The 60198-nt window shown below is 42.4% G+C and overlaps 4 protein-coding genes across 8 annotated transcripts; 3 read left to right on the forward strand and 1 right to left on the reverse strand.

The window, feature by feature from the left end:
- The first annotated feature begins 3011 nt into the window (after positions 1-3011).
- phf6 (PHD finger protein 6) lies at positions 3012-10000 on the forward strand. Its single transcript, XM_029659362.2, has 11 exons — positions 3012-3137; positions 4796-4994; positions 6503-6607; positions 6816-6949; positions 7039-7085; positions 7236-7402; positions 7500-7640; positions 7869-7973; positions 8322-8455; positions 8707-8845; positions 8956-10000. The coding sequence occupies exons 2-10, from the start codon at positions 4863-4865 to the stop codon at positions 8843-8845; spliced, it is 1104 nt and encodes a 367-aa protein (XP_029515222.2). The 5' UTR covers positions 3012-3137; positions 4796-4862; the 3' UTR covers positions 8956-10000.
- Positions 10001-10564: 564 nt separating this feature from the next.
- On the forward strand, positions 10565-29819 carry hprt1 (hypoxanthine phosphoribosyltransferase 1). Its single transcript, XM_029659363.2, has 9 exons — positions 10565-10722; positions 13060-13166; positions 25458-25641; positions 26150-26215; positions 26906-26923; positions 27028-27110; positions 27341-27387; positions 29517-29593; positions 29681-29819. Exons 1-9 carry the CDS (start codon positions 10696-10698, stop codon positions 29726-29728), a joined length of 657 nt encoding a protein of 218 aa, XP_029515223.1. The 5' UTR covers positions 10565-10695; the 3' UTR covers positions 29729-29819.
- Positions 29820-41983: 12164 nt separating this feature from the next.
- On the forward strand, positions 41984-52837 carry pabir2 (PABIR family member 2). 4 transcript variants are annotated; one of them, XM_029659369.2, is made up of 11 exons: positions 41984-42198; positions 43021-43264; positions 43650-43728; positions 43824-43877; positions 44330-44373; positions 44565-44619; positions 47448-47549; positions 47658-47743; positions 47890-47954; positions 50747-50858; positions 51048-52837. In XM_029659369.2, the coding sequence occupies exons 2-11, from the start codon at positions 43155-43157 to the stop codon at positions 51181-51183; spliced, it is 843 nt and encodes a 280-aa protein (XP_029515229.1). In that variant the 5' UTR covers positions 41984-42198; positions 43021-43154; the 3' UTR covers positions 51184-52837. The 4 variants fall into 4 exon arrangements, with proteins under 4 accessions (XP_029515229.1, XP_029515226.1, XP_064874535.1 ...); XM_029659366.2 differs by having other exon boundaries at positions 41998-42198; positions 44565-44673; XM_065018463.1 differs by having other exon boundaries at positions 41998-43264; positions 44565-44673.
- Positions 52838-53001: 164 nt separating this feature from the next.
- Positions 53002-59743, reverse strand: mospd1 (motile sperm domain containing 1). 2 transcript variants are annotated; one of them, XM_065018464.1, is made up of 7 exons: positions 59313-59743; positions 56747-57035; positions 55995-56574; positions 55785-55860; positions 55301-55533; positions 54878-55039; positions 53002-54550 (listed from the first exon to the last, which is right to left on the reverse strand). In XM_065018464.1, exons 3-7 carry the CDS (start codon positions 56146-56148, stop codon positions 54519-54521), a joined length of 657 nt encoding a protein of 218 aa, XP_064874536.1. In that variant the 5' UTR covers positions 56149-56574; positions 56747-57035; positions 59313-59743; the 3' UTR covers positions 53002-54518. The 2 variants fall into 2 exon arrangements, with proteins under 2 accessions (XP_064874536.1, XP_029515230.1); XM_029659370.2 differs by lacking the exon at positions 56747-57035.
- Positions 59744-60198: the final 455 nt, after the last annotated feature.

Raw genomic sequence — 60198 nt, forward strand, 5'->3', positions numbered from 1 at the left:
CAGCAGGGTAGCCTAGTGGTTAGAGTGTTGGACTAGTAACCGGAAGGTTGCAAGATCAAATCCCTGAGCTGACAAGGTACAAATCTGTTGTTCTGCCCCTGAACAGGCACTCACTGTTCCTAGGCAGTCATTGAAAATAAGAATTTGTTCTTAACTGACTTGCCTAGTTAAATAAAGGTTAAATAAAAAACAAGGATAGGACACTTAATTTTTTTTTTAAAAGACCCAAATCTAACAGCCTGTAGTTCTGGATCTGAAGCAAGGATATGCATATTCTTGATACCATTTGAAAGGAAAAACTTTGAAGTTTGTGGAAATGTAAAATGAATGTAGGATAATATAACACATTAGATCTGGTAAAAGATAATACAAATAAAAAAACATGCACTTTTTTTTGTTTTTCATCATATGTGAAATGCAAGAGAAAGGCCATAATGTATTATTCCAGGCTAGGCGCAATTTAGATTTTGGCCACTAGATGGCAGCAGTGTATGTGCAACGTTTTAGACTGATTCAATGAACCATTGCATATCTGTTCCAAATGTTGTATCAAGACTACCCAAATGTGCCTAATTGGTTTATTAATATATTTTCAAGTTCATAACTGTGCACTCTCCTTAAACAATAGCATGGTATTTTTTCACTGTAATAGCTACTGTAAATTGGACAGTGCAGTTAGATTAACAAGAATTTAAGCTTTCTGCCCATATCATGTCCTGGGAATTGTTCTTGTTACTTACAACCTCATGCTAATCACATTAGCCTACGTTAGCTCAACCGTCCTGCAGAGGGGACACCGATCCTGTAGAGGTTTTAAATTAATGATGGACTGTAGTTTATCTTTGCTTATTTGAGCTGTTCTTGCCATAATATGGACTTGGTATTTTACCAGATAGGGCTATCTTCTGTATACCCCTCCTACCTTGTCACAACACAACTGATTGGCTCAAACGCATTAAGAAGGAAAGAAATTCCACAAATGAACTTTTAAGACATGAAGGTCGATGCGGAAAATTTTAAGACTTTGAAAGTTTCTTCAAGTGCAATCGTAAAAACCATCAAGCGCTAGGATGAAACTGGCTCTCATGAGGACTGCCACAGGAAAAGAAGACCCAGAGTTACCCCTGCTGCAGAGGATCAGTTCATTAGAGTTACCAGCCTCAGAAATTGCAGCCCAAATAAATACTTCACAGAGTTCAAGTAACAGACACATCTCAACATCCTCTGTTCACGCAGAGGAGATTGCGTGAACAGGCCTTCATGGTCAAATTGCTGCAAAGAAACCACTACTAAAGTACACCAATAAGATAAGGAGACATGCTTGGGCAAAGAAACATGAGCAATGGATATTAGACCAGTGGAAATCTGTCCTTTGGTCTGATGAGTCCAAATTTGAGATTTTTGGTGCCAACAGCCATGGCTTTGTGAGACGCAAAGTAGATGAACAGATGATCTCCGAATGTGTGGTTCCCACTTTGAAGCATAGAGGAAGAGATGTGACGGTGTTGGGGTGCTTTGCTGGTGACACTGTCTGTGATTTATTTAGAATTCAAGTTACACTTAACCAGCATTGCTACCACAGCATTCTGCAGTGATACGCCATCCCATCTGGTTTGTACTTAGTGGGACTATCATTTGTTTTTCAACAGTACAATGATCCAAAACCTCCAGGCTGTGTAAGGGCTATTTGACCAAGAAGGAGAGTGATGGAGTGCTGCATCAGATGACCTGGCCCCACAATCACCCAACTTCAACCCAATTGAGATGGTTTGGGATGAGTTGGACCGCAGAGTGAAGGAAATGTAGCCAACAAGTGCTCAGCATATGTGGGAACTCCTTCAAGACTGTTGGAAAAGCATCACAGGTGAAGCTAGTTGAGAGAATGCCAAGAGTGTGCAAAGCTGTCATCAAGGCAAATGGTGGCTACTTTGAAGAATCTCAAATATAAAATATGTTTAGATTTTTCCCCAACACTTTTTGGGTTACTACTTTATTCCATATGTGTTATTTCATAGTTTTGATGTCTTATTGATTATTCTACAATGTAGAAAATAGTAAAAATAAAGAAAAACCCTTGAAGGAGTGGGTGTGTCCAAACTTTTGACTGGTACTGTGTTTAGCAAAGATGGGATGGATCTACATTTTGATATTTCGTTTCTGTAAGGTCTTTAACAAACTATAACGGACCAACATTGAAGTTTATTCCAAAGCAATACATAAAATACCATAAATACACAACTTGAAGTAGGGATTGTCAACTAGATTCAGCCGTGGGATGATTGTTTTGGTGTGGATGGTCGGGGGGCTGGAACATAATTACGATCACATTTCTCTATTAAGCGTGGGAATACTTGGGAACAGATTTCTCAAATTAAAATAACTTGGAGCTGATTTCCTGGTGTTTTTAGTATATTATGTCAAATAAGAAATACAATTATTTAAAAAAATTGCAAAGAGAACTTGGGGGGCCAAATAAAAACACAACATTTGGCCAGCGCACGCCAGTTGGAGAATCCTGATTTGAAGGAACAACATTTATAGTCATGGAGCACGTTCTGATTAACCAGTGAGGGGCCAAGCCTCTACACACCCACAACTGGTTTATTCATCAAAACCCCGCCACCGCCAGCACTGCGCAGATAATTTTTAATTGTGGAAATAGCAAAAATATTTCGAAGACACCGCTGAACCTATAATGGTATGGTCAGCTCTTAGATTACCACAAGCCAGGTTCGTTAATTGATTGCAAATTACATGACCTTCCCCTGGACTAAATAAAATAATAATAAACCCTCCCCCTGTACAGATGTTCCCCCTGACTGAAATTGAAAATGCATGACCCTCCCCCATTTTTCTCCGTGTAACAATGGTGTACATTTCGACCACTCCCTTATTTGTTCAATGGCATCAGTGCTTGGTACATAATTTTCAGGGGGAAAATGTGCGTGCATAGCGTGGGGGCGTGTTTAAGTTTTTTTTTTTGCAGTGCGCAACGTCACTCGAATGCTACGCAGTGCTGAAACCTAACACAAGCGATCACTGATTAAAAAAAGGGGGAAACTACACACACACACTCTTGAACACACTTTCACCCCTTCTATCCAGCACAGCAACGTGACAAAATCCCACAGAGACTGGTAAGATCTAAATATCTTTCGGCACTGTACTAAAGGAATGATCGGTCTTTTTTTTATCAGGTAACTATTGTTAGGTTTTAGGTCGATGGGAATTGCTGACGGACAAGCTCGCTGAAGTCCGTGTTCACTGCTGAATGTGAATACATCACGTATGGCGCTCTGCGTAGAAAGCACTCAAAACCTACCCGCGCCTCTACACCCTGAACAGAAATATACTAGAATAAAGTATGTTTAAAAGGTTAGTTATGATCACAAATGAAAGGACTATCTTTGTTTTACTGGTTCGGGCCTTTCTGTCCTACGACGAGGGCCTACAGTGTTCGTCTTTCGATGAGCAGTGTACCCAAATAGTAGTGTTCTTATACAGTTTGGAAGAGGCACACACACCCCTTTTTTATTTCAAAACTTACACGGAAATAAATAGTATTTTGACAAGATTGTGTTCGCGATGTTCCCCCCCAAAAAATAGACCAACCCGATCATTAATCTAAACTGTTCGTAGCACTACCTGTCACTGTGTTTCGTGAGTAATTCTTGAAGATTTCATTGATAGTTTAGTAGCTATATATCCTTCGTTGTTTACTTGGCTGGTGAGCATGCACGTTGTGCTGCGTTGTTGCCGCCCGTCGCTGTGAGATCCTCTTCCTGAGCTATCATGGCAGCTGTGTTTAAAACCAAGGCGTTGCGGTGCATGCCATTGTGATTAAAAACACTCCGTTTCGTTATTAGGAGAACATGAGGTTATATAGATTGAATGTTACTGTGAAATACAACTTTTACCTTTAATTTTTATGGTGTATTTCAGATTTTTGTGATCAGGGCCTCTCACTTTTCAGTGTTTGTATGTAATGTCTCCATTTCCTATTAAAATATTATATCTTAACCTAATGAATTCTATGAGTTATTGTAATTTATTTTTAATAGACTATTGTTGATTTGACAATATTGTAGGTTTTGTCCTCTACACTTCTAGATCATCAAATGGTTTCTACCGTCTTTCAGCAATTGACTTGACTTTTCTGTTCTTCCAACACATGCATGTACACACAGATACACCACACCTACACCAACAATGGAATTGGCAGTAGCCGAGGGGCTTAACATCCCAAAAACAGGAGAAATGTTCCACAGGCCCACCCCTACTTTATTAGTCTCCAAGTCTCAATCAAATTCACCTTTTGTTTCACTGATGATTACACAACATGTATCCATGAAACACAGTAGGCCACCTCCAGCAACGGTATGGTTTCATATGTAGGTCTAGATTTTAGGAACTTGGAGGGCCTTAACAGTTTTTTTTAATACCTTCAGATATCATTTTCTGGCAGGTAGCCTAGTGGTTAGAGCATTGGGCCAGTAACCGAAAGGTTGCTGAATTGAATCTCTGAGCTGACAAGGTAAAAAATATGTTGTTCTGCCCATGGACAAGGCAGTTAACCCACTGTTCCCCAGTAGGTCATCACTGCAAATAAACATTTGTTCTTAACTGTCTTGCCTAGTAAAATAAATGTTACATTTGAATAAAATACCATTTACAAAAACCTGTACCTTACCTGTCTAGTGTAATCTATAGTATCTAGTGAGGTTGACTAACAAGGTCAACTTGATGCTGCTATCAGGTGATTACCTCTCATTCTTTCTGTCCCTCTCACGAACAGAAGAGCTCACTGACTGTTACAGAGACGATACGGGAGACGACGAGAGAGTTTGTGAGAGAGACCGACCATGTCGGCACAGAGGAAGGGAGCGGCAGCCAAGCTGCGAAAATGTGCCTTCTGCAGGACGAACCGGGACAAGGAGTGTGGACTGCTGCTAGTGTCAGACAACCAGAAGGTGGCAGCCCACCATAAGTGCATGGTGAGAAGACCCCCCAGTCGGTGGTATAGTGCTGACTACTGTACGCATTGGCCATCCATAAGGGTTTCTCAATGCCAACCAATTTAACTATCATATAAAACCATATTTAAGTGTCACTCCACAATATGACAGGATTGATATCCATGTTCCAGGTTAAAAAACAGATCATTGTGAACCACTGAGTTTTGAGACACTGTAGGTGTAGCCGATGTGAAATGGCTAGCTTGTTATCAGTGACGTCACTCGCTCTGAGACCTTTCAGTAGTTGTTTCGCTTGCTCTGCAAGGGACCCGGCTTTGTGGAGTGACTGGTTACGATGCTTCGTGGGTGTCAGTTGTCATTGTGTTCAGTGTCCCTGGTTTGAGCCCAGGATTGGGCAAGGAGAGGGATGTAAGCAATACTGTTACAAAAGCAATCATATAAGGCCGGGATGATACCAGTATCACGATACTCATTATTATCGTGGCAAGGAAACTAAACTCGAAGCGGATTGAACTTCTTTAGGAAAACCACCCTAATGTTGGAAACAAACATTGTTGTCATCCTGAGTTACACCTGTTTTATTTTCCAAGCTTCCAAACAATATTTGACATACAGCGGGTTTTTATCAGGACGAAACAGTATGGTCTGATTCGTGTTTTCATTTTTGCCATGGAAAAGATATTGCAATACTGGTATCATCCCGGCCCTACAATCATGTTTCTGTATTGTAGCTTATTATTCCGATTAGCAGGAAGTGTCATTGTGTCTCAGTTGTGAAACCTTATTCTTCTTAAGGCTTTGACGGTCATGGAATTTTGGTTGATGGAAATTGGCCAGGCCGCGGCCCCCCAAAAAATGACTCACATTCTCTCCTCTCCTGACTGCATGTGCTGCCATAGAAATAGAATGAATAGAACAGGCGTCCCCATTCAAGTCAATGATGGCATAATGGGTGGACTGGCAGCCATTGCGAGGAGCAAAACAGGAAGTACCAATCAGTAAGTGCTGTGATTACAAAAATGAGCCACATCAGTTAATATAATTTGAATGAACATATTACATTACCATGGAATTTATATATAAATACCAGACAGCCATTGTGAGCGTACCCATGAGTTTACCAGTCAAATTGCCAGGGTTAGCGATTCCAAGCCTGTTCTATTAATGATATTTCTATGTGTGCTGCTGCTGCAGGGAGGGTGGTGTTGCCTAGGCAACCGAAGACTCATTGCAACTACAACTTGCTTGTTTCAGCAAGGAGCAAAAAGTTTCATCACATTATGAGTCCATGTCACCACTGAAACGGACTCGACTGCATGAATACCCAGCCATCCCGTCTTCAGTCAGCTGTTAAAAAAACAATTTAAAAACGGTTATGACTTATTTTCTTTTAAGTCTTCATCCATAACTGTCAGTTACATGGTAGTAGTGCCAACCCTAGTTCTGCTCTCTGAGAAGTAGAACATGGTTATTGTGTGTGTTGTCCCAAGTTTTCTGTTGAATACTTTTGTCATTGCCCTGTGCAGCTTTTCTCCTCCGCCCTGGTTACATCTCACTCAGACTGCAACGAGAACATCGGGGGGTTTTCTGTCCAGGACGTGAGAAAGGAGATCAAGAGGGGGAATAAACTTGTGAGTCTCCATGGCAAGATATTCCCGCATGTCCTCACATTTGGAATGTGTTCTAGATGGCACCCTAATCCCTATTAGTGCACTACGGCAACTCTGGTCAACTAGTGCACGATATAGGGAATGGTGTGCCTTTTTAGGACTCATACCACGGTGAGTTGCCAGGTTCAGCTAGTGAGATGGGAAGTCTGGTTCTTCTCCTCCCCTTCAGATGTGTTGGTCCTGCCATCGGCCTGGTGCCACTGTTGGCTGTGATGTGAAGACATGCCGGCGGACGTATCACTACTACTGCGCAGTATGGGACAAGGCCCAGGTCAAAGAGAATCCCTCACAAGGGAGCTACCTGTAAGTGCCCTGTGTACATAACCTTATGAAAACATTTAGCTTGACATTTCTGTTAAAAATGATCCTAATATTTCTGTCTTTGGATGTAGTGTGTATTGTCGCAAACACCGGGATGCCTCCCAGGATGCCAGTGAAGGTATCTAACTTATCTTCTATGTGATGCTCAGCACACAAGGGATGGCTTTTATTTTGACACTTTTAAAGTAGAACACGGGGATTAACTCTCTGTACTGTTGTTGAGGGTGAATTGCCGGTGTATTGATGTATCCAATTTGATATTTTTCAGATGAACAGGAACAAGGAGGTGTTGCCAATGACTCAGACTCCTCCCCTCCACGGAGTAGGGGGCGTGGGAGATTAGAGAAAGAGCGAATCAAAGTTGGATCCCGTGGCCAATCAGAGGACACACGCTCGACCTCCTCTCAAGGTGTAGATGATGAGAGCTCCTCGCATGTAAGACCACACACACACACACACACACACACACACACACACACACACAAAACATTTGCCCTGAACATGTATCCTGAGGTGTGTGTCTGTCTTTCAGAGGGACAGATCCCCTCTGAGGGGCTCTGGGGATGGTGGACAGCGCTGTGGCTTCTGCCACTCCGGAGAGGAGGAGAACGAGATGCGGGGCGTGTTACATGCAGATAATGCAAAAAAGGTTGCTGCACATTACAAGTGCATGGTAAGAATGATCTCATCACTTGTCAGTCTGTACTAAGCAGTAACAATCATTGTTCATCAGAAGAAGAAAAAATCTGCTGAAGATGGTCTATATACTATTGTTTGTCCAAGCATTACTTTCTGGAAGATGTATGGATTGGAAAAGCACAATCCATTTTAAAGGTATTTTCTGTTATACTCTGATTTGCCCTGTTTGTCATCTGACCTGGTCGTCACTCCTACCTGGCAGCTGTTCTCATCGGGAACCGTCCAACTCACTACCTCCTCACGGGCTGAATTTGGGAACTTTGACATCAAAACAGTCATTCAGGAAATCAAGAGGGGGAAGAGAATGGTGAGAACCTTGCAGATAGCACTGTAGTATGGTAATGTGAAGACACAAGGGTTGCTCAGTGGGACAAGCAGCTTACTAGCACTAGCAACTAATAACATTTTATTTGCAGAGAATTTTAATGCATTTCTACTGAATATGGGGGAAGATCCTTGAATGTCGCCAATGCTATATCAGAGACCTATTGTTGTATTACCAATCAGATTGATGTACCCATAGAGATCCTATTAAATAAGTTTTATAGTTCTATGGATGTACCTTCCTTAGTTGAACGCGCTGACTGTAAGTTGATCTAGATAAGAGCGTCTGCTAAATTACAAAATGTAAATGTATATTGATGGTCTCTTCCAGAAATGTACCCTGTGTACCCAGTTGGGAGCCACTATTGGCTGTGAGATCAAAGCCTGTGTGAAGACCTATCATTATCACTGCGGCCTGCAGGACAAGGCCAAGTACATAGAGAACATGGCTCGTGGCATCTACAAGTGAGAACCCCCTCTGCTTTCTCATTTTCAGGTGTCAAGTCCTCACCTATGGATAGTTTTCTTCTGGTTCATAAAATAAACACTTTGCTGTTGGTGATTAATTACATTGCAACTACTTAAATAAAGTATAATGTATTTGCTCCTGACAGACCTCAATAATAATCCTCAAGTTAATATTCCTGTCCTGTCTGTAATTCTATGTAACCTTCGTAAAGATATAAGTTGACATTACACCATTGTCTCTCCTCCAGGCTGTACTGTAAGAATCACAGTGGGAATGAGGAGCGGGATGAGGAGGATGAGGAGAGGGAGAGTCGCAACAGAGAGAGGGCGGCCATTGATCACGGGGGAACACTGCCTCTGCCTCCGCCACAAATCAATGGCAACTAGGTATGGCACTGTCACACCTGCCTGGATCAAATGGTGATGAATAAGTACCAATAGGCCAGCAGCTGTCAAGTATTTGGTATACGGCTGATGTCAATGTACTCCCTTCACAGGTGATGGTTAAGGATTGCAGGATAAGAAGAGGGGATATCCAAGATGGAGCAAAGATATTTTTCTATTGAGTTCTTCTGAAGTAGGGGGCGACTGCCAGCCCCCTCATTCACCATTTCAGTTTCTTCAAACATCAGACACACACACCCCTGCCAGATGTGAACATGTCAGCACCTGGCTTCTTCACAAACCTCTTTGGTATTGTTAAGTTTCATGGATGAGAAATGGCACGGCGGGACTGGAGTACTAAGAGAAAAACACTGCTGCTGGGTGGAAGACGAAGCATATGAGAGTTGTGCTCTTCCTGTAATACATGTTGTATTGCTCTTAAAGAAGACATGACTCAACAAAGTTATCAACATTCATTGTATCTTGCTTCCCATGTGCCCCACAGCATTCTAGTTCTATACAAACAATATTATTCTTCCTCTAGCTCTTCTTCAAGGAGGCTGCCTTGTAATATTGTAGATTTCCCCCCAGTCTCTTCCTAATCATGGAATTTGATTTACTTTGTTGTAGCTGTAATCTTCTCTCAAGAAATTCCTTTTTTACTTCTCTAAAAAAAAAGTGTATTGTTTGACAACTGTATCATAATCATGAATACTATTGAATATTTGTGGCTTTCTTTTATAGTCAATCAGGATTAAAGTTCATCTGCTAGCATGCAGCACTTTAGATTTATTCATGTTCTGTGTTGCTCCAACATGCCCATGCAGACTTCTTTATAAGGAAAGAATATTGACTTTTTGTGCTATTCTCATTTTCTCAGCATCCACAATTGTATTTGTGAAGGGTTACAATTACAGGCTACAATATACATTTTGTATTACACTTATACTGCTGAAATGTTTTTGTCCAACATAAGAAAGCAAGAAAAAAAACATTTTGATGTTGTCCAGAAGGTGGCAGTATTCCTTTTTCCTTTTATGATTTGAATATTGTACCAGACATGTTATTTCGAAAGCTTCCAAATATATATATATTTTTTTTACTTTTAAACTGCCAGATCAATATAAGATGCCTCATAAATAGTGGTTGTTGATGGACGCTTTGGGATTGGAGGAGTTTTGTTATGGTCAGTTAATAGTATGAAGAATGTCACGGATACCTGGATGTTGACCAGAGCAAGAAGGCCCTTCAGCACTACCCCGGTCAACAACGTCTTCTGGGTTCAACCGGCTAGAGGTCTAAATGGTAGTCTGTGTTTAGTTCAACCTTGATCCCTATCCAGGCTATATATCGTTTGAAGTAAGTTTATTGTTGGCAATAAAAACGGAATACAGTCCGCTGCACAGAAAAGCAGGTTGAAAATGTATATATTTTTTTGAGCATTTAAAACGGTACTGTTGATTTAGAATGGGCATGTTGATCAACAACATATTGATCAATTGGGTAGCTAGAATGCTACATTACAGGTGCATGGTTTGAAGAAACTGCTTGGTAATTGACGTTGCCATTTTCCATATTCATAGTGATGGGAATATCATGCAGTGCCCCCGCATTGCGTTTAGTCTACATGATTTCATGGCGATGACAGATTCTATCCAAAATGGGCGGTGCATCAGGATTTCCCCTCATTTGATTCGTTATTCAGTCCTACAACCAGCTCCGCACGTCCTGCAGAGGTTTTGCGGAAGATCTACTGTACGTAGGTTGCTAGGTGGTCTGCTGTTAAAGAGGTGAAACTCATTTTAGGTGACAGAGACGAGCAGAAACAAGAATTTTGCCACGACGATACGGACATGGCGTCAAGCAGCCCCTGTGTTGTGGTAAGTCTTGCAACGCTGATTCAAATGGGTGTTCGTTCATATTGACTGCTATTTCGTGTCAAAGAGGAATGGGTCGTAACTACTTTTTTTTTAGCGGAAATACGCGCCATTCGCCCCTGTAAATGTAAATTTTCCGAATTATTACGATGTCCTTTATGTGTTCTTTTTTAATGCTTCAAAATTGTCATCGCACGCTCACCTTAAATCACTCATGTTCATCTCAACAACAAAAATAGCTGTCTAGCTACATAACTAAGCGCGGCCTGGGGCATCGCACGCGTGCTAACACGCATGGCACATGTTATACTTACCATACCACTAATCTTGATTCATACAGTAGGACGAATATACGGATACATATTCAATTGACCATTAATAGCACTAGAGTAGTTTTCTGTAAAATACGAACAAAATGCAAATTATATAATCTAACTTCGAAACGAATATATATGCATGCCATATGGGGCGGGTTATTGCTTGTCTCTCCAACCAATACATTTTTTTTGGTTCAGTCCTGTCACCCAGAATAGTTTATTCTTGGAAAACCACAGCCTACAGGCTTTTGGGGCTTACTGCTGTACTGCAACCAGCATGATGTCCTCATTTCACTGGTATGCATTTCACCATTATATTTCACCATATATTTACAGAAGTACAAAAAGATGTAAATTGCAGAAGAACACATTTAGCTTTTGTAGCCACTTCCAACAGAATAACACATTTGATTGCCTATGTCAGTATAGCATTTCTATTTGCTATCAAACTTGTTATCGATTGATGACACAGACAACATGCTGAATGCAGCAGATTTTGCAGACATGGCTTGGGGAGTCAGTTAGTCTGTAGGAGAAACTGGAGAAACTACAGTGTTTACATTCACCCCTACTGCTGATAAGTTGGCCCTTGTTTAAAAGAGATAGGTAAGAGAGGGCCACTGCGGGGAGGAATGCCTCATTCCATCTTTAGATAGGAATTATTGTATCATAACAACACACATTGCTTTCACAAGGTTACAAAGTACATTTCTCTACACTAGTACAAGCTTACATTCAGGTCAACTTATGATTCATAGCTTGGTTGTTATGTCGTCTTTTGAAGGGTTCTTTTTGGTTTAATAATGAGTCGATTGCACATTTGTGACTATAGTGCTACATAGTGTGATGTGCTGTTGGTGGAGCTATAAGATAGTTTGAGGGAACTGTTCTCCTGTTCTCCCACCAGCTGAGCCCAGTACAGCAGCACCTGTAGTAGACAGCAGGTGGGAGGAAGACTGCTGTAGGATCTGTAGTCCCCAGACAACTGCCTAGTACCTGCATGGCTCATTATCAGTCCTTATTTCTCTGCACGTGAACTTCATCTGTTCTGAGCCAAATCACATGAGTACATAGGAATATATTTCAGTTGGACTGGCATGGGAAGGAGAACACACAGTTGTCCCAGGTCAGAAAATGTGAGGACATGTCTCAGGATTATCCACAGTCCATGTAGCTTCGGCCTACATGTAACTACATTGTTATAATAAGAAACCCTTTTATATGGTCTTATAGAGTGTGTAAATGTCAGCCAGGGGCCAGGGCAGGCAAGAGACCCGTGATCACACCCCAATCCCTGGGCACCTCTGGGCCTGGTCTGGTGGCCACTCTGCTGTCACATGACTCTGATGAAGCTCTTTGTGCATCCCAAATGGCACCCTATTCCATATAAAAGTACTGCACTATATAGGGAATAGGGTGCCATGCCATTTGGGACACACATCCCACTCTCTGGATTCAAGTGCAGGGCTGTTGACCCCTCAGTAGGAAATTAGATTTGAAAACATATGGGGTATATCGCTTCCAGAATTAGTATGGCATCTCTGAAAAGAGGCAGTGTTTATATAAATTGAGATACTTCTTTGCAGAGTAATCTTGTATTAGTTCAAAGTCGATGCCAGGGACAAACAGTGGAGTCTTTAATAGAAGCTGGAGGGGTGTGTTAGATGACTGCATGATTGGAGTGGACTGATTCCCCTTTCCTAGAATTGGGGCTGGCAATGTGCGTTTTGCTCTCACCTGCCTCGGTCAGTATTGAGTGGAGTCTGCAGCTGCGGCAGCAAGTGTGGGTGTGATTTGCTATGCCAGAAGTCAGTTGCACCAGTGATACCAGACAGAGGGGAGGGTGCATTGTGATAGTTGTAAAGTGAACAACCTTTAGTGTCTTCACCTCTATTCCCACTGCCTCCCGTTTAGATAACACCCATGTGCTTTCTTTAACCCTTTCACTGCTGCGTCATAGCAGTTCCACATCACAAGCATGGTATTGATCAGGTAGATTGTCAGCATGTGATCTGTGTTCCAGATCAGCGATGATGAGCAGGGATATGACCTGGACCTCTTCTGCATCCCAAAGCACTACGCTGATGACCTAGACCGGGTCTACATCCCACATGGACTCATCCTTGACAGGTGGGTTGTTACTAGCAGTGTGGTCTTAATAAATCCTCTACAGGATCGGTGTTTCCCCCGCGGGATGGTTGAGCTAATGTGATTAGCATGAGGTTGTAAGTAACAAGAACATTTCCCAGGACGTAGACATATCTGATATTGGCAGAAAGCTTAAATTATTGTTAATCTAACTGCACTGTCCAATTTTAAGGGAGCTATTACAGTGAAAGAATACCATGCTATTGTTTGAGGAGAGTACACAGTTATAAACTTGAAAATGTATTTATAAACCAATTAGGTACATTTGGAAAGTCTTGACACCACAACATTTTGAACATAAATGCAATGGTTCATTGGATCAATCTAAAACTTTGCACATACACTGCTGCCACCTAGTGGCCAAAATCTAAATTGCGCCTTTGGCTGGAATAATACATTATGGCCTTAATCTTGCATTTCAAAGATGATGGTTGTTAGGTTCTTATTTTTCAGAGTAAATAACCCACGGGCACTAGAGAAGCATTAACTAAGTTTAATTCTATCCCAAAGGTTCTGTACAGCTGTAATCAGACCGCAAAACGTTTCTCACATCACAGTTATATACATCCCACTTAAGACACTCCCCTTTCTCTCCAATCCTTACATTTTTTGGCTCTACAGGAAGCTAATAAAGAGGGTAACAGGATTCCTAACATTTATTACTCTCTTAAGAGAATCTGTCCTCACCTCGTGACCTCAACCCCTCTTTCATCTAATACACAGATGTCCATCTGTCTTTCCTCAGAGATATAAAACCCAGTCTCTTTCATTTCCTATCATTCATTTACTATCTCAATGACAGTCCTTCCTCTTGAACAACAGCATCCTAATGTTCACTTTACATAAACTTGGAAATTACTTAAATGTATAAACAATAATAAAACATGAATAGAAAAAAAACTAACATGATTATAAAACATGAATTAAACAAACAAATGAACAAACATTCACCGCAAGGTGTACAAATTCAGAAACGTATGGCCTCCGAACTATGGTCACACAACAAAATGCCATTCCAGCTGAATCTGCGGTCTCCTTCAATGGCAGATGGAGCAGGTTTTAGTTTCTCCACTTTCCCCTTCTGTTCCTAAGAGAGTGATAGCACAAAACTTGGAAAGCAAAAAAAAAAACATAAAACATAACAGTATTAACAATGTGATAAGCTATGCATATTTATATATGTATGAAAACCAAAGTCTGAATTCCCACTCTCTCTTCACTTGACTCTATGCCTCCAGGATAATTTCCTGCTGGGTTCCACAAAAATGAAAGCTCTAAAAAGCTTCCTCATGCTTTCACCCAGTCTTCCCCTTTAGGCCCCAGGTTCTGAGAGGTGTTCCCAATTCATGTCATTTTCACTTTGTTCCCCATCTTCTCCATTTCACCTGATAGGCACCAACACCTGATATGCAAGTGTCTATCCCTAATCCATGTTCCATCCTCTTGAGGTAACTCAGCACTGTATCTGCTTTCAAATCAATGCCTTCAACATTTTGTTCACAGTACCCCTCTATCCTCTCCTCTATCATATGATGCATTAACCCATAAAGCAGCTAAACCCCAATCCAACTTTGATGTTTATAGTAGTTCCCAGACCCAACCATCTGTATGTCTTACAGTGGAATCTAGTCTCTCTCTCGCTCTGCTTCCTGTGTCATGGTGTCTTCACTCACCCATTATGCAGTTGGATCTCACTTCACATGAAAACTATGCCCCCCCCCCCCCCCCCCGGAGAGACTTGATGATCTTAACCACTGCAGGTACTGTACGGAGTAGAGATCGATCGATTATGATTTTTCAACGCCGATACCGATTATTCGAGGACCAAAAAAGCCGATGCCGATTTCAATTTTTTTTTTGAATAATGACAATTACAACAATACTGAATTAACACTTATTTTAACTTAATATAAAACATCAATAAAATCAATTTAGCCTCAAATAATGAAACATGTTCAATTTGGTTTAAATAATGCAAAAACAAAGTGTTTGAGAAGAAAGTAATATGTGCCATGTAAAATATGTGCCATGTAAAAGAACTAACGTTTAAGTTCCTTGCTCAGAACATGAGAACATATGAAAGTTGGTGGTTCCTTTTAACATGAGACTTCAATATTCCAAGCTAAGAGGTTTTGGGTTGTAGTTAATATAGTATTTATAGGACTATTTCTCTCTATACCATTTGTATTTCATATACCTTTGACTATTGGGTGTTCTTATAGGCACTATAGTATTGCCAGTGTAACAGTATAGCTTCCTTCCCCCTCCTCGCCCCTACCTGGGCTCGAACCAGGAACACATCGACAACAGCCACACTCGAAGCATCGTTACCCATCGCTCCACAAAAGCCGCTCCACAAAAGCTAAAAGCGAGTGACGTTTGAAACAGTATTAGCGCACACCCACCTAACTAGCTAGCCATTTCACATTGTTTACACCAGCCATTAGGCTGATAGGCTTGAAGTAATAAATAGCGCTGCGCTTGCGAAGAGCTGCTGGCAAAACGCACGAAAGTGCTGTTTGAATGAATGATTACGGGCCTGCTGCTGCTCAGTCAGACTGCTCTATCAAATCAGACTTAATTATAACATAATAACACACAGAAATACGAGCCTTTGGTCATTAATATGATCGAATCCGGAAACTCATTTTGAAAACAGAACGTTTATTATTTCAGTGAAATACGGAACCGTTCGGTATTTTATCTAATGGGTGGCATCCCTAAGTCTAAATATTCTTGTTACATTGCACAACCTTCAATGTATGTCATAATTACGTAAAATTATGGCAACTTAGTTTGCAATGAGCCAGGCAGCCCAAACTGTTGCATATACCCTGACTCTGCGTGCAATGAACGCAAGAGAAATTACACAATTTCACTTGGTTAATATTGCCTGCTAAACTGGATTAGTAGTTATAACTCATGATTATGATTGATTGTTTTTTATAAGATAAGTTTAATGCTAGCTAGCAATTTACCTTAGCTTCTACTACATTCGCGTAATAAGCGGGCTACTCGTGGAGTGCAATGGTTAGAGCGTTGGACTAGTTAACTGTGCGGTTGCAAGATTGAAACCCCTGAGCTGATAAGGTGAAAATCTGTAGTTTTGCCCATGAGCAAGGCAGTTAACCCACAGTTCCTAGACCGTCATTGCAAATAAGAATGTGTTCTTAACTGACTTGCCACTTTAAATAAAAGGTATAAACCAATGCTGTTCCAACACCCCGCCTGGTGTCTCTTAATGTACATTCAATCTCCAGAATTCAGCCCGTGCCCTTGGTTATATCTCTGATTCCACCTGAGGATATGCACACTGCAACACATGGTTTATTTCCTGAGAACATACTTGATATTTGAATAACCGCATCCCCTGTCCTCCCATCGGTCCCCCAGTTACCAGTAACCAATCCATGTTACATGAGTCGTCATAAACTGATATCCCAACACTGCTACTAAAGTAACCATTGCTACTTCCAACATGGCCCATGACTATAGTCTCACAATACCCCTCATTTGCGCAGTAGTCCCATTCCATGCTATCAATATAGCATTCTACGCTTCTACTACTGCTCCTGTTACTGTCCCTATAGGGACTGCTGTGAGAATAGCTATTGCTCGGAATTTGTCTCCTGCTCTCCTATTGTCTTCGTGTTTTTCTGATAAGTCTAGGACTGAACCTTTCAGATACCCCCTACCTGTTTCCCAGTTTATCCCTTGGTCTCTAGCCACCAACATCTCCACTGACCTCCTGTATTCTGCTACAGTTGGTTCCTGCGGATAATACATCCCTGTGCTCAAGTTAGGTACACATCTCTCATCCCAAGGCCGATCTACCCCCCCACCCGTTTGGAAACACCTTTGTTAACGTGTAGACTCTGGGCCCCAACAGTTGATAAGTAGCCACCTTCTGACACTTACCATTTACTGTGGTTCGGTCCCAATCTACTGGGAAGTATGTCAAATGTTTACTAGCTGTCAGAAATGGGGGCGTTGGAAGAGTATCCAACCGTACAAAAACTCTTGAGTCACATGTCTCTTAATCACACTCTGCAGGAGATGTGATGCTATTATCACAGCAAATGTTCCTTCTGGCGATGTGGCCTCCTGTATACTAGGGATCTGTAGCTAGTCCTTCTGGCGATGTGGCCTCCTGTATACAGGGATCTGTAGCTAGTCCTTCTGGCGATGTGGCCTCCTGTATACAGGGATCTGTAGCTAGTCCTTCTGGCGATGTGGCCTCCTGTATACAGGGATCTGTAGCTAGTCCTTCTGGCGATGTGGCCTCCTGTATACAGGGATCTGTAGCTAGTCCTTCTGGCGATGTGGCCTCCTGTATACAGGGATCTGTAGCTAGTCCTTCTGGCGATGTGGCCTCCTGTATACAGGGATCTGTAGCTAGTCCTTCTGGCGATGTGGCCTCCTGTATACAGGGATCTGTAGCTAGTCCTTCTGGCGATGTGGCCTCCTGTATACAGGGATCAGTTGTTATTCTTTTAAGTTGTATGCCTTCTGTGACAAACTCATTACTGAAAGTTGACAAAGGTGTCTGAAATGACAACACTAGCTCTGCTACTTTCACCATGATCTGGGTATGTGTAACGTTAAATTAAATCCCCATGTTGTGTACAGTTAGCTCTATCTCCTGTAACAATATACAGTCTCTGGGAATGATACTCCTCTATCATTACATCTAACCCATAACACACAATACTCCTAATGCATTTTCTACAGGTATAAACCTACTAACACATTCTCACATCAGTTAGTCAATACACATCATTCCCTCCTCTGGAACAATGAACACCCTCATGTTCCACCAAACCTAAAAACATATTGACTTGAAAAGAGAAACGAAGTACATGTTTAATAACTTAGCACCACTCATTGATGCGATGTAACATAAAAAACTCTTATTACAGGGTATAAAAATAAAAAAAATGTTCATGTTCGTCCCAAGCTATCATCCAGTCAGTCTCCCAAACAAACCACCTCCCCTCAAGATGACACTTAGAGATACGTTTCTGGAGACTCTCAGCCACATAAATGTTAGCAGCGCATCCACCCCTCATCGTGCTTTAGCAATTATCTCGCTGTATCCCAATCACAACTAAAACATTTTATAAATTATCCAACCCGAATGTAGAATGACTGACCTCAGTTCTTAATTTGAGTCTAGGGCTCAAATTCCAGTTTGCCAACTTAGCACAGATCATCCCATTTATAAACAACCTTTTATTGTCGGTCATAACTCTTCTCATTACAGCCCCCTCTTTTCCCTGTTTTCCTGTGGCCTGGTAAAGAAAGATCAGTATCTCAATGCATTTTCAGTTTAAATAGTTAGCAGGGCGTATACCCCCCCGTCCTTCACCCGGCACTTATCATTCTTACGTGTCTTCTTCAGATATCGTTTACAGTTCATTTCCCCAACGGCACATGTAACTTTTGCCTGTCACATTTCATGGCCCTTGATAATGTCCCGATGTTAATATCCAAGTAGATACTTCCGTTTCTCCCACCTGAGCTTGTTCTCTCTCCACGCTCACTCCACAAGCTCTCTCAGCACCCCAGCCCTGGTCTCATTCCACAAGCTCTCTCAGCACCCCAGCCCTGGTCTCACTCCACAAGCTCTCTCAGCACCCCAGCCCTGGTCTCACTCCACAAGCTCTCTCAGCACCCCGGCCCTGGTCTCACTCCACAAGCTCTCTCAGCACTCCGGCCCTGGTCTCACTCCACAACCCCGGCCCTGGTCTCACTCCACAAGCTCTCTCAGCACCCCGGCCCTGGTCTCACTCCACAAGCTCTCTCAGCACCCCTGCCCTGGTCTCACTCCACAAGCTCTCTCAGCACCCCAGCCCTGGTCTCACTCCACAAGCTCTCTCAGCACCCCAGCCCTGGTCTCACTCCACAAGCTCTCTCAGCACCCCAGCCCTGGTTTTGGCTCGGATTCCGATAGGAGTGGTAAAAGTCACTGTCTCTCATAGCACGCCTTCGTCACTCTTTCTTCAGCCGGTTAGGGAGGGTTTTGAGGTTCACACACGCAGTCTATGGTCAAATGATTTCTACCATGCATTGAAACACGATCTGACCTCATCTTCCATGATAACCTCAAAAAAGCACAGATCATAACAACAGTTAAGTTCATTACACTTCTGTTTCAGGAAACTAGACAAACATTGACTCGCTGACGAATTATGACATTAACCTTTTCTTAATAACATCTCTACGACAAATGTCAAAAAGCATAACATAATGTTACTGCTGGAAAAAACATGTTCAAAGTTACCAGATCATGAAGATAGCAATACATATCACAGTCTATTTGAAGTTACTGTCATACCACTGTATAAGTACCCTAAAAACCAGGCCCACTTTCTATATGCAGCCTGAACACAGTACCACTGTATAAGTACCCTACAAACCAGGACCACTGTCTATATATATGCAGCCTGAACACAGTACCACTGTATAAGTACCCTAAAAACCAGGACCACTTTCTATATGCAGCCTGAACACAGTACCACTGTATAAGTACCCTAAAAACCAGGACCACTTTCTATATGCAGCCTGAACACAGTACCACTGTATAAGTACCCTAAAAACCAGGACCACTTTCTATATGCAGCCTGAACACAGTACCACTGTATAAGTACCCTAAAAACCAGGACCACTTTCTATATGCAGCCTGAACACAGTACCACTGTATAAGTACCCTAAAAACCAGGACCACTGTCTATATATATGCAGCCTGAACACAGTACCACTGTATAAGTACCCTAAAAACCAGGCCCACTTTCTATATGCAGCCTGAACACAGTACCACTGTATAAGTACCCTAAAAACCAGGACCTCGGGGAACTGGTCGTTTACCCCTTTCAAATACGTGATTTAAAAAAACACATGTTAAATCAAAAATAAACTATTTAGAATTACAACTCTTTATAACTCCCTACAGACATAATAATAATCTCCTAAAGTAATGGTACAATTTGGATAGAGACGGGTGTTTCTCATCAATTTGATTTCATTCCTAATGAAGTTGATCATTCTTCATTAGGAATTTTTTATATTCAGGGCTTTCGTCACCATTAAAATGTTCTCTCTCTTTCTTTCCCTGTCCTTCGGAAACCATTTAAATACCTATTCCAAACATTTCATCCTCCTGCAAACTCATTTTAACTGAATTGAAAAGAATTCAAATAAATCCCACTACACGGCGATAGTATCTCTCCCCCGAGTCTAATGATTCACGGGTCTCCTTTTCCTCGTGATTCTCCATATCCATCATACCATATCAAAAAATGTAAAGTTCATTTTAGGTTTGGTACCCCTATGCTACCTACACGTGACCCTTCCACCTTTTCGTCCATTCTAGAATCCCATTCCAGAATAAGACGACATCAAACGTAAATGTATTTAAAAATAAAACCACATAGGATTTGTCTAAATCATTAGACATTCTAAGCCTTCTGCATTTGCAATGAGTGTTTGGTCATATAATTTAAATGTGTTACCTTTAGAATCCATTCCCTTGGCATTTCGCCTAGAATCTTCAACCCAAAATACGTTTTCTTGTGGCAAATTTAGCCAATGTCACATCGTAAGGAATCCGCAATATATACATGTGGTTCCATAACACTTTCTCTCACCAAGGCAGCCGCCTCAGCCATTTCGTCTGCTTTATGATTACCTATGGCGATTTTTATCTGTACGACTTGTATGAGCTTCACATTTCACCACTGCTAATTTACTGGTTAACTGACATGATTCTAATAATACCTCTACCTCCAGACCATTATTATTGGTGTTCCTGTCGCTGCTAACATGCTGGTGACCACAATGTACCCAAATGATGAATTTCTCCAAATGCTTACCACACACAGCGCACTCCTTTACTCTATTCCCTTCTGTGTTCATGTAACTAGAGCCATCTGGATACTATACTTTTCCTGATTCCAATTCTGTCTCTTGCAAATCAGGCCTAGGTTTTGGAGTAATCTGATCTGGGTCACATGTAAGCGATTCACCCTCCCTAGGCAACGGCATTAACAACGCAGGATTCAAAGCACCAATCTTATGAAATTGTAGATTTTCCCCATTTTACTTTAACTCCCATCTTGTCCATCTTGCACTTAGTAACATGTTGTGCTTTGTCATACATGCTTTATGACCCTGTTCTGCTAAATTGTCTATCAATGTGGTGGGGTCTCGCATATGAGTTTCTTCGTCTTTTGACGCTAATAACAAATCCTCCACGTATTGTACCAACATAGAACCTACAATTGACACCCTTTTAACGATTGTTTCAATGTAAAATGATACCACGTGGGACTCTTTGTAAATCCCATCGGTACTCTACTAAAAGTTAGGTAAAACGTGATCTAATACGTCTTCCATCACATAGAAACTGTAATCTCTATGAACCATTTATTAATCGAACAGAAACTATAAGCCGTAGGTGAAAGTTCCATTCTTGCTAACCTCAAAACGATTAGTTGTTGCTCTTTTGAAAAAAATGCAAACTCTTGTATAGCTGCATTTCCAGTCTCACCTTACACTCATTCTTCCAATGCCCGATAGATGTGGGACTAAAACAGGGAGCTATCTCCTTACGCTTTGATGTTTTTTCACTACATTTCTTAGTTTTATCCTGGTCATTGAAACCATAGTTATTGATTTTCTCTATGGCCCTATTAACCCCTCGCACGTCTGCGAGGTGAGTGGAGTCATATTCCACTCTTAAAACATTGTCTTGAATTAAATCAACTACCCCCACAATTACCATTTTGATCACAGGGTTCACCCCCGTCATCAAAGCAGAAGCGCAAATTTGAACAATCCACTCCCGTTCCCAGGCCTTCTGCAGTAAAGTACTGGTGTCACACTCCCGTTCCCAGGCCTTCTGTAGTAAAGTACTGGTGTTACACTCCTGTTCCCAGGCCTTCTGCAGTAAAGTACTGGTGTCACACTCCCGTTCCCAGGCCTTCTGTAGTAAAGTACTGGTGTTACACTCCTGTTCCCAGGCCTTCTGCAGTAAAGTACTGGTGTCACACTCCCGTTCCCAGGCCTTCTGTAGTAAAGTACTGGTGTAACACTCCCGTTCCCAGGCCTTCTGTAGTAAAGTACTGGTGTCACACTCCCGTTCCCAGGCCTTCTGTAGTAAAGTACTGGTGTCACACTCCCGTTCCCAAGCCTTCTGTAGTAAAGTACTGGTGTCACACTCCCGTTCCCAGGCCTTCTGTAGTAAAGTACTGGTGTTACACTCCCGTTCCCAGGCCTTCTGTAGTAAAGTACTGGTGTCACACTCCCGTTCCCAGGCCTTCTGTAGTAAAGTACTGGTGTTACACTCCCGTTCCCAGGCCTTCTGTAGTAAAGTACTGGTGTCACACTCCCGTTCCCAGGCCTTCTGTAGTAAAGTACTGGTGTTACACTCCTGTTCCCAGGCCTTCTGCAGTAAAGTACTGGTGTCACACTCCCGTTCCCAGGCCTTCTGTAGTAAAGTACTGGTGTTACACTCCTGTTCCCAGGCCTTCTGCAGTAAAGTACTGGTGTCACACTCCCGTTCCCAGGCCTTCTGTAGTAAAGTACTGGTGTCACACTCCCGTTCCCAGGCCTTCTGTAGTAAAGTACTGGTGTTACACTCCTGTTCCCAGGCCTTCTGCAGTAAAGTACTGGTGTCACTCCCGTTCCCAGGCCTTCTGTAGTAAAGTACTGGTGTTACACTCCTGTTCCCAGGCCTTCTGCAGTAAAGTACTGGTGTCACACTCCCGTTCCCAGGCCTTCTGTAGTAAAGTACTGGTGTAACACTCCCGTTCCCAGGCCTTCTGTAGTAAAGTACTGGTGTCACACTCCCGTTCCCAGGCCTTCTGTAGTAAAGTACTGGTGTCACACTCCCGTTCCCAGGCCTTCTGTAGTAAAGTACTGGTGTCACACTCCCGTTCCCAAGCCTTCTGTAGTAAAGTACTGGTGTCACACTCCCGTTCCCAGGCCTTCTGTAGTAAAGTACTGGTGTTACACTCCCGTTCCCAGGCCTTCTGTAGTAAAGTACTGGTGTCACACTCCCGTTCCCAGGCCTTCTGTAGTAAAGTACTGGTGTTACACTCCCGTTCCCAGGCCTTCTGTAGTAAAGTACTGGTGTCACACTCCCGTTCCCAGGCCTTCTGTAGTAAAGTACTGGTGTTACACTCCCGTTCCCAGGCCTTCTGTAGTAAAGTACTGGTGTTACACTCCCGTTCCCAGGCCTTCTGTAGTAAAGTACTGGTGTTACAGTTCCCAGGCCTTCTGTAGTAAAGTACTGGTGTTACACTCCCGTTCCCAGGCCTTCTGTAGTAAAGTACTGGTGTTACACTCCCGTTCCCAGGCCTTCTGTAGTAAAGTACTGGTGTTACACTCCCGTTCCCAGGCCTTCTGTAGTAAAGTACTGGTGTTACACTCCCGTTCCCAGGCCTTCTGTAGTAAAGTACTGGTGTCACACTTTATGGGTTCAGCGTTAGGCATTTTCCGTTGATAGAATGCTGCATCAAAACGCTGGTATATTGAGCTGTTGATTCTGATTTCATGTCCTCGTGCCAATTCATAATTGCCTCCCTGAATTCTTTTATTTGATTTTGAATTCTCCGTCAGCAGGAAAATGTGGTCCAATTTCTTTTTCTAATTTGCTAAATTTTTCCCATATTCCAGCCGAATTGGTAGAATACAATTAGGCTCTCACCCGGTTATAGCTATGCAGGCAACCAACCGGCTGGTATTTACCCCCTAGGACTTTACCTTCCGGGACTCACCCTATATTAATAGTAATCACAGGTATTAATCCACTGGGATTTACTATTGACTTTATAGTACTAGCAGGAACCAACCTACTAGGGAGTTACCCCCTAGGACTTACCCTACAGGTACCAGCCTGCTGGGCCTTACCATTTACTATAAAGCTACGACCGGTTGTTACACACTGGACTTATATAATTAAACTCAGGCTCTCCAGGTCCATATCCCATAATTAGTTCAGCCAACGATTCTCATCTCCCCAACATGAGTGGAAACAGATCTAGGAACTAGCCTACCTTGTTTGTTGTGCCGGCTCCTGTTCCACTGATGTGGACTCTATGGTTTGACTACAAACCGTGGTGAACCCTGCTCGCAGCACCCTCTGTTAGGTTCTTATTTTTCAGAGTAAATAACCCACGGACACTAGAGAAGCATTAACTAAGTTTAATTCTATCCCAAAGGTTCTGTACAGCTGTAATCAGACCGCAAAACATTTCTCACATCACAGTTATATACATCCCACTTAAGACACTCCCCTTTCTCTCCAACCCTTAATTTTTTTTGGCTCTACAGGAAGCTAATAAAGAGGGTAACAGGATTCCTAACATTTATTACTCTCTTAAGAGAATCTGTCCTCACCTCGTGACCTCAACCCCTCTTTCATCTAATACACAGATGTCCATCTGTCTTTCCTCAGGGAAATAAAGTCTCTTTCATTTCCCCTATCATTCATTTACTATCTCGATCAAAGTTTAGCCGATTCCAACATGGTACAAAAAACAAATATACGCTTGTTTTTTTCTTTGTATTATCTTTTACCAGATCAAATGTGTTTTATTCTCCTAAATTCATTTCACATTTCCACAAACTTCAAAGTGTTTCCTTTCAAATGGTATCAAGAATATGCAGATCCTTGCTTCAGGTCCAGATGTACAGGCCGTTAGATTTGGGGATGTCATTTTAGTCGAAATTGGGGGGAAAAGGGGCAGATCCATAGATGTTGCAATGAAAGAACATGTCAACTAAGCTTCAATTGCAATACATATTCAAGCTGGCCATTTTTTTATGTTCGCTATTTTACTACTATGTTAATTATTTTACTGCTATGTTAATTATTTTACTGCTATGTTAGTTGTTTTACTCATTCAGCCTATGTTACTTGTTTACACAAGGATTTAGATTTAGAGCCACAAACTTTTTTATAATCAAATGAATTAACTGATCACATCCACGTGAGGCTGGCAGTTCAGTTTAGTTGCGAAAGGGTTCTTCAGCTGTTCCCATAGGATAACTCATTTTGGTTCCAGGCAGAACTCTTCTAGGTTTCTTGTAGAACCCTCTGTGTAAAGGGTTCTACCTGGAACCTAAAAGGGTTCTTCCATTGAGACAATCGAAGAACCCTTATAGTGTCTAGATAGCACCTTTTTTTCTAAGAGTGTAGCCCCTTATTCAAACAGGCATAGGAAACAGGAACCCGTGCTGACTGACCACCCTCTCTCTCCCTGTCTACAGGACAGAGAGGCTAGCCAGGGAGATTATGAAGGATATGGGGGGGCACCATATTGTGGCACTCTGCGTGCTCAAGGGGGGTTACAAGTTCTTTGCAGACCTGTTGGACTACATCAAGGCCCTAAACCGTAACAGCGACCGCTCCATTCCTATGACAGTGGACTTCATCCGCCTCAAGAGCTACTGCGTAAGGCTCACTTTTCGCTCTGTTCTTCAAATTTGTGTCCCAAATGGCACCATATTCCCTTTTAAGTGCACGCCCTGCAGGGGCCCTGGTCAAAAGTAGTCACAAGTAGTGCACTATAAAGGGAATAGGAGCCATTTGGAATGTAGTTAATGAGTTATTACTATTTTATTATAGATGTTAGAAGTATTTAACGTTTATGTTATTTAATTTATTTATTACAGGCCTTGCCAAAAACGGCATAATGGAAAGAACATAATGTTTTATTCAGTCCATTGGTTTCACAATTGCACCTAAGCTTTCATTTGACCTTTGAGCCAAATGTCAACATGCACTACCTTAATCTCTTGCACTACCCCCCCACACACACACGCTGTTTGATATAATACATTAAAAAGCAGCTCTTTGTTTATGGATTCTTACTGCTAGATACTAGACATTTCAATAACAGCAGACCTGTCTGGACAAAGTCCCCTATCCCTGTTCACCTGTTTATTACATGTCTACACAGAATGACCAATCTACAGGTGAAATCAAAGTCATTGGAGGGGATGACCTGTCTACACTGACAGGGAAGGTAAAGAAACATTTTCAACTGACCTTTTCTATATCTGTCTGTCAAACATGGGATCATTCCTCAGTTATCTAGTTTAGCCTCCACTGTTTGCAGTCAGACAAATGTGTAACCTTCTTTAAAGCGAAAGTTCACCCATTTTTACATGTGGCCTTATTTTCACTCTTCCTCTGCTTGTAGTCGCTCCCCAAAATAGTTTTTCTTTTGGGGGGGGGGGTATTTTGTTTCTTTACGGAGAAAGTTGGTTGACACCTTTTGCTGAGTCATTAGTTGCCACAGACTACAATGCATTATGAAAATGGGTCTAAAGCATGTTAGAAATGCTCCAAAACAACTCATATTACATCAGAATCCCATGACTCAGCAAAATGTGTTTACCAATTTTCTCTTTAACGAAACAAAAATACAAACTTTGGAGGATCAACTATAAGCATAGAAAGTGAAAAATAAGGCCACACGTAAAAAAAACATGTTTTTTTTGTGTGTTTTTTTACTTTGACAAAAGTTTTGAAGGGGTTCTCATGCAGTCTAAAGTACAAGAAGCCATAACTATAATGGCTGCAGGGTTCAACAGGATACATCCAAGGTCACATTTCTAAATGGGTTCTGGAGTAGCTTTTATATTTGATATAGGCTAACAGTTACACTCTGTCGTCTCTGCCTCTTATTTTTAAATGTTGTGTTTTTACACAGAATGTCCTGATTGTGGAGGTATGTTATGACTACTTCTTCCTCATTGTTAAGTTTTAAACATTTTGTTATGTCAGCATTATAGACATTTGGCAGTGACACCCACTGTTTTGTCATATTTTTAGGACATTATTGACACAGGAAAGACCATGAAGACCTTGCTGCAACTTCTCAAACAGTACAACCCAAAAATGGTAAAAGTTGCAAGGTAAAGTAATCACCAAGTCTCTATCTTACATTGCAGTGTTATAAAAAGTTAAATATTTGTCCATACATCTTTGATGTAAATGTAGAATCAAGCAAAGGCACCGTACAGTGCAACTTACTTCTGCTTACAGAGAAGTTATATGGAAACCTCCAACTGTCATGTTTTCCTTTTGTATTTTAATTCTCTAACACCATCAGTCACATGACCAACTTCCTGGTTTGTGCTTTCAGTTTGTTGGTGAAGAGGACACCAAGGAGTGTTGGCTACACACCAGACTGTGAGTTCACTTCAACACTGCTAAATGGCTTCAGTGAATCATCTTAATCAATAGCCTGAGGCATTGTGCTGTCACACATACATTAACTATAATGAAGACCGATACAGGGCATCCAGAAAGTATTCAGACCCCTTTTTTCACATTTTGTTACTTTACGGCCTTGTTTTAAAAATGATTAAATAAAAACATTTCCTCAATCTACACACAATACCCCTTAATGACAAAGTCAAAACAGATTTTTAGAAATGACCCTTTCCTATGAGACTAGAAATTGAGCTCAGGTGCACCCTGTTTCCATTGATCATCCTTGAGATGTTTCTACTACTTGATTGGAGTCCACCTGTGCTTAATTCTATTGATTGGACATGATTTGGAAAGGTACACAGCTGTCTATATAAGGTCCCACAGTCGACGGTGCATGTCAGTAAAAACCGAGCCATGAGGTCGAAGGAATTGTCTGAAGAGCTCTGAGACAGGATTGTGTCTGGGCACAGATCTGAGGAAGGGTACCAACATTTCTGTTGACCTTCTGCATTGAAGGTCCCCAAGAACACAGTGGCCTCCATCATTCTTAAATGGAAGAAGTTTGGAACCACCAAGACTCTTCCTAGAGCTGGCTGCCCGGCCAAACTGAACAATCGGGGGAGAAGCACCTTGGTCAGGGAGGTGACCAAGAACCCGATGGTCACTCTGACAGAGCTCCTGAGTTCCTCTGTGGACATCAGAGAACCTTCCAGAAGGACAACCATCTCTGCAGCGCTTCACCAATCAAGCCTTTTTGGTCGAGGGGCCAGCCAAAGGAGTTAAAGGGGCCAGCTAAAGGACTCTCAGACCATGAGAAACAAAATTCTCTGGTCTGATGAAACCAAGATTGAACTATTTGGCCTGATTGCCAAACGTCACATCTGGAGGAAACCTGGCACCATCCCTGCGGTGAAGCATTAGTGGTGGCTGCATCATGCTGTGGGGATGTTTTTCAGTGGCAGGGACTGGGATACTAGTCAGGATCGAGGGAAATATGAACAGAGCAAAGTACAGCGAGATCCTTGATGAAAACCTGTAAATGTGGCTCAGGACCTCAGACTGGGGCCAAAGATTTACCATTCAGCAGGACAACGACCCTAGGCACACAGCCAACACAACGCAGGATGGGCTTCGGGACAGCAGGGTAGCCTAGTGGTTAGAGCGTTGGACTAGTAACCGGAAGGTTGCAAGTTCAAATCCCTGAGCTGACAAGGTACAAATCTGTCGTTCTGCCCCTGAACAGGCAGTTAACCCACTGTTCCTAGGCCGTCATTGAAAATAAGAATTTGTTCTTCACTAACTTGCCTAGGTTAAAAAAATAAATTTAAAAAGTCTCTGAATGTCCTTGAGTGGCCAGCGAGAGACCGAACCCGATCGAACATCTCTGGACTGACCTGAAAATATCTGTGCAGCGACGCTCTCCATCCAACCTGACAGAGCTTTAGAGGATCTGCAGAGAAGAATGTGAGAAACTCCCCAAATACAGGTGTGCCAAGCTTGTAGCGTCATACCCAAGAAGACTCGAGGCTATAATCACTGCCAAAGGGGCTTCAACAAAGTACTGAGTAAATGTGATATTTCTGTTTATTAAAAAAAAAAAAAAAAATTCTAAAATGACTAAAAACCTGTTTTTGCTTTGTCATTATGGTATTGTGTGTATATTTGAGGGTAAATCAATTTTAGAATAAGGCTGTAACATAAAATGTAGAAAAATACTTTCCGAATGCACTGTATCTAACCATCTGATTAAATAGAGGTTCTAGGCCCATTTAAGGGAAATAGTCCAAGACATATGTAAAAAAAAAAAAAAGCTAAATTTATTAAAGGAGTAAGTTAAGGTCAAACGAAGGGGGCAGAATGCACCCTTTCAGTTTGTTTTCCAACTCAGAGAAGTAGAACTACTTGGAAGCCTGTGCACTCAGACACCATAATGGGACAGAAACAACATTGCGATTACTATACAACTCTATGCTCTTTACTGAAAAAGACTAAAGGGTGCTTTTTATACCTTTCACATGTTCAACACCAATTAGGGTCCCCTGAGAAACATGGACGAAAACTATAGTTCCACCCTGTCACGCTTACTTAATTTGTTTATTTTTCAGTCATAGGATTTGAGGTTCCAGACAAATTTGTGGTGGGATATGCGCTAGACTACAACGAGTACTTCAGAGATTTAAATGTAAGTACTTTTTGAACAGATTTTCTCAGCTAGATAAACAATGTTGAGTAAAACGGTCTCATTGGTTCCTTTCTGTTTGTTTTCCAGCACATCTGTGTCATTAGTGAAACAGGGAAGGAAAAATACAAGGCCTGAAGAGGACAGCCCTTCCTCTAGTTGTCTATCATTCTTTTTTATGTTGCTTTAATTTGATATATCTGATTTATATATTTTTGGTCAGCAAAAAAATCAAATCAAGGGTGCAGCTCACTGGAAACTTGCTCACACACATGTACATGTTCTGCTCAGGGTCCCTGAGGTGTACACACACTTACATTGCCCCTCATATTTGCAAAGCCCCTCTCTCAACCTCCACATGCTGTGCTGCACTCTAGAAATCACACACACTTTAAAGTGTCAAGATTGAACATTTCTGAGGTGTGATATTGCCTTGGACATATTGGTATGTGTGAGTCCATGTGCATGCTGTCATCGCTTTCAATAAATAGAACATTTGCTTGCCCTGTTAAAATGATCAATACCCAGTTTCTTTTTTTGTAGATTAGTAATTTATTGAGAAAAATTCTGCTACGGTAGCAGGAAGTAGAACAAACATTTAGTCATCATATTGTCAAAATTACTTCAGATTTAAATTATTTTCCATTTCACAAAACTTGAATTTAGCTTGACATTGATTTGAAAGATTGTACGTCACTTGACCAAATTCCTTTACTTATACATAATAGTTTCAATGGTATGGACAAAGGAAGGAGCAGGTATCCTAATACATTACATATGATTATTTTTTAACATGTTTGCATAGTTTTCCCCCCAAAATAGAAGTGTTCCATCAGTAGTACAGTACTGTAATATAAACTGCGAGCTTTGAACATGGTTCAATATTATGATCATTTATGCATATCTGCTTTTATAAATATGTATTTTAAGCTTCCATCTACTGTATGACAATGATTCATGCAATCACAATGTTTTTCTCTTTACCCTCCCAACCATTAAACTCTGCTCCATCCCCTCAGATGACTCCTGATTTCCACCCCAAAAGGTTTGCTTGTGGTACCAAATAATTAAGTTAAATATAAATGATTTTATTTAACTAGGCAAGTCAGTTAAGAACAAATTCTTATTTACAATGACCTACACTGGCCAAACCCGGACGACACTGGGCAATTGTGCGCTGCCCTATAGGACTCCCAATCATAGCCGGTTGTGATACAGCCGTCACCACTGTCATAGAGACGTTCTCCCCAACGTTGTCACTGGAAATCAACTGTCTTCTTCTGTGGAGTTGTGTCAGCAAAATCAAAACCTACAAGAGCAATATGTGCAGTGGTGGAAAAAGTCCCCAACTGTCATACGGGATTCAAGATGCCTTCACAGAAATGTGAAAGTTACCCAGTAAAATACTACTTGAGTTTAAAGTCTTAAAGTATTTGGTTTTAAATATACTTAAGTATCAAAAGTAAAAGTATAAAATTCCTTATATTAAGCAAATCTGAGAACAATTGTCTTGTTTTTTTTAAATTTACGGATAGCCAGGGGCACACTCACTTACAAATACATTATTTTCTTAATGTAGTGAAGTAAAAGTTGTCAAAAATATAAATAGTTAAGTCGTTTCTTTGGGTATCTGTACTTAAGTACATTACACCACTGAATGTCATCTAAACATGCTTTCACACTGGCAATGAAAATGTTCTTATAAATAGACAGTTTCACAATTGAATTTTAAGAAAACATGTAATAATGGGTAATAAGTATAATGGGTTAGTTAAAAAGGGTAACTAATCATGGGTTAGTTAAAATGTTGATCCATTATTAAATAATGCAGTTGTTCATTATAGTGTGAAACACAAAGCAGGCTGTTGTAGTAGGCAGGCCTGACTACAGCAGAACAGTAACACTGGATACCGGAATAAGGCCAACTCCAGTATTTACGTGCTGCTACAGCCCAGCCAACAGTCTAGTCCTTTACTGCATTGGGGAGGTGTTGATCAAGTCTTCAATCATCAACATTGTGCTCTGTCCAGTACTGTAGTTCAAACAACTCAACCAAGACACTATGCTCCAATATACTCAGAATAATAAGTTATTCAGACTCTTAATGTAATTAATGCCACTTAACTGATGCTTTTACCCAAAGCGACTTACAATAGAGTGTGCATATATTTTCTTATGGGTGGCCCCAGTGGGAATCAACATGAGCCAACCCTGACTGGGGGCCACTGACTTCATTGTGAGACGAGAGGATGGACAGTGTCACGGTGCTGTAGCAGCAGCTCTTCTTGGTCTGCATCTTTACTATCACTACAAACCATGACGTGCTGCTACGACAGCTGCCTGAAATATGGGCTCACTGGTTCAAAGGTCACTTTAACAAGATGAAGTGTACATAGTCAAATGTGTTGCATTAAATAGGAAGTTGGTTGGGATACCATCGAGGATCAACTGTTATGCAAAAGATATGGAAAGAGATGAATGTGATCTCCAGCCAGCTATTTTCACAGGAGATGACTTAACGTAGGCCCTGCTAGGTCAAGAGTACTCAAAGAAGCAAAATAATGTTTAGTAGTATGTATTGGAAGGTCTGTAAGTCTAGATATTTTTCATGCAAAATAAATGTATTCATATCTGGTAAGAACAGTACATTTCCTGATATAAATTAATTGCGGTAAAAACATTGGGTAATAAAAAAAGCATTGGGTATAGATAGCTCCTTCGGATGGACACTAGAGCAACAGCAGAGGCCCAGCCTCCTTTCCTTCTGCCTCCATAAGGTATGGTTAAAAAATTAAATGTTTTCATCGATTGATCTAATAATGTGGCCATTTTGAGAAAGTAAGGAAGGCAAGTATACATTATTAAAGTATTATTTGAAGTCCAGTATTATTTGAAGTCCTTACCTCCAGTAAATGCCTGTTGTTTACGTTTCCTAAACTCTAAACCTCCAGGGCACATACAGGACTCCTTGACTTTGAATAGATTAGGTTGAGTTCGTGACAATTCCTGCCTTGTAAAAAAAGAGCAGTTAGGCTACCCATATATGACAATGTTAAAATGCAGTACAAGAACAGCAGGCGAATATTGTGTCAAACTTTTAAATAATTGTTTAGAAAATGTGTATAATCTGAAAATAATGGCGTTTTCAAATTTGAATGAATAGTGAATTGAGCGTAAGCAACAACTGATGACGCATAACAGCAGCCTAGAACATGACGAAGCACACCCTTTGCAACATGTCCATTCTTATCACCCTTTTCTGTCAAAAGCAGTGGCATGTGTCACAGTCATCCACTTGTACTAATACTGATTGATCATCACATAAAATTGTAATAATAATATAGTTTTTTTAATCAATGTGGTTCTGCTTACTAGACTACATTTCTATGGCTTAAAGCAGTTCAACATGTGCACAAAATAGCCTATCATTAAAAGGCCCATTTCAACAAAATTGTATTGTTATGATAGGCTACTATTTATAATGTTATGTAGGCTTATATATGTGTTGTACTAATAGTCTATCAGCCTATTCAGATAATGTTTCCCCATCTTTTGAAAAAAAAACGAACACGTTTCGAAATGCAGTTATACTCATGTTGTTGCAGGAATAGCATGCTCACTTTACGTGCATCGATGTAGCTAATTATCTTTTCAGCTAAAGTTTGTTATTCGCAACAAAGTAGCCTAACCTTTTGCGCGCTACGGGTAATTAAACAATGCCGTGTTCATCATAAACCAATCGATGCAGCGCCACTGACTTATGTCATGTGTGAAATAACGCATAATCAGCAAAAACCTCTACCTTATTATAAAGTCAGCGGCAATAATAAGACATTGCGCAAAATGGTGAAAGTCGTATATTACAAACTCAAAGTATATTTTAATCAATTAAGTTTATAGTAATTAAACCTCAGAATTTACTAAATTACTGAATGGGTTGAACAGATGTGAATATGAGAAAAATAATCCCCCAAAATATCCAAACTTACCTCCAACCCAATCGAAAATGGCGCCGAAACGTTAAAAAAAAGTCCTACATTTCATTGTATGCTCACCAGCAAGGCTGCAGTGACGGCTACATCATCCCCCATGGCGTAGTCGGGGGAGGAGAGCATTTCAGTCTGTCGTGGCACTCTTTTTTTAAACTTTTTTTTTTACGAAGAATAATGTTCAAAAATAATGTTCATGATATCAAATAATTTTACTTTGCAGGAAAAATGTATAAGAGTCATGGAACGCTATATCAATTCCCTGAAATAAAAAGCTATTATTTCTTTATGAATGAATGAAGTACAGACAAATATAGCGCCACACCTACCTACAGAAACTATTTACTCCCCTACCACCACCACCAGCCTCATGTAGGCCTAGTTTCAATTATTAGAATTAGTGGATCAACAAAACAGCACTTTTATTCCCATACAAAATATGTGTTTGCATTCAGCAATAAATTTATTTAACTAGGCAAGTCAGTTAAGAACAAATTCTTACTCTCAATGGCGACCTAGGAACAGCGGGTTAACTGCCTTGGTCAGGGGCAGAACGATCGATTTTTACCTTGTCAGCTCAGGGATTCGATCTTGCAATTTTCCGGTTACTAGTCCAACGCTCTAAACGCTAGGCTACCTGCCGCTCCATTGGCCCCCTGTATATAGCGTCGTTATTATTTTGTGTTATTTTTTTTTTTTTTACTTTAGTATATTTGGTAAATATTTTCTTAACTCTTTCTTGAACTGCATTGTTGGTTAAGGGCATTTAAGTAAGCATTTCACGGTAAGGTCTACATACACTTGTTGTATATTTATCTGTGGTATAATTTTTTATATGGATTATGTGGATATTCAAGTACAAAACACAAAGCAGTGTGTTTTATTATATATTTGGAATTATATTTTGAACCATGAAAAATGTTTCTAAAGGACTACCCAAGTCTAGCCTACTCAGACTCCCTCAGATTTTAGCACTTTTTTGTTGTTGTTGGTATCACCTGACCCTAGTAATGGCCTTCTTGTCTCCTGGCCTAACAGCTTGTGTCTGTTATTAAGAAGACAGGGCTGTAGTGGAGCAGGTTATGAGCTTCAAGTTCCTTGGCGTCCACATCAAACGAATATGGTCCAAGCACACCAAGACAGTGGTGAAGAGTGCGCGACAAAACCTATTCCCCCTCAGGAGACTGAAAAGATTTGGCATAGGTCCTCAGATCCTCAAAAGGTTCTACAGCTGCATCATCGAGCGCATCACTGGTTGCATCACTGCCTGGTATGGCAACTGCTCGGCCTCCGACCGGAAGGCACTACAGAGGGTAGTGGGTACGGCCCAGTACATCACTGGGGCCAAGCTTTCTGCCATCCAGGACCTCTATGCCAGGCGGTGTCAGATTAAGGCCCTAAAAATTGTCAAAGACTCCAGCCACCCTAGTCATAGACTGTTCTCTCTGCTACCGCATGGCAAGCGGTTACCAGAGTGCCAAGTCTAGGTCCAAGAGGCTTCTAAACAGCTTTTAACCCCAAGCCATAAGACTTCTGAACAGCTAATCAAATGACTACCCAGACTATTTGCATTGCCCCCCTCTTTTACGATGCTGCTACTCTGTTATTATCAATGCAAATTCACTTTAATAACTCTACCTACATTTGAAATCGTAAGTTTACATACACCTTAGCCAAATTGTTGAGAGGTGCATGCTGGCGGCAGAGAAGACAGGCGCAGGAGAGCGAAAACTGATTTACAACGGTGTCGTTTAATATCTATAAACCACCGTCAACAGAACAATACAATAAATGGGTCAAACAAAACCCCCTTCAGCAGTGAGGTAATGGGAGCCACTACCTGACCAAAACCCTGGATAAACCTCCAGTAGTAGTTGGCAAACCTTAAGAACCGCTGCACCTCCTTTACCGTGGTGGGAGTCGGCCACGGCTGAAATGCGGTCACTCTCCATCTCTACCCCTGAAGTTGAAATGCGATGCCCTAGGAAGGAGACGGTCTGTTGGAAGAACAGGCATTTCTCAGCCTTGACGTACAGGTCATGCTCCAACAGGCGACCAAGCACCCTGCGCACCAGAGACACATGCTCGGCGCATGTAGCAGAGTATATCAAGATGTCATCAATATACAGCACTACACCCTGCCAGTGCAGGTCCCTGAAAATCTCCTCTACAAAGGCTTGGAAGACTGATGGCGCATTAATCAACCCGTACGGCATGACGAGGTACTCATAGTGCCCTGAGGTGGTACTGAAAGCCGTCTACCACTTGTCTCCCTCCTGGATACGCACCAGGTTGTAAGCGCTCCTGAGATCTAGTTTGGTGAAGAAGCGCACCCCTTGCATTGACTTAATCGCTGTGGCTAGGAGTGGTAGCGTGTAACTATACCTCACATTGATCTGATTCAGACCCCGATAGTGAATACACGGGCGCAGACCTCCCTCCTTCTTCACAAAAAAGAAACTGGAGGAGGCAGGTGAAGTGGAGGACCGAATGTACCCCTGACGCAGGGATTCGGAGACATATGTTTCCATAGCCTCCGTCTCAGGCTGTGAGAGGGGATACACGTGACTCATGGGAAGTGCAGCGTCTACCTGGAGATCTATCGCACAATCGCCTCGTCCATGGGGTGGTAATTGAGTCGCCTTCTTTTTGGAGAAGGCGAGAGCCAAATCAGCATATTCAGGGGGAATGCGCACGGTGGACTCGACCGTAGTAGCACCAATGGAAACCCCTAAACACCTCCCCGAGCACTCTCGCGACCACCCCGTGAGAGCCCTCTGTGGCCAAGAAACAGTGGGGTTATGACAAGCTAACCAGGGTAGGCCCAGCACCACGGGAAACGCAGGAGAGTCAATAAGGAAGAGACTAATTCTCTCCTTGTGACCCCCCTGCGTCAACATTCCCAGAGGAGCAGTGACCTCCCTAATCAACCCTGACCCCAATGATCGACTATCTAAGGCGTAAACGGGGAAGGACACAGCCACGGGAACAATGGGGATCCCTAAACTATGGGCTAACGCTCTATCAATGAAATTCCCAGCCGCGCCTGAATCGACGAGCGCCTTATGCTGGGAATGTGGGGAAAACTCAGGGAAAGTGATATACACAAACATATGTACAACAGAGGGCTCTGGGTGACAATGGTACCGGCTTACCTGGGGTGATGCCAGAACGCCCTGCCTGCTGCCTCGATCCCCAGAGGAACCAACCTGGCACCGACCGACAGTATGACCTCTGCGGCTACAGATGGTGCACGAGCTGGAACCACCAGACCCCGATCTGAACGTCCGCGGGTAGCCAGCAGGTTGTCCAGCCGAATGGACAGGTCCACCAGCTGGTCGAATGTGAGGGTGGTGTCTCTGCAGGCCAACTCCCGACTGACGTCCTCGCACAGTGTGCAGTGGCAATGGTCGCTCAGCCAGGGTCCTAAACTCCAGGGTGAACTCCTGGGCGCTCCTCGTCTCCTGCCTCAGATGGAAGAGTTGTTCACCCGCCGCTCTACCCTCGGGCGGGTGGTCGAAGACTGCCCAGATACGGCGGGTGAACTCCTCAAACTGGTCCAATGCCGCATCTCCCTGTCTCTACACGGCGTTGGCCCACTCCAGGGCTTTCCGGTGAGGCACGAGACGAGGGCGTACACCCTCTCATGGCCCGAGGGAGCGGGGTGGATGGTGGCCAGGTCCAATTGTAGAAGGAACCCCTGGCAGTTCGCAGCCTTCCCGTCGAATTCCTGGGGCAGGGAGCGACAAATCCCACTGGGACCAGGAGGAAGAGGGGCGCTCAGGTGACCCCCCGGTTGTGCTGGTGGAGGCGCTGGAAGAACTCCCTGTCTCTCCCAGCGGTCCATTGTCTGAACAATGCGGTCCATGGAGGTACCAAGATGGTGGAGCATTGCTGCGTGCTCCCGGACACGCTCCTCCATCCCTATACCCGGGGTACCTGCTCCTGCTGACTCCATAGTTTTGGTCCGTAATTCTGTAGTGAGGTGCGTACTGGTCGCAGAGAAGTCAGGCGCAGGAGAGCGAAAACTGATTTACAACGGTGTCGTTTAATATCTATAAACCACCGTCAACAGAACAATACAAATAAATGGGTCAAACAAAACCCGGTAATACCAGCATACCGTGCACAAGAAAACAATTATGGACAAGAACATGGGGGGAGAACAGAGGGTTAAATACACAACATGTAATTGATGGAATTGGAACCAGGTGTGATGGAAGATGAGACAAAACCAAAGGAAAATTAAAAGTGAATCAGCGATGGCTAGAAGGTCGGTGACTTCGACCGCCGAACACCGTCCGAACAAGGAGAGGGACCAACTTCGATGGAAGTCTTGACACAAATACATTTAAACTCAGTTTTTCACAATTCCTGACATTTAATCCTAGTAAAAATTCCCTCTCTTAGGTCAGTTAGGATCACCACGTTATTTTACGAATGTGAAATGTCAGAATAATAGTAGAGAGAATGATTTATTTCAGCTTTTATTTATTTCATCACATTCCCAGTGGGTCAGAGGTTTGCATACACTAAATTAGTATTTGGTAGCATTGCCTTTAAATTGTTTAACTTGGTTCAAACGTTTTGGGTAGGCTTCCACAAGCTTCGCACAATACGTTGGGTAAATATTGGCCCATTCCTCCTGACAGAGCTGGTGTAACTGAGTCAGGTTTGTAGGCCTCCTTGCTCGCACACACTTTTTCCAGTTCTGCCCACAAATTTTCTATAGGATTGAGGTCAGGGCTTTGTTATGGCCACTCCAATACCTTGACTTTGTCGTCCTTAAGCCATTTTGCCACAACTTTGGAAGTATGCTTGGGGTCATTGTCCATTTGGAAGACCCAGTTGCAACCAAGCTTTAACTGATGTCTTGAGATGTTGCTTCAATATATCCATATAATTGTCCTTCCTCGTGATGCCATCTATTTTGTGAAGCACACCACTCCTTCCTGCAGCAAAGCACCGCCACAACATGATGCTGCCACCCCCGTGCTTCACGGTTGGGAAGGTGTTCTTCGGCTTACAAGCCTCTCCCTTTTTCCTCCAAACATAACAATGGTCATTATGGCCAAACAGTTCTATTTTTGTTTCATCAGACCAGAACACATTTCTCCAAAAAGTATGATCTTTGTCCGCATATGCAGTTCCAAAGCGCCAAAGTTTTGGAGCAGTGGCCTTTTCCTTGCTGAGCGGCCACGCAGGTTATGTCGATATAGGACTCGTTTTACTGTGGATGTTGATACTTTTGTACCTGTTTCCTTCAGCATCTTCACAAGGTCCTTTGTTGCTTTTCTGGGATTGATTTGCGTTCAAAGTAAGTTCATCTCTAGGAGACAGAAGGCGTCTCCTTCCTGAGCGGTGTGACGACTGAGTGGTCCCATGGTGTTTATTCTTGCGTATTATTGTTTGTACAGATGAACGTGGTACCTTCAGGTGTTTGGAAATTGCTCCCAAGGATGAACCAGACTTGCAGAGGTCCATAATTTTTTTCTGAGGTCTTGGCTGATTTCTTTTGATTGTCCCATGATGTCAAGCAAAGAGGCACTGAGTTCGAAGGTAAGCCTTGAAATACATCACACGTACACCTCCAATTGACTCAAATAATGTCAAATAGCCTATCTAAAGCCATGTCATCATTTTCTGGAATTTTCCAAGCTGTTTAAATGCACAGTCAATTGAGTGTATATGTAAACTTCTGACCCACTGGAATTGTGAAATAATCTGTCTGTAAACAATTGTTGGAAAATTACTTGTGTCATGCACAAAGTAAATGTCCTAACCGACTTGCCAAAACTATAGTTTTTTAACAAGAAATTTGTGGAGTGGTTGTAAACTAGTTTTAATGACTCTAATCTAAGTGTATGTAAACTTCCGACTTAAACTTTACATGTACATACTCCCTCAATTACCTCGACTAACGGGTGCCCCCGCACATTGACTCTGTACCAGTACCAACTGTATATAGTCTCGCTATTGTTATTTTACTGCTGCTCTTTAGTTATTTCTTACTTTTATTTCTTACTTTTTGGGGGGTATTTTTCTTGAAACTGCATTGCTGGTTAAGGGCTTGTAAGTAAGCATTTCCCTCTAAATAAGTAAGCATTTCCCTCTAAATAAAATTTAATTTGGAGACACATTGTCTGTTTCACTGCAAGACATGTGACCCTGCGGAAGCATATTTCTGGGCTAATTGTGTCCCAAATAGTACCCTAACCCTATATGCTATAGTACACTAGTTTTGATCAGAGCCACATGGTAGTGCACTACATATGGAATTGGTGCCATTTGGGACGTAACATGGTCTGGTCTCGGTAGAGAGAGATGCAACTATGTGAAGCTATGAGGTTTAGTAAAGGGATCATGGATGGTTGAGAGCAGCGCCTATTCAGAATCAAATCAAATTGTTTTTGTCATATGCACTGAATACAACAGGTGTTGACCCTGCAGAGTTTTAAAACAGTAAGTGAGACAAATGTGCTAAATAAACAGAAAAATAGTAACACAATTAACATAACAATAACAAGGCTAAATACAGGGGGTACAGGTACCGAGTCAATGTGCAGGGGTACACGGTAGTCGAGGTAATTTAGGTAATGTAGTTAGGCATAAAGTGAACATGCATAGATAATAAGCAAAGAGTAGCAGCAGCGTATGGGAAGAGGGTGAAGGAATGTGAATGTGTGTGTGGCTTCAATATGCGTGTGTGTGTGAGTGTCCATGTGTGTGTGTTGGAGTGTCCGTGTAGCATGTGTGTGTGTGTGTGTGTGGTTAGAGTCCAGTGAGTGTACATGGAGCCTTTGCAAGAGAGTCGGTGCAAAAAATAATAATAAATAAGATTAAAATAAGGGGGTCAATGCAAATTGTCTGGGTAGCCATTTGATTGATTGTTCAGCAGTCTTATGGCTTGGGGGTGGAAGCTGTTAAGGAGACTTTTAGTCCCGGTACCGCTTGCCGTGCTGTAGCAAAGACTTGGGTGGCTGGAGTTTAAAAAATAAAATAAAAATGAGGGCCTTCCTCTGTCACTGCCTGGTATAGAGGTCCTGGATGGCAGGGAGCTCGGCCCCATGTACTGGGCTGTACGCACTACCTTTTGTAGCCCTTTGCGGTCGGATGCCGAGCAATTGCCATACCAAGCAAGCGGTGATGCAACCAGTTCTCGATGGTGCAGCTCACAGGCGGCTGGTGGCACCTTGATTGGGGAGGACGGGCTCATAGTAATGTCTGGAATGGACTATATGGAATGGTATCAAACACGTCGTTTCCATGTGTTTGATACCATTCCATTCACTGCATTCCAGCCATTATTATGAGTCGTCCTCCCCTCAGCAGCTTCCTGTGGTGCAGCAGTATAACTTTTTGAGGTTCTGAGGGCCAATGCCAAATCTTTTCAGCCTCCTGACGGGGAAGAGGCATTGTGTTTGAACCATGATATGTCCTGAGTGATGTGGACACCAAGGAACTTGAAGCTCTCAGCTTTCTCCACTACAGCCCTGTCGATGTGAATTGGGGAGTGCTCTGCCCTCCTTTTCCTGTAGTCCACGATCAGCTCCTTTGTCTTGCTCACGTTGAGAGAGAGGTTGTTGTCCTGGCACCACACTGCCAGGTATCTGACTTCCTTCCTATAGGCTGTCTCATTGTCGTCGGTGATCAGGCCTTCCACTGCTGTGTTGTCGGCAAACTTAATTATGCTGTTGTAGTCGTGCGTGGCCACGCAGTCATGGGTGAAACAGGGAGTACCCAATGGGTCTAATCACTCACCTCTGAGGGGCCCTGTGTTGAGGGCCAACGTGGTGGATACATTGTTGCCTACCTTACCTGGGGGTGGCCCATCAGGAAGTCCAGGATCCAGTTGCAGAGGGAAGTGTTCAGAAGGATCTTTCAGACTACTAGAGCCACACGCACACACACACCACAAGAGTGTATTAGAGTTTATTTTATTTCCCAGTATTTAAAAAATTATTTCACAAAATAGGATTTGGGGGGTGCATTATGTTCCATAAAGATTGTCATAATGATTTTTAATTTCACAAGTAGTAGTTATTACATATTTCTAGAATGTAATTGATTGATGAACATTTACGTACAATTTTATCCACTGTATATTTATTACATAGGCCCAAGCCTACTCTTCCAGAAGATTATGCAGTAAGGCCATGGCTGCCCTTCTATCGTCAACAATATGTAACAAACGTTTCTTCAAACGTGCTAAATGTGGCACACATTACATAGATCAAGTGTCTGGAGGGGTGACCAGTCATAACAATTGAGCAACACCGTAAATTCATATAAATAGAAAATTGGGCTGTTGGACTGTATGACGTCTGCAGGAAATAACTCACAATCGCTGCAGCCAGTTGTCTGCTTTTCAAACGGGCACATTAAAGACTTTTTATTGGATCATTCTGCAGTCGGTCAGCCTGAAAGCACCAAAAGGGGCGGGAAATTTGGTACTGGTGGAGCGTTCTCGGCTGTTCCAGTAGCAGATTGATTAACAAAATTGGTCATCGACTATAGCAGCTAGCGACACTTTTTCCAAAGTATTGTGAAGGGAAATGCTCGATATATGGCTGAGGGAGAACTATACAAGTTATGTAGGTTGATGAACCTCTGAACATGGTAATGTAACTTTCAAACTAGCATAGCTTCATCATCACATCACCATTTGATTTAGTTAACGACGTTACCGTTAACTAACGTTGGCCAGTTGGTTTGATATCCCATTATCTTTCAGCTAACTCACGTTATAGCTTTTGCCGTTCTATATACAAGCTGGTAACGAGACGTCGTTATACAAACTACATAGTCCTTTTGGGATTGTATCGTTTCAATTGTCGATATGGATTCATTTGGCTAACGTTAACCTGTCTTTCTAAACAGTTGGCTACATTTCACTTACTTGCTCCTCGAGACTAGCTAACGTTAACTGGGAACCACTGTTTTCACGCACTTTGATATCGAAATAGTACCCCCCCCCTAACAGGTTGATACTGATTGAGACTGAGATTACGGCTAGAGAAACGGTTATCTAGCGAAAATGCTCTCCTGACCTGCTACGAAAATCACTTTATATCGAAGTGCGGTGAAGAGGGTTTCCCAAAATCTCTCGGTGTGGGGAAACGTTAGCTAAGGCATGGTTAACTCACTAGCTAGTCTAATTAGCAAGTACCATAGCTAGCAAGCAATTTGGCATTGTCTGTAGATAGCTAGGCTAACTAGCACAGGCCAGGGTTCTGTGTGAGCTCTGATTCGCTTGCTAGCTAGCAGTAACAAATACTAGAAGTTGCCTTAGCCAAAGATAACCGGATGAATATTCACGAGTGTAACTTGCTGGAACTTAAACCAATAGAAAATTGCACGAGCCTAACCAAACATGAAACTTGTTGCTGGATAACTCCACAGGTGGGCTATGTTTGCCCTATTCATGTCGGTGTTTTTCAGATCCATCAATCAGCATTGGAGTAGTTGCCTACATAGAACGTTGCTTTGCGTCACCATGTAGCTTCGCATGGGTGGCCTGGAACGTCGCAGGCGTTTCTGAAGACATCTTGAATCAGCTAAAAGAGGACACCAGGATGAGCAATCAAGAGAAGATGGAATTGGACCTTGAAATCCCATCTTCACTAGTTCAGAGTGATGGACAACTGAGACGTTCCAACAGTGCCCCAATGATAAATGGCCTAAGGTTTTTAGAAAATGTCTTCTCACTTGTATCACTCTGCACGTAACATACCTTAAGACTTACGATCTAATCATCATTCAACTACCTTCTCTGCTGTGAGGCGTGTGGACAATTCAGTCATGCAACAGAAAACCAGCAGATTTAACAAGGCCACCAGTCTCTCGAGATCAGACTGAGTTGGTAGTATAATACTCTGACACTCAGTGCATTGTAGTCAATGTATATGTCCCAAATGGCATCCTATTTCCAATATAGTGCTCAACTTTTGACCAGAGCCCTATGGCACCCTATTCCTTACATTGCACTACTTTGGTCAAAAGTAGTGCACTATATAGGGTGCCATTTTGGACACCAACGTGGTGGTGTTAATGTGTCTGTCCTTTTCTAGTGAACATTCCCAGGTGTTCCAGAGTGAGATTCTATGCAGCAGGAGAAACAGCACCACTGTTGTCAACCGCCCTAATATAGTATGGAAATGAAGAGTATAATCAAAATAATATGCTTGTACTCTTACTAAGTAATATCTTATAGACTGGGTGATTGATTGAAGTCCATCTCGCAGGTCCCTTCATCGCCCATTCGCGTCCCCAGCACTAGGCTTCATCAGCTCAAACAGGCAAGTACGACTGCATTGCACGCTCATTAGCCCAAGCTATTATTTTAGCTGCTCTGCATGTCAGCCCCTTATCCATAGGGAGTGTATGTGACTGCAAAACATGCAGCCAGGGGCTACACTTAAAATGTATATATTTCCTCGCTGCCAAAATGTGCAAAAAGGTCTTCTATCCATTGTTTTTGGAATTTTATGCTTTTAATGACTGATGACAAGCTGGACAGAGTGAAGAGACTAAATACATTTCTATAGTTTAGATTTGGTTTGACATTTCAATGTCTAAATGGCACCCTATTCCCTACGTAGTGCACTATTTCAGAACTCATGGTCTCAGAGCAGTCTGATTTTGTAATATTCTCCAACAACTGTTGACTGGACTTGTCTGTCAGCCTGTTAGAACTGTAGAGAAGACACCATAATATCACTCACCAACCTCCTGTCTATGCTTCTTACAGGAGGAAGGTGTAGATTTGATGAACAGAGAGACTGCCCATGAACGGTAAGATGCATGCATTGAGGCTAGCTAGTTGGTGATGGAATTCAGTTTATTGGCCTTCAAGACATTAAGCTATTTATTTATGTACCACTCTGTCATATGATATTGTATACTTTGTCAATAACTGGTTGATTGTCATTGGCTCAACCCTTTCAGGAAAAAAAGGGTTTAGATGCATTTCTTGTCTACCATAGGGAGGTTCAAGCAGCCATGCAGATGAGCCAGTCCTGGGAGGAGAGTCTGAGCCTGGTGAGAAATGATGATGCTCCCATGGTAACAAGGAGATTTCCTCATCCACAAACAGTAGGCATATGCACTCCACCATTTGAGGCTCTCACCACTGCAGCATTCATGTATTTAGGCAGAGCACTAGCATGTAAGATACGCTGGTCTGACAATCTGATTCCACGCTCCAAGACTGCTTCCATCACGTGGACTGGGATATGTTTCGTATTGCGTCAAACAACAACATTGATGAATACGCTGATTCGGTGAGCGAGTTCATTAGAACGTGCGTTGAAGATGTCGTTCCCATAGCAACGATTAAAACATTCCCAAACCAGAGACCGTGGATTGATGGCAGCATTCGCGTGAAACTGAAAGCGTGAACCACTGCTTTTAATCAGGGCAAGGTGACCGGAAACATGACCGAATACAAACAGTGTAGCTATTCCCTCCGCAAGGCAATCAAACAAGCTAAGCGTCAGTATAGAGAAAAAGTAGAATCGCAATTCAACGGCTCAGACACAAGAGGTATGTGGCAGGGTCTACAGTCAATCACGGATTACAAAAAGAAAACCAGCCCAGTCACGGACCAGGATGCCTTGCTCCCAGGCAGACTAAACTTTTTTGCCCGCTTTGAGGACAATACAGTGCCACTGACACGGCCCGCAACCAAAACATGCAGACTCTCCTTCACTGCAGCCGAGGTAAGTAAAACATTTAAATGTGTTAACCCTGGCAAGGCTGCAGGCCCAGACGGCATCCCCAGCCGCGCCCTCAGAGCATGCGCAGACCAGCTGGCTGGTGTGTTTACGGACATATTCAATCAATCCCTATCCCAGTCTGCTGTTCCCACATGCTTCAAGAGGGCCACCATTGTTCCTGTTCCCAAGAAAGCTAAGGTAACTGAGCTAAACGACTACCGCCCCGTAGCACTCTCACACTGACTCACTCACCGTCATCATGAAGTGCTTTGAGAGACTAGTCAAGGACCATATCACCTCCACCCTACCTGACACTCTAGACTCACTCCAATTTGCTTACCGCCCAAATAGGTCCACAGACGATGCAATCTCAACCACACTGCACACTGCCCTAACCCATCTGGACAAGAGGAATACCTATGTGAGAATGCTGTTCATCGACCCTGGGTCTCGACCCCGCCCTGTGCAACTGGGTACTGGACTTTCTGACGGGCCGCCCCCAGGTGGTGAGGGTAGTTAACAACATCTCCACCCCACTGATCCTCAACACTGGGGCCCCACAAGGGTGCGTTCTGAGCCCTCTCCTGTACTCCCTGTTCACCCACGACTGCGTGGCCACGCACGCCTCCAACTCAATCATCAAGTTTGCGGACGACACAACAGTGGTAGGCTTGATTACCAACAACGACGAGACTGCCTACAGGAAGGAGGTGAGGGCCCTCGGAGTGTGGTGTCAGGAAAATAACCTCACACTCAACGTCAACAAAACAAAGGAGATTATTGTGGACTTCAGGAAACAGCAGAGGGAACACCCCCCCCCCCCCCCCCCCTATCCACATCGATGGAACAGTAGTGGAGAGGGTAGTAAGTTTTAAGTTCCTCGGCGTACACATCACAGACAAACTGAATTGGTCCACCCACACAGACAGCATTCTTCAGGAGGCTGAAGAAATTCGGCTTGTCACCAAAAGCACTCACAAACTTCTACAGATGCACAATCGAGAGCATCCTGTCGGGCTGTATCACCGCCTGGTACGGCAACTGTTCCGCCCACAACCGTAAGGCTCTCCAGAGGGTTGTGAGGTCTGCACAACGCATCACCGGGGGCAAACTACCTGCCCTCTAGGACACCTACACCACCCGATGTCACAGGAAGGCCATAAAGATCATCAAGGACAGCAACCACCCGAGCCACTGCCTGTTCACCCCGCTATCATCCAGAAGGCGAGGTCAGTACAGGTGCATCAAAGCTGGGACCGAGAAACTGAAAAACAGCTTCTATCTCAAGGCCATCAGACTGTTAAACAGCCACCACTAACATTGAGTGGCTGCTGCCAACACACTGACTCAACTCCAGCCACTTTAATAATGGGAATTGATGTAAAATATATCACTAGCCACTTTAAACAATGCTACTTAATATGTTTACATACCCTACATTATTTATCTCATATGTATACATATATACTGTACTCTATATCATCTACTGCATCTTTATGTAATACATGTATCACTAGCCACTTTAAACTATGCCACTTTGTTTACATACTCATCTCATATGTATATACTGTACTCGATACCATCTACTGCATCTTGCCTATGCCGCTCTGTAGCATCACTCATTCATATATCTTTATGTACATAATCTTTATCCCTTTACACTTATGTGTATAAGGTAGTAGTTTTGGGAATTGTTAGCTAGATTACTCGTTGGTTATTACTGCATTGTCGGAACTAGAAGCACAAGCATTTCGCTACACTCGCATTAACATCTGCTAACCATGTGTATGTGACAAATAACATTTGATTTGATACATTTGGCTTCATCCCAAATGGCATCCTATTGCCTACATAGTTAATTACTTTTGACCAGAACCCTATGGGCCCCGGTCAACTAAAGTAGTGCACGAAATTAAGAATAGTACTGTTTGTGATGCTGTTTGATGGGCTACCTCCCCACTGTTGCCCTGGGCCAGTGAAAGCTCACCACCTTGTAGGGGGTGTGACCAATAACATGCTACAGCCAATGTTCTCTGAAGAACATAATCAGTTGGTAGTATAATACTCCTCCAACCACCATATAATAGAATATAATCTGCATAAATGTAACAATTCGATCTTCCTTGTTCAACCCACCCCCTCCCCCCACAGAGCGACAATGACTTTGAGAAATCTGCATCGTCGTCTCCAAAGCGGATCGACTTTATGCCCGTGTCCCCTGCCCCATCCCCTACTAGAGGGATAGGGAAAAAGGTATGTGCATCCACTGCAGCTCTAGTACTGATGCCTGGCAGATGGAACCAGAAATGTATCTCTGGCAGGGTCCTGGCTAATCATAATATTTTCATCTCCAATGAGCAGCAGTGCTTCTCCCCTTCATTGCAAATCCTGGTGAGCAGCCATGGCCTATCCCCCAGCCCTATACCTAGCCCAACGAGACGCTTCAGGTGAGTGCTCTGACTAGGGCTAGCTCTTATCACTGACAACTGCCATTCATAGTCATACACCACATTGTCATTACACTATTCATCAGTTTGATTAATGAGTCACTGCTATAAATGTTGCCTGGTTGGTGGTCTTCTTTTGTCTCTAGCCGGCGGAGCCAAAGCCCCATTCACTGCATCAGGCCCAGCATCCTGGGGCCCATCAAACGTAAAGGTGGGTCAACCCTTATGTATTCTTTCACAGGTCAAAAGGCATTGTTAATGCCACATACATATATGGAGTGTACAAAACATTAAGAACACCTGCTCCTTTTCTAGCTTTAATATTGTGGCTTCGATCAATGAAATTGCGCCCAACTCAGTATCAGGTAGGAATTCTTAATGTTTTGTATACTTGGTATGTCTCATGCAGGCATACAATGCATTTGGAGAGTATTCCCTTTTTCCACCTATTGTGATGTTACAGCCTTCTAAAATTGATTTAAAATATTTTTTAAATCTACGCACAATACCCCATAAAGACAAACTGAAAACAAGTTTAGATTTTTTTTTGCAAATGTATTAAAAAAATAGAATATTCAGATTAGAGGTCGACCGATTGTGATTTTTCAACGCCGATACCGATTAATCGGCTGTTTTTGTCCTCCAATAAATCAGCCATTTTTTTTTTATTATTTAGCCTCAAATAAATAATGAAACATGTTCAATTTGGTTTAAATAATGCAAAAACAAAGTGTTGGAGAAGAAAGTAAAAGTGCAATATGTGCCATGTAAGAAAGCTAATGTTTAAGTTCCTTGCCCAGAACATGAGAACATATGAAAGCTGGTGGTTCCTTTTAACATGAGTCTTCAATATTCCCAGGTAAGACGTTTTAGGTTGTAGTTATTATAGGACTATTTCCCTCTACCATTTGTATTTCATTAACCTTTGACTATTGGATGTTCTTATAGGCACTTTAGTATTGCCAGTGTAACAGTATAGCTTCCGTCCCTCTCCTCGCTCCTCCCTGGGCTCGAACCAGCAACACAACGACAACAGCCACCATCGAAGCAGCGTTACCCATGCAGAGCAAGGGGAACAACTACTAGAAGGCTCAGAGCGAGTGACGTTTGAAACGCTATTAGCACGAGCTAACTAGCTAGCCATTTCACTTCGGTTACACCAGCCTCATCTCGGGAGTTGATAGGCTTGAAGTCATAAACGGCACAATGCTTGACTCACAACGAAGAGCTGCTGGCAAAACGCACGAAAGTGCTGTTTGAATGAATGTTTACGTGCCTGCTTCTGCCTACCACCGCTCAGTCAGATACTTGTATGCTCAGTCAGATTATATGCAACTCAGGACACGCTAGATAATATCTAGTAATATCATCAACCATGTGTAGTTAACTAGTGATTATGATTGTTTTTTATAAGATAAGTTTAATGTTAGCTAGCAATTTACCTTGGCTTACTGCATTCGCGTAACAGGCAGTCTCCTTGTGGAGTGCAACGAGAGAGGCAGGTCGTTATTGCATTGGACTAGTTAACTGTAAGGTTGCAAGATTGGATCTCCCGAGCTGACAAGGTGAAAATATGTCGTTCTGCCCCCTGAACGAGGCAGTTAACCTATCGTTCCTAGGCCGTCATTGAAAATAAGAATGTGTTCTTAACTGACTTGCCTAGTTAAATAAAGGCATAAATGTTTATTTTTTAATCGGCGAATCGGTGCCCAAAAATACAGATTTCCGATTGTTATGAACTTGAAATCGACCCTAATTAATCGGCCATTCTGATTAATCGGTCCACCGATAATTCAGACCCTTTGCTATGAGACTCAAAATTGAGCTCCGGTGCATCCTGTTTCCATTGATCATCCTTGATGTTTCTACAACTTGATTGGAGTCCACCTGTGGTAAATTCTATTGATTGGACATGATTTGGAAAGGCACACGCACTGTCAACTGTGGGACCTTGGACAGGTATGTCAACGCACAAACCAAGCCATGAGGTCGAAGGAACTGTCCCTAAAGCTCCGAAACAACAGGATTGTGTCTAGTCACAGATCTGGGGAAGGGTACCAAAAACAACTCCGTAGCGTTGCAGTTCCCCAAGAACACAATGGCCTCCATCATTCTTAAATGGAAGAAGTTTGAACCACAGAGACTCTACCTAGAGCTGAGAACCTCCCCAAACACGGTTCTCTGGTCTGATCGAAACAAAGATTGAATTCTTTGGCCTGAATGCCAAGCGTCATGTCTGGAGGAAACCTTGTACCATCCCTATGGTGGTAGCAGCCTCATGCTGTGGATGTTTTTCAGCGGCAGGGACTGGGAGACTAGTCAGGATCGAGGGAAAGATTAACGGAGCAAAGTACAGAGATCCTTGACGAAAACATGCTCAAGACCTAAGACTTGGTTAACGGTTCATCTTCCAACAGGACAACGATACTAAGCACATAGCCAAGGTAACGCAGGAGTGGCTTTGGGACTGGTCTGACTGTCCTTGAGTGGTCCAGCCAGAGACCGGGCTTGAACCTGATCGAACATCTCTGGAGAGACCTGAAAATAGATGTGTAGCGATGTTCCCCAGCCAACCTGACCAAGCTTGAGAGGATCTGCATAGAAGAATGGGAGAAAGTCCAAAAATACAGTCTTGCCAAGCTTGAAGCTTCACACCGAAAAGATGAGGCTGTAATTGCTGCCGAAGGCGCTTCAACAAAGTACTGAGCAAAGGGTCTCAATACTTATGTGAATGTGATGCCATTTCTAAACCTGTTTTTGCTTTATCATTATGGGGTATTGTATGTAGATTGGGGGGGACAATTGAATCAATTGTAGAATAAGGCTGCAACTTAACAAAATGTGGAAAAAGTCAAGGTCTGAATACCTTTCCGAATGCACTATACATGTATACATCAACATCCTTTAACTTTTGGAACTTAAGGTGAGTGGGCATTTTGTGAGTTGGTGTTATGTCCTATGGATGTTAGGTCATCAATAGAGAACCGTCTTTGTCTTCTGTAGGTGAGATGATGGAGACTGAGAGCCAGCCAAAGAGGCTCTTCCAGGGGACCACCACAATTCTGTCCTCTGATGTACTTGTGCCCCAAGTCCAACTGCCAGACTTCACCTCCTGGTGAGTTACCCCTGCAAACACATTTTACAACTGTTTAGCATTGGCTGCCAATGGTCTCTTGACAAGACTATTTGTTTCACAAGTTGAACAGTTTCAGTTCCCTCTCTGCCATTAGGCTAGACCTTGCACCTCCATATGATGAACATTATCACAATGTGCTTGCTGAAATGGGTATTTTCTTCTCGCCAGTCTCTCTCCGCTGGACGGCAGCCTTAGCAGTGTGGGTTCTTCCACTGGCTCGCCATCTAAGATGGAGGGCATCTCTGAGTCTCCTTCCTCCAGCAACTCTCCCTTCAACCCCCTCCAGGACCACTCCCCAAAATGAACAAGGGAACATGAGACTCTAAACAAGAGTGAAGGCATGAAAGCCACCTCAACTGTATGACCCCCCCCCCCATCACTTTGCTTTAGCTAATGTGGGAATCCCTTCCCATGCTGTTTGCTTTTGCTAGACTGTTTGCTAGGGGTGGAGAATCATGGTGTTTGCATTGAAAGGAAACCAAAGCCCTGGATGTGAGCTGTGGACACACCATGCTGTAGTAGACTACATGGTGCTGCTTAGCCCCACAGTGACCAGAACAGCCAAGTTGTCTACCCTGCATCACATCACTGTCAGCTTCCAGCCCCATCCCCTACTTCCTTTTCCAGCTTCACACTGGAGAGACTGAACACTGGATGGAGAAAGTTGCTCACTAAGTCAGTTTTCCTTATAGAAAACTAATTCTCCAGGTGTTTTTGGTGTGCACAAAACTGTCTGCAGGTCTTGTATGAATGAAGGGATATAACTTGTTGTTCCCGTTTTGTAAGTATGTATATAATTTTTCATGTCAATGTTTTATGTTTGATTGGCTGAGTGATGACTGCAGGCGCACAGGGCTTCAAAAGTGAACTGACAATTCTCTCGAGGGGATTGGAAATGTTCTTATTACTTGTCATTATACGTAAAGAACAGTTTTCAGTTTATCCTCAGTAGTCCCCAAGATGTGGGGTATCCTTCTGGTTAATTTTCTAAATTTGGCACTTAATCTGGCCCCCCTCTGGTATTAGTTAACTACAGTTGCCAGTGTTTTGGGTCATGTCTACCCATCCCTGCAGATTTTACCAGGAAGGGAAGTAAGCGGGGGGCACACAGACTGGGGTCTCTGAGTCCTACTGCCTGGATATATCTGTAGACCTGCAGGATGTGCAACAAAATTTAGTTTTTACTTCTGAAGATTTTAGGAAAATAATTGTGTTCTTGTTTTGAAGCCACTTTGTAAATGTAACTGACTTTTTTTAGGCTACATTATTGCAGTTTATACTGAACATTAGAATAGCTCACCCTATTCTCAATACTCTGCAATTAAATCAATAGATTGGTTTAGGATGAGCATACTGAGGTAGAGGACAGAACATGGTGCCATTTCAAAAGGGATTCAGTGAGTGGGCTTATGTTGACCACAGTAGACCGACATTTGTCCGAAAAGCTTTGTGCAGAATGTGTCACTGGATTGGTTGGTTATGAATAACATTTGTAATGAACATAAGCAATACCAAAGAGTTATCAGGGGAACTGTGAAGGCACACTTCAGTTATACCCTGATTCACATTCATTTTAAGGCCGCTGTAAAACATTTGGGTTAAGTCATTTCAGTTCAACTCTTACATTTGATATTTTCCCTCGTTCAGGGTATGGCGTCTTTACAAAGGGAGGGGGAGACTTCATGTACAAAAGTGATTATACATTTTCATTGATATATGTAAATGAAACAGTGTTATGAATAGTGTATATCTTTAAAGAAACTGCAAGCTGGTCGATCAGGTATGCTTGCACTGCTGTCAATGTAATTGGTTTAGCAATTGTGTTTTTTTGGGGGGGGGGGGCTAGGGCATGAGATCGGCAAAATAAATTAAGTGTATATGGGTGGGTCGTAGACTTGTTAGACTGCTTGCCAAAGTTTTGAACAAGGGTAAATAAATTGTCTATTTCCATTCAATGACTTCTGGTTGTTGGCAATGTTTAAATGTCTTGCTCATCTCTTTTTGGCCTCTTCATAATGACAAGTTTTTTTTCAATTGAACCTTTTTACTGGAGTCCTGCTGAGAACAAAGTCTTTTGCAGATGAGCCCTGTGTACACAAAGCAACGCAATCATAGAAAAACATTCAGTGAAAAGGCTTTATTTGGTTTAAGTTGAGCAACAAAGATTCAGATAAATGTGATCTTATACAAATGTGTAAGCAAGGTTTGAAATTGTTTAAGTCAAACATCTGTTTGGGCTTCTTGCGGTCAATCTGCAATTTATGTTCCGGCCATCTGCTCAAGAAAAAAATTTGCCCGCAGCTGAATCAAGTTGATGCTCCCTGCCCTAGAGGCAAAGATTCATCAAATTTCAGAGTAAGGTGCGGAAAAAAATAATGTATCTGCAAGTTAACAATGACGTAAGGTGGAAGTCTATGCAGGAGGGAGTTGCTGCCCATTTCTTCATGTGTTTGGCCTTGTAGCCATGTCCCAAGCTTCCAGTCACTTGTGGACCCCTCATCACTGGCTCACTAGTGCTGAGTAGGTGAACTAATCAGACTAGTATAAAGAGATCGCCTTACTATCTTGTGCTGATTCAAGACTTTTTATTAGGCATTTGATAGAATAACATTGACATTGTACAGCAAGTAAACGGATGTCTTTCATAGGAAGAGGACATTTCCTTTGGTCACATTTTAAACCTTTTTGTTTTGTATATTGCGTCTGGAAAAGTAACACTTCCATTCAGATAAGTATCCACACGTGCATGTAACTGCATTTAGTCAGATTCAGTCAATACTAGCTACAAAAGAGTACGTTGTTTTATTCTAAGCAGACAATATTAAGATGTGGTTACAGGTGAAGACCATACGTTTTTTTAATGACAAAGCTGCAATATGTAACTTTTTCGATGACCTGACTAAATGCACATTGAAATGTGAGTTATAGCTGTCACTCACTGAAAGTCTGAAGCGGTAGATCTGTTCTATGTGCACTTTCTATGCTTCCCAGTAAGTTTGTCTTAATTTAGGTTTTGTACACCAGCTTCAAACAGCTGAAACAATATTTTGGGTTACTGAAAATATATTTCACAGCTGTTTTGATGGAAAAATGATTCTCTACACTAAACATGGCTTGTTATGTCACAAACAAATTAGGTAAACTATTTGAATTTCAGCAACCAGGAAATGGCAGAGCGATTTCTACATATTGCACTTTTATGTACATGAAATCACAACTTTAAATTGCCCTAATGTGTAACAGCAAATCGCTAACTTAACAACTTCACCATTGTCTGTTACTTAATGGCCATGGAACTCCACACAGACACAGGATATGAAGTCAAACACAATTTAATGACCCACATGTTTTTATACAAACCCTTCCTACAACAGCCGCAGACCCACACAATGCCCTCCTTCCAGAATGTTATTTCTGTGCCCGCTGCATCAGAGGTCTCTTGCTTTGTTTCAGTCAGTATTATGTTTTTATTTCAAAAAAATTAGATGTATGTTTTTGGGACAGAGGGGGGAATTGACCGGATACCCCCTCCCCCTCAACACTACCCTTTCAAGCATGTAGTTGCCTTGGGTGAGTGAATGTTCTCTTCTCTTTTGTATCCTCTTCTCCTCGTTCTCTCTTTCCAGCCCCCATAGCACTTCATGTACGCAGGATAACCATTGTAAGAAGACCTGTAACATGGATAAACAATCAATTCTCAGCAGGATTATGCTCCAGCAGTATTGCGCACACAGAATGAATAGAACAAGGGTAATCAATGCAAACCCCATAGTTTAGTTCAGTGTACTGCTTTTGACCACAGCTTATAGGCCTCTGGTCAAAAGTAGTGTACTATATAGGGAATAGGGTGCCATTTGGGACGTAGAAGACAAAGTGTGTGGGCTGACTGACTCCCATGAAGTATTATCAATTCATATCCATTGAAATTGGTGATAGAATAAAACATAAAGAGCATGCAATTGTTCATCAAGGGTTTGCTCTCTCTCCCCCTGGCTCACCTAGAACGTAAGCAGCTACAAGTTTCTTGGTAACACTTAAGTGGAGGTAGACAGGCACGGTGGATTCTTGCTCCCCCAGGGTGGGCAACATGAGGGCAGCCATACACACCAACCCCAACAGCACCGTCAGCAGGCTTGGGCCCCCAGACTGAGAGCGGCTCTCTGTACAACACACACACCATAACAATCCACTGCTCTCACTTGATCACTCCCATATTGTATTGGTGTCTGGCACCACCTAGTGTCAGGACAATATAATGACATGCAGTGCCTCCATTTCAGTTAGTTCACCTAAACAACAAATGTAGCCTGCATAATGTTGGCTAATATATTTTTGGTCTCTGGGTACATAACACACTTAATAGGTATTGATAGCTAAGTTTGGGCGAGATATCCCTTTTCAGCGGCGAGTCATACTCCTACCTGTCTGGAAGGTGGTCTGCTCAAAGAAGACGCTGTCTGCTAGCTGTTCCCTCATCTGTCGCTCCTCCTCCTGGGGCCGGGGGCTGGGGGGCTCCTGGGCAGCCGAGGGCCTCAGAGTGGCCGTCACTTCCTTCCGGCCCAGGGCCTTCCTCTGGCTCTGCTCAGACACCTGCAGCCGGAACTTATCAGACACCCCATAGTGACAGGCCCGCACATCTTTGTGTCGAATCACTCTGAGAACAGACAGACACACAGAGGAAAATACACGGTGAACGATAAGAATATTTGACTGGAATGACAGCATTTTTTTTAAAGCAGAAGCTTGCTTCCAATGAAATCATTCTCTATTATTGCTTGCTATTTCATAAATTGCACTCAGGCTTGTAGGGGCACATCATGAATATCATGTCCTTCATTAATATGCCTTAAAGGTGGGTAACTGATGGTCCTAGTTACGACATGTAATAGTAAGCTTATTACTCACATGTCAACACAGCACTGTGGTTTGACGGCTCCGGTGGCATCCACCACGGTATACTTGTTGGGCGCTGTGCATAGCACTGACCGAGAAAATAAACTGAATGAGTAGTGTATACTCTACAGTATCAATGTGGTTCTCTTGAATCCTTAATTGATGGCTAAAATGGTTCTTATATCAATACCTAGTTATCTTGAAACCCAATGCTTTATTTACCTTTGAACTTGAGGGCGAACTCATAGGGGTTGTAGAGGGTGAGAACCTGCTTGTGGGAGGTCTGCTCGTCCGCGTAGAAGACAAGCTCTGTGGGGAACACGAACACGGGAAGGCTTCCTTCCACTAGCTCAGGCTGTCCACTCTGCTGCTGCATTGGCTCCAGCTGAGCTCACTCCCCAGTCCCTTTCTCTCGTCCTATGTGTCTGGCAGGGCCCTCTCTCTGGAAGCTCTGCAGGTGTGTCTGGCAGGGCCCTCTCTCTGGAAGCTCTGAAGAGGTGTCTGGCAGGGCCCTCTCTCTGGAAGCTCTGCAGGTGTGTCTGGCAGGGCCCTCTCTCTGGAAGCTCTGCAGGTGTGTCTGGCAGGGCCCTCTCTCTGGAAGCTCTGAAGAGGTGTCTGGCAGGGCCCTCTCTCTGAAAGCTCTGAAGAGGTGTCTGGCAGGGCCCTCTCTCTGGAAGCTCTGAAGAGGTGTCTGTCAGGGCCCTCTCTCTGGAAGCTCTGCAGGTTTGTAACCTCCCCTCACGTGCAGATGGCCCTTCCCACTCACCCTCAGCTTCTTAGCAGGATAACGTAATGCTGCACCCTGGTAAACAACAACAGTCGAATTGCTGCAGAGACTTCATTCCAACCAAGTACACCACAGATTAATGACTAATTGTGTATAGTTATAAAGTAACATCAACACTATGAAATAACACATAAGAAATCATGTAGTAACCAAAAAAACAAATCAAAATATATTTTATATTTCAGACCCTTCAAAGTAGCCACCCTTTGCCTTGATGACAGCTTTGCACACTCTTGGCATTCTATCAACCAGCTTCATGTGGAATGCTTTTCCAACAGTCTTGAAGGAGTTCCCACATATGCTGAGCACTTGTTGGCTGCTTTTCCTTCACTCTGTGGTCCAAGTCATCCCAAACCATCTCAACTGGTTTGAGGTCGGGTGATTGTGGAGGCCAGGTCATCTGATGCAGCACTCCATCACTCTCCTTCTTGGTCAAATAGCCCTTACACAGCCTGGAGGTGTGTTGGGTCATTGTCCTGTTGAAAAACAAAATGATAGTTCCACTAAGCGCAAACCAGATGGGATGGCATATAGCTGCAGAATGCTGTGGGAGCCATCCTGGTTAAGTGTGCCTTGAATTCTAAATAAATCACAGACAGTGTCACCAGCAAAGGACAGATTTCCACCGGTATAATGTCCATTTCTCGTGTTTCTTGGCCCAAGCAAGTCTCTTCTTCTTATTGGTGTCCTTTAGTAGTGGTTTCTTTGCAGCAATTCGACCATAAAGCCTAATTCATGCAGTTTCCTCTGAATAGTTGATGTTGAGATGTGCCTGTTACTTGAACTCTGAAGTATTTATTTGGGCTGCAATCTAAGGTGCAGTTAATTCTAATGAACTTATCCTCTGCAGCAGGAGGTAGCGCTGGGTCTTCCTTTCCTGTGGCGGACCTCATGAGAGCCAGTTTCATCATAGCGCTTGATGGTTTTTGCGACTGCACTTGAAACTTTCAAAGTTCTTGAAATGTTCTGCATTGACTGACCTTCATGTCTTAAAGTAATGATGGACAGTTGTTTCTCTTTGCTTATTTCAGATGTTCTTGCCATAATATGCACTTGGTCTTTTACCAAACAGGGCTATCTTCTGTATACCACCCCTAAAACCCCTATTATTTCGCCACTATGGCCTTACCTCCCTAATCTTACTACATTTGCACACACTGTATATAGACATTTCTATTGTGTTATTGACTGTACGTTTGTTTATCCCATGTGTAACTCTGTGTTGTTTGTGTCACATTGCTTTGCTTTATCTTGGCCAGATCGCAGTTGTAAATGAGAAGGTGAAATACATTTTTTAATTAAAAATAATAATACCTTTATCACAACACAACTGATTGGCTCAAATGTATTAAGAAGGAAATAAATTCCACACATGAACTTTTAACAGGGTACACCTGTTAATTGAAATATATTCCAGGTGACTACCTCATGAAGCTGGTTGAAGGAATGCCAAGAGTGTGCAAAGCTGTCATCAAGGCAAAGGATGGCTACTTTGAAGAATCTCAAATATAAAATATTTTTTGATTTGTTTAACACTTTTTTGGTTACTACAGGATTCCACATGTGTTATTTCATAGTTGTGATGTCTTCACTATTATTCAGCAATTTAGAAAATAGTAAAAATAAAGAAAAACCCTGGAATAAGTTTTGACTGGTACTGTATATGATGATGGTAAATATTTATAATCCATATTTCATCCCTTCATTAACTTTTCATGTGACATGATAAGGGAGACTGTATTAATTTAGAGTTGGAGGTTATTCCATTGTACCAATGCCAGGACCTGTGTACAATACAATGGTAAAACATCAAGATTAAAGCATTTGTGGTGTGGTCACAAATGTATTTTCATTTGATTTGAAATGGAAAGAACCTGTAAATATTGGTCAGACTGTATGTAAATAGTATCTTAATAATAGCCTATTGATGGGGGTGGGTGTTGGGGGTTGACACAGTAGCTTAAAATCTGCAGTAGGCCCATGTAATTTATCTTTCAATAACATAGCTAGTTAAAGTCTGCCTCAACATGGCTAATCACGTGAACATGTTTTGTTATCTTGGAGAATTTCAGAACTGGACGAAACACATTCCTGTGTGAAATTGTTTCGCAATAGTTTTGTGAACTTTGAATAACGCACCAGAGGACAAAATATCGACTAAGTGATTAATTAAATTATTAACACTGAAAACTGTACTGTAGCTAGGCAGTTTTTGTTCCAAAATATGTTAGCTGAAAAGCAAAATTTTAAACGGTAATGTTAGCTAGTTCACTAGTTACTTTACAAATCCAAAGGTAACGGTCCATACGACATTATACGATCTAGCTACATATCTGAGACTAAATATATTGCACCCCAGTCAATCCATGCAAGTGACGTGTTGCTGATTAATGCCAAATAATGTTTGGCTTGCTAACTAGTTACACGGATTTCATAACAATAACAAGCTAGTTAGGTATCAACATAACAAAGTGGTTAGGTAACTTAGCTAGCTGAGTGATTGGGGGGTGAACGCTTTCCAACTTGACTGTACACCAGATGTTTATATAGCTAACGTTACGTACACCATGATCTGCCAAATAACGTCGTTAGCCATCAAAACAAAGAAGCATTAACGTTAGCTAGCAAGCGAACCTCACTGGCAACCGTAGCTATTTTGGTGACAGGCTAGCTGACACAAGCAATGTCATTCCAAAAAATGGCATCTGTATCTGAACAATTCATAGGAATTGTTGCAAATAGTAGTGTTTTACCTTATTGTCGTCAAATTGTGGGGGTATTGTTTTGCAGAGCCCACCCTGTTTTCTGTCGTTCTTTTCTTTGTCAATACTGCAGGTCACGCTGTGAATTCTGGGATATCGGAGGGAGAAGGAATTCCGCCAGAGTAGATTAATTACGTCATCAGTGTTCCTACGGTGACATTATAATATGGAGTATGGACACACTATACTTACCTGCTGTTAAAGCCACTTTAAATCAAATGTGTCAACTGGGCAAGACTTGATTCCTTGTCAAGCACTATTTTTCATGATTGAGTTAGTTCATTGCATTCTTTTGTTGCATGCTGTCATGTGGCTGGACCACATGTTCTACTTAGAGTCTCAGAGCAGGCCTTGATTCAGTTAACTCTTGACAAAGTCTGAAAGCATACTCAGTACTGGTGCAATTATAATACGAATACTACAAATAATGGTATCTTAAAGTCACATATTATTTGCTTTAATAACAACCTTCATATATATATATATATATATATTGGTTATTACACTCTAGACCAAATGATTCTGAACAGGTGACAGGCCTATGCACCTGTCAATGTGCCTGCATTGATATGTAAATGTTGATTAAATAATAGTTAGGCAAAATAATAAATAGTAGGCAAGTGGTAGCCTGGTAATACCACCTTTAACATGTTCTGCTCTACTGTATTATACACGTTTTATAGGCCAAGGTTGAAAACATTCAACATTTGTGTTCAACAATATAGAGTCAACAAATGTCAACATGTTTATTAATTGAGACCTATTGAAACACCAGGCTTGCATAATGCATAAACTGTTCATAAACTCTGTAGCCCATAAAGCTATGTTTGTGTGTTGTGTCATCAGTGATTATTATGCAAGATTGCTCACTTCCTGT

The sequence above is a fragment of the Oncorhynchus nerka genome, linkage group LG5 (genome assembly GCF_034236695.1).
Source record: "Oncorhynchus nerka isolate Pitt River linkage group LG5, Oner_Uvic_2.0, whole genome shotgun sequence".
Classification (NCBI taxonomy): Eukaryota; Metazoa; Chordata; class Actinopteri; order Salmoniformes; family Salmonidae; genus Oncorhynchus; species Oncorhynchus nerka.

What these genes read in the sequence shown, in the direction of transcription:
- phf6 (XM_029659362.2), top strand. Translation starts at nt 4,863, where the DNA reads ATGTCGGCACAGAGGAAGGGAGCGGCAGCCAAGCTGCGAAAATGTGCC. An exon ending in CAGCCCACCATAAGTGCATG is followed by an intron (nt 4,995 to 6,502) that starts GTGAGAAGACCC and finishes TGCCCTGTGCAG; the next exon opens with CTTTTCTCCTCCGCCCTGGT. An exon ending in CCCTCACAAGGGAGCTACCT is followed by an intron (nt 6,950 to 7,038) that starts GTAAGTGCCCTG and finishes CTTTGGATGTAG; the next exon opens with TGTGTATTGTCGCAAACACC.
- hprt1 (XM_029659363.2), top strand. Translation starts at nt 10,696, where the DNA reads ATGGCGTCAAGCAGCCCCTGTGTTGTG. An exon ending in CATGGACTCATCCTTGACAG is followed by an intron (nt 13,167 to 25,457) that starts GTGGGTTGTTAC and finishes CCCTGTCTACAG; the next exon opens with GACAGAGAGGCTAGCCAGGG. An exon ending in TGTTGGCTACACACCAGACT is followed by an intron (nt 27,388 to 29,516) that starts GTGAGTTCACTT and finishes TTTATTTTTCAG; the next exon opens with TCATAGGATTTGAGGTTCCA.
- pabir2 (XM_065018463.1), top strand. Translation starts at nt 43,155, where the DNA reads ATGAGCAATCAAGAGAAGATGGAATTGGACCTTGAAATCCCATCTTCA. An exon ending in GGCTTCATCAGCTCAAACAG is followed by an intron (nt 43,878 to 44,329) that starts GCAAGTACGACT and finishes TGCTTCTTACAG; the next exon opens with GAGGAAGGTGTAGATTTGAT. An exon ending in CTAGAGGGATAGGGAAAAAG is followed by an intron (nt 47,550 to 47,657) that starts GTATGTGCATCC and finishes TCCAATGAGCAG; the next exon opens with CAGTGCTTCTCCCCTTCATT.
- mospd1 (XM_029659370.2), bottom strand. Translation starts at nt 56,148, where the DNA reads ATGCAGCAGCAGAGTGGACAGCCTGAGCTAGTGGAAGGAAGCCTTCCC. An exon ending in GCAGACCACCTTCCAGACAG is followed by an intron (nt 55,040 to 55,300) that starts GTAGGAGTATGA and finishes TGTGTTGTACAG; the next exon opens with AGAGCCGCTCTCAGTCTGGG. An exon ending in TGTAGCTGCTTACGTTCTAG is followed by an intron (nt 54,551 to 54,877) that starts GTGAGCCAGGGG and finishes TCCATGTTACAG; the next exon opens with GTCTTCTTACAATGGTTATC.